The sequence below is a fragment of the Ranitomeya variabilis genome, chromosome 2 (genome assembly GCF_051348905.1).
Source record: "Ranitomeya variabilis isolate aRanVar5 chromosome 2, aRanVar5.hap1, whole genome shotgun sequence".
In the NCBI taxonomy this organism is placed as follows: Eukaryota; Metazoa; Chordata; class Amphibia; order Anura; family Dendrobatidae; genus Ranitomeya; species Ranitomeya variabilis.
The window spans coordinates 621,846,240-621,899,100 of NC_135233.1; the positions used below are offsets into that span (position 1 = coordinate 621,846,240).

The 52,861-nt window shown below is 54.0% G+C and overlaps 2 protein-coding genes across 2 annotated transcripts in view; both read right to left on the reverse strand.

The window, feature by feature from the left end:
• CRISPLD2 (cysteine rich secretory protein LCCL domain containing 2) overlaps nucleotides 1–3,934 on the reverse strand; it is a 49,004-nt gene extending 45,070 nt beyond the window's left edge. Inside the window, exon 1 of the mRNA XM_077288874.1 lies at nucleotides 3,801–3,934. The gene's annotated coding sequence lies outside the window, so the exon portion shown is untranslated. The remainder of the gene's footprint in view (nucleotides 1–3,800) is intronic.
• An 11,661-nt stretch (nucleotides 3,935–15,595) lies between these two features.
• Nucleotides 15,596–48,151, reverse strand: USP10 (ubiquitin specific peptidase 10). Its single transcript, XM_077288877.1, has 14 exons — nucleotides 47,987–48,151; nucleotides 35,996–36,064; nucleotides 30,526–30,586; nucleotides 27,822–28,799; nucleotides 25,502–25,593; nucleotides 25,096–25,205; nucleotides 24,891–24,946; nucleotides 22,644–22,750; nucleotides 22,433–22,532; nucleotides 21,831–22,014; nucleotides 21,207–21,372; nucleotides 19,308–19,452; nucleotides 17,580–17,642; nucleotides 15,596–17,010 (listed from the first exon to the last, which is right to left on the reverse strand). The coding sequence occupies exons 1-14, from the start codon at nucleotides 48,005–48,007 to the stop codon at nucleotides 16,823–16,825; spliced, it is 2,340 nt and encodes a 779-aa protein (XP_077144992.1). The 5' UTR covers nucleotides 48,008–48,151; the 3' UTR covers nucleotides 15,596–16,822.
• Between the last annotated feature and the right edge of the window lie 4,710 nt (nucleotides 48,152–52,861).

Genomic DNA, 52,861 nt, shown 5'->3' on the forward strand with positions numbered 1-52,861 from the left:
TATAGAGGCTGGGGTCCTACCTGTTATATAGAGGCTGGGGGTCCTACCTGTTAGAGGCTGGGGGTCCCACCTGTTATATAGAGGCTCGGGGTCCTACCTGTTATATAGAAGCTGGAAGTCTTTCCTGTTATATAGAGGATGGGAGTCCTACCCGTTAGAGGCTGGGGGGCTTTCCTGTTAGAGGCTGGGGTCCTACCCGTTTTATAGAGGCTGGGGGTCCTACCTGTTATATAGAGGCTGGGGGTCCCACCTGTTATGTAGAGGCTGGGGGTCCCACCTGCTATATAGAGGCTGGGGGTCCCACCTGTTATATAGAGGCTGGGGGTCCTACCTGTTATACAGAGGCTGGGGGTCCTACCCGTTCTATAGAGGCTGGGGGTCCTACCTGTTATATAGAGGCCTGGGGTCTTTCCTTTTAGAGGCTGGGGGGCTTTCCTGTTAGAGGCTGGGGTCCTACCCGTTTTAGAGGCTGGGGGTCCTACCTGTTATATAGAGGCCTGGGGTCTTTCCTTTTAGAGGCTGGGGGTCTTTCCTGTTATATAGAGGCTAGGGGTCCCACCTGTTATGTAGAGGCTGGGGGTCCCACCTGTTATATAGAGGCTGGGAGTCCTACCCGTTCTATATAGGCTGGGGGTCCTACCCGTTCTATAGAGGCTGGGGGTCCTACCTGTTATATAGAGGCCTGGGGTCTTTCCTTTTAGAGGCTGGGGGTCCTACCCGTTTTATAGAGGCTGGGGGTCCTACCTGTTATATAGAGGCTGGGGGTCCCACCTGTTATGTAGAGGCTGGGGGTCCCACCTGCTATATAGAGGCTGGGGGTCCCACCTGTTATATAGAGGCTGGGGGTCCTACCTGTTATACAGAGGCTGGGGGTCCTACCCGTTCTATAGAGGCTGGGGGTCCTACCTGTTATATAGAGGCCTGGGGTCTTTCCTTTTAGAGGCTGGGGGGCTTTCCTGTTAGAGGCTGGGGTCCTACCCGTTTTAGAGGCTGGGGGTCCTACCTGTTATATAGAGGCCTGGGGTCTTTCCTTTTAGAGGCTGGGGGTCTTTCCTGTTATATAGAGGCTGGGGGTCCCACCTGTTATGTAGAGGCTGGGGGTCCCACCTGTTATATAGAGGCTGGGGGTCCCACCTGTTATATAGAGGCTGGGGGTCCTACCCATTCTATAGAGGCTGGGGGTCCTACCTGTTATATAGAGGCCTGGGGTCTTTCCTTTTAGAGGCTGGGGGTCCTACCCGTTCTATATAGGCTGGGGGTCCTACCCGTTCTATAGAGGCTGGGGGTCCTACCTGTTATATAGAGGCTCGGGGTCCTACCTGTTATATAGAAGCTGGAAGTCTTTCCTGTTATATAGAGGATGGGAGTCCTACCCGTTAGAGGCTGGGGGGCTTTCCTGTTAGAGGCTGGGGTCCTACCCGTTTTATAGAGGCTGGGGGTCCTACCTGTTATATAGAGGCTGGGGGTCCCACCTGTTATGTAGAGGCTGGGGGTCCCACCTGCTATATAGAGGCTGGGGGTCCCACCTGTTATATAGAGGCTGGGGGTCCTACCTGTTATACAGAGGCTGGGGGTCCTACCCGTTCTATAGAGGCTGGGGGTCCTACCTGTTATATAGAGGCCTGGGGTCTTTCCTTTTAGAGGCTGGGGGGCTTTCCTGTTAGAGGCTGGGGTCCTACCCGTTTTAGAGGCTGGGGGTCCTACCTGTTATATAGAGGCCTGGGGTCTTTCCTTTTAGAGGCTGGGGGTCTTTCCTGTTATATAGAGGCTAGGGGTCCCACCTGTTATGTAGAGGCTGGGGGTCCCACCCGTTATATAGAGGCTGGGAGTCCTACCCGTTCTATATAGGCTGGGGGTCCTACCCGTTCTATAGAGGCTGGGGGTCCTACCTGTTATATAGAGGCCTGGGGTCTTTCCTTTTAGAGGCTGGGGGTCCTACCCGTTTTATAGAGGCTGGGGGTCCTACCTGTTATAGAGGCTGGGGGTCCCACCTGTTATGTAGAGGCTGGGGGTCCCACCTGCTATATAGAGGCTGGGGGTCCCACCTGTTATATAGAGGCTGGGGGTCCTACCTGTTATACAGAGGCTGGGGGTCCTACCCGTTCTATAGAGGCTGGGGGTCCTACCTGTTATATAGAGGCCTGGGGTCTTTCCTTTTAGAGGCTGGGGGGCTTTCCTGTTAGAGGCTGGGGTCCTACCCGTTTTAGAGGCTGGGGGTCCTACCTGTTATATAGAGGCCTGGGGTCTTTCCTTTTAGAGGCTGGGGGTCTTTCCTGTTATATAGAGGCTGGGGGTCCCACCTGTTATGTAGAGGCTGGGGGTCCCACCTGTTATATAGAGGCTGGGGGTCCCACCTGTTATATAGAGGCTGGGGGTCCTACCCATTCTATAGAGGCTGGGGGTCCTACCTGTTATATAGAGGCCTGGGGTCTTTCCTTTTAGAGGCTGGGGGTCCTACCCGTTCTATATAGGCTGGGGGTCCTACCCGTTCTATAGAGGCTGGGGGTCCTACCTGTTATATAGAGGCCTGGGGTCTTTCCTTTTAGAGGCTGGGGGTCCTACCCGTTCTATAGAGGCTGGGGGTCCTACCCGTTCTATATAGGCTGGGGGTCCTACCTGTTATATAGAAGCTGGAAGTCTTTCCTGTTATATAGATGGGGGTCCTACCCGTTAGAGGCTGGGGGACTTTCCTGTTAGAGGCTGGGGGTCCTACCTGTTATAGAGGCCTGGGGTCTTTCCTTTTAGAGGCTGGGGGTCTTTCCTGTTATATAGAGGCTGGGGGTCCTACCTGTTATGTAGAGGCTGGGGGTCCCACCTGTTATGTAGAGGCTGGGGGTCCCACCTGTTATATAGAAGCTGGGGGTCCCACCTGTTATATAGAGGCTGGGGGTCCCACCTGTTATATAGAGGCTGGGGGTCCCACCCGTTCTATAGAGGCTGGGGGTCCTAGCCGTTATATAGAGGCTGGGGGTCCTACCCTTTATATAGAGGCTGGAAGTCCTACCCGTTCTATAGAGGCTGGGGGTCCTACCTGTTATATAGAGGCCTGGGGTCTTTCCTTTTAGAGGCTGGGGGTCCTACCCGTTCTATATAGGCTGGGGGTCCTACCTGTTATATAGAGGCCTGGGGTCTTTCCTTTTAGAGGCTGGGGGTCCTACCCGTTCTATAGAGGCTGGGGGTCCTACCTGTTATATAGAGGCCTGGGGTCTTTCCTTTTAGAGGCTGGGGGTCTTTCCTGTTATATAGAGGCTGGGGGTCCTACCCGTTATATAGAGGCTGGAAGTCCTACCCGTTATATAGAGGCTGGGGGTCCTACCCGCTATATAGAGGCTGGGGGTCCTACCCTTTATATAGAGGCTGGAAGTCCTACCCTTTATATAGAGGCTGGAAGTCCTACCCGTTATATAGAGGCTGGGGGTCCTACCCGTTATATAGAGGCTGGAAGTCCTACCCGTTATATAGAGGCTGGGGGTCCTACCCGTTATATAGAGGCTGGGGGTCCTACCCGTTATATAGAGGCTGGGGGTCCTACCCGTTCTATAGAGGCTGGGGGTCCTACCCTTTATATAGAGGCTGGAAGTCCTACCCGTTATATAGAGGCTGGGGGTCCTACCTGTTATATAGAGGCTGGAAGTCCTACCCGTTATATAGAGGCTGGGGGTCCTACCCGTTATAGAGGCTGGGGGTCCTACCCGTTATATAGAGGCTGGGGTTCCTACCCGTTATATAGAGGCTGGGGGTCCTACCTGTTATATAGAGGCTGGAAGTCTTTCCTGTTATATAGAGGCTGGGGGTCTCACCTGTTATAGAGAGGCTGGGGGTCCTCGCTAGGCACAAGCTGGTGGGCTCGGCTGCCTCCTGTGATCTGACTCCAGGGCTCCAGGTTCCTCCTATTTATGCTGCGGGGACGGACAATCTTTTCCTGGAAGTCGATTTTCTTGGCAAATTTTCCTTTACTGACGAAATGAAGACATCGGTGTCATGAAGGATCCGCGGCTCCAGGAGACGATAGTAGCGAGGTCAGCGCAGCCCGGAGAGCAGGGACGACTGCAGCAGGAGCTCCGATAGGTCCGATCTGGGGGGCAACACAACCCTCCCACCAGCACAGCTGCAAGAAGACAGCAAGGAGACCGGACTGCTATATACTATCACCGGGGCCCTAACAAGAGACTGGGGCCCCACTGTCCTATCAACAAACGTGACTCAGTGATGTCACAGTACAGGGATAATACACAGTAATGTCACAGTACAGGGATAATACACACAGTAATGTCACAGCACAGGGATAATACACACACAGTGATGCCACAGTACAGGAATAATACACAGTAATGTCACAGCACAGGGATAATACACACAGTGATGTCACAGTACAGGGATAATACACACAGGGATAATACAGTGATGTAACAGTAGAGGGATAATGCACACAGTGATGTCCCAGTACATGGATAATGCACACAGTGATGTCACAGTACAGACATAATACACAGTGATGTCACAGTACAGGGATAATACACACAGTGATGTCACAGTACAGGGATAATGCACACAGTGATGTCCCAGTACAGGGATAATGCAGCAATACTCGGTTCTTTGGAAAGGTATTTAGTGTCTTGTCCACTGTGCGAATCTGCCACGCTTTCGATAAAACATTCCTCATCCTTTGACTTTCAGAATGGTAATTAGAAATGAACCGAACTTGTGATGTTGCAGTAGGTTTAGAGGATGAATACAGTAAATTGTTTCTTTGTAAATGTTTTGCCCTATTATAGGCTCTTTTTACACTACGATTGCTGTAACCGCGATTGATAAATCTCATCTTAAGTTCCCGGGCCCGTATCTTAAAATCTCTGTCTGTAGAACACAATCGTCTTAGGGTACCGTCACACAGTGCCATTTTCATCGCTACGACGGCACGATTCATGACGTTCTAGCGATATCGTTACGATATCGTTGTGTCTGACACGCTACTGCGATCCGGAACCCCGCTGAGAATCGTATGTCGTAGCAGATCGTTTGAAACTTTCTTTCGTCGTCTAGTGTCCCGCTGTGGCGGCATGATTGCATCGTGTGACACAGGTTGTATACGATGTGCGCACAGTAACCAACGGCTTCTACATCGCAAATACGTCATGAAATTATCGCTCCAGCGCCGTGTATTGCAACATGTGACCGCAGTCTACGACGCTGGAGCGATAATCATACGACGCTGCAACGTCACGAATCTAGCCGTCGTAGCGATGAAAATGGCACTGTGTGACGGTACCCTTAGTCTCAAGAATTGGCCCACTGGAATGGATCGTATTAATGATGTAGGATGGACAGATGACACATGTAGAAGTGTGTTTGTTGATGTTTTCTTCCTGTAAATATCAGTCTGAAGGATATAAGTACATCCAGGAATTCAGTCTTTGTCATGCTGGTAGGTCAGATGTATATTTAAATTATTTTCATTCAATTGTGATATAAACTGATCAAGGGACTCTACTGAGCCCTACCAAATGAAAAAAAATGTCATCAATGTACCGTGTCTAAAAAAGGACACGGCCCATTGACTCATGTTGATCTGACAAAAAGAGGTCCCTCTCCCACAGCCCCAGGAACAAATTAGCGTAAGCTGGTGCATATGATGCGCCCATTGCTGTCCCCTGGAGCTGTAGGTAGAAGGACCTCTTAAAAATGAAAAAATTGTGAGTCAGACTGAATTCAAGAATTTCAATAATAAATTAATTCATTGCAGGAGAGTTGTTAGACATAGAAAGAAAATATTTGCTTGCATGTATACCGTCACTGTGTTTGAATATAATGATTCGACATCACGTGACCAGTATTGTATTAGTCTCAACATGAAGATCATTATTTTTTTTCAAAAATTCACTGGTGTCACGAGTGAATGAGGGAAGACATTCAACTAAGGGTATGTGCACACGTTGCGGATTTGCTGCTGATCCGCAGCGTTTTTTGAGGTGCAGAAACGCTGCAGATCCGCAATTGATTTACAGTACAATGTAAATGAATGATAAAAAAAAAATGCTGTGCACACTTTGTGGAAAATCCGCTGCGGAAACGCTGCGGTTTAAAAGAAGTAGCATGTCACTTATTTTTTGTGAATCTGCAGCGTTTTTGTACCTACTCCATTATAGAAAACCGCAGGGGTAAAAACCGCAGCAAATCTGCAAGAAAACCGCAGCAAAAACGCACAAAAAAACGCTGCGGAACCGCACAAAAAAACGCAGGTGCGTTTTCTGCCAGGAGAGGCAGAATCCGCAGCAGAAATTCCTAAGCCTAATCTGCAACGTGTGCACATAGCCTAAAGGTTGAAGTTTCTGGTCAGTGAATTTGCCTACATTTTCCAGAAAGTTACCATTACCTGAGACAATGGGTCTACCGGGGGGATTCCAAGTTCTTGTGTACCTTTGGTAGAAGGTAAAATGTGGGTATGCATGGTTCCTTGATTGTTAGTGCCTGACGTAACTCCCTAGATATAATCCCTTAAATATAGGCCTTATTCAAGATGTCATTAAATTTAGAAGAGAAAGATGATAGTAGGTTAAAAGTAAGTTTTTTGTAGCATACTCTTATTTTGGCCAAATCACGATATTTCCCCCTTTATCCGCTGGTTTAATCACATCAGTCAGATTATTTAATTTAGTCTAAACTATGGCGCTCCTTAAAATTCAAATTACTATTGGATATATGGCGAGGTACCTTTTTAAATTCTCCACTAACAACTTTGACGAACAGCTCAATATTGGGGCAAGTGAAGAAAGGAGGGAATTTTTTAGAACGAGGTGCAATACATGTAGGAATCTTACCTCCTTTCGATTCAGCGTGTTCCTGAGCAAGTTCAGTTAAAATCTGTAGCGCCTCTTGTTCAGTGTCTGTTGGAAACAGATCATGCGTAGTCTCATCATGAAAAAACCTCTTCAGCATAAAGGACCTTGCAAAAATATGCAAGTCCTTGATGGCAGAGCAGGTATCAAAATATGAATCAGGACAGAAAGAGACCCTTGTGAAGGACCCCTACGTCTGTCTTAAGGTACCGTTACACTAAACGACTTACCAATGATCACGACCAGCGATACGACCTGGCCGTGATCGTTGGTAAGTCGTTGTGTGGTCGCTGGGGAGCTGTCACACAGATAGCTCTCTCTTCAGCGACCAACGATCAGGGGAACGACTTCGGCATCGTTGAAACTGTCTTCAACGATGCCGAAGTCCCCCTGCAGCACCCGGGTAACCAGGGTAAACATCGGGTTACTAAGTGCAGGGCCGCGCTTAGTAACCCGATATTTACCCTGGTTACCATTGTAAAAGTTAAAAAAGCAGAGCACAGCGGTGACGTCACCGCTGTTACTGCCGGCGCTGACACATTCAGTGCAGGGAAGCTCTCAGCAGCAGCGCGTGCATAAGCAGCGCTCCTACCGAAAGCAGTTTTAACCCTGTGGACGCAGGCGGGGGACGTGACAGACATCAGAATGTGAGTATGTAGTGGTTTTTTTTTTTTTTTTTTACAATGGTAACCAGGATAAATATCGGGTTACTAAGCGCGGCCCTGCACTTAGTAACCCGATGTTTACCCTGGTTACCCGGGTGCTGCAGGGGGACTTCGGCATCGTTGAAGACAGTTTCAACGATGCCGAAGTCGTTCCCCTGATCGTTGGTCGCTGGAGAGAGCTGTCTGTGTGACAGCTCCCCAGCGACCACACAACGACTTACCAACGATCACGGCCAGGTCGTATCGCTGGTCGTAATCGTTGGTAAGTCGTTTAGTGTAACGGTACCTTAAGTTCCGTTTGCATTTGGACGTCTCTTTATAAGACACAGAAGACGATGTTGAAGCGTCTGAATATTCGCTGATGGACGGAGCCGAAGAAATTGATGTAGTCCGAATGCAGGTGGGATCAGGTATGGGAGGTCTTTTCCATCGATAGATCCTATTCATCTGAAGGTCCCTCAGATCTCTTGATAGTTTACTGGCATGGTTATCCTGTATATCCTTCACCCAAACATCCACTTCCTTTTCCATGGATACATTAATGGATTGGAAGTTCTCCATTGTCAATTGGGTTTTGGCCTGGGTATATGTATTCTCAAGTTGCTGATCAAGACTGGCAATATTTTTGGTATTCAGATTAATCAGCAATTCCATGAATTTTTGGGAAGCATTATTACAGAAATCCTCCCAGTTTCTTATGAACTCATCATCTTCAATTGGAAATGAGGGTATTACTCTCACCCGTAACCCCCTAGGAATTAAATATTTTGTAATATAATTCTGAAGGAATGCTTTATTCCAACATAAACGTGTCCGTTTGTGTAAAAGATTTTTAATGGTTGAATTAAAATCAACCGTACCCTGACCACTAGAATCATTAGTATTAGACCCACCACTGCCGAATAGTTGATTAACACGGCCTAGCCTAGCCAAGATCCTGTTCCTTGGCTTTGAGGTCCGTGGCCTTAAGGAGAAACCTGTGCAAGACAGTATATAATATTAAATACACAAATTCCAAGGCAAGGTGCACATATGTAAAAAATGAATAAATAGAAAGATCCAAGATACAAGACAATGATGTACTAAGTGCAAAAATGGACAATACGAATGGACAACTCGGAAACTGAGATAACTAGCAACGAAAAAGAACCTGAACAAATATCCAATGTTCTACGTCGCTCTGCATTCTTCTGCACCGATCTGCGACGCTCTGCATCCTTCCACTTCGCTGTGTCCTTCAGCATCGCTCTGAGTCCTTCCGCTTTGCATCCTTCAGCATCGCTCTGCATCCTTCCGCTTTGCATCCTTCAGCATCGCTCTGCATCCTTCCGCTTTCCATGCTTCAGCATCGCTATGCATCTTTCCGCTTCGCCCTGCATCCTTCCACATCACTCTGCATCCATTCTTGTAATTTCATCTGATGGAATTTCATCCCCCCGATGCAGTGGACCCTCGGACATTGGAGTCGTTTTTACATGAATTAGAGAAGAATCCCATTTATCACAAGGAGAACTCTGAGCAAACTCAGCAAAGCACCCCCTGCCGAAGACACAATGTCAGCGGCTCTGCGGGGATATGTGCCCCTTATATACGTTATCCAGAAAGGCCGAGAACAGACGCAGAGCGGCAGCATCCACTCCTGCTAGACAACAAAGCCGCGCTGGATCACTCTGCATAGATCTACGTCGCTCTGCATCCTTCTGCATCGATCTGCATCCTTCAGCATCGCTCTGCATCCTTCAGCATCGCTCTGCATCCTTCAGCATCGCTCTGCATCCTTCCGCGTCCTTCCGCTTTGCATCCTTCAGCATCGCTCTGAGTCCTTCCGCTTTGCATCCTTCAGCATCGCTCTGCATCCTTCCGCTTTGCATCCTTCCGCTTTCCATGCTTCAGCATCGCTATGCATCTTTCCGCTTCGCCCTGCATCCTTCCACATCACTCTGCATCCATTCTTGTAATTTCATCTGATGGAATTTCATCCCCCCGATGCAGTGGACCCTCGGACATTGGAGTCGTTTTTACATGAATTAGAGAAGAATCCCATTTATCACAAGGAGAACTCTGAGCAAACTCAGCAAAGCACCCCCTGCCGAAGACACAATGTCAGCGGCTCTGCGGGGATATGTGCCCCTTATATACGTTATCCAGAAAGGCCGAGAACAGACGCAGAGCGGCAGTATCCACTCCTGCTAGACAACAAAGCCGCGCTGGATCACTCTGCATAGATCTACGTCGCTCTGCATCCTTCTGCATCGATCTGCATCCTTCAGCATCGCTCTGCATCCTTCAGCATCGCTCTGCATCCTTCAGCATCGCTCTGCATCCGTCCGCTTTGCATCCTTCAGCATCGCTCTGCGTCCTTCCGCTTTGCATCCTTCAGCATCGCTCTGCGTCATTCCACATCGCTCTCCATCCTTCCGCATCCTTCCGCTTCGCTCTGCATCCTTCCGAAACGCTCTCCATCCTTCCGCTTTGCTCTGCGTCCTTCCGCTTCGCTCTGCATCCATTCTTGTAATTTCATCTGATGGAATTTCATCCCCCCGATGCCGTGGACCCTCAGACATTGGCGTCGTTTTTACATAAATTAGAGAAGAATCCCATTTATCAGAACTCTGAGCAAACTCAGCAGAGCGCCCCCTGCCGAAGACACTGTCAGCGGCTCTGCGGGGATATCTGCCCCTTATATATGTTCTCTAGAAAGGACGAGAACAGACGCAGAGCGGCAGCATCCACTCCTGCTGGGCAACAAACTCGCGCTGGATCACTCTGCGTCCTTCCACATCGCTTTCCATCCTTCTGCTTCGCATCGCTCTGCGTCCTTCCGCTTTGCTCTGCATCCTTCAGCATCGCTCTGCGTCCTTCCACTTCGCATCCTTCCGCATCGCTTTGTGTCCTTCCACTTCGCTCTGCATCCTTCAGCATCGCTCTGCGTCCTTCCGCTTCGCATCCTTCCACATCGCTCTTCATCCTTCCTCTTCGCATCCTTCCGCATAGCTCTGCGTCCTTCCGCTTCGCTCTGCATCCTTCCACTTCGCTCTGCATCCATTCTTGTAATTTCAACTGATGGCATCGGGGGGATGAAATTCCGTGGACCCTCGGACATTGGCGTCACTTCATCAGACTGGAGCTGCTATATTACTCCAGAACCTGACGAGCAGTTGTGAACTGCGTCCTATGCCTTAGTGTGTACATCTCCCTTTAGGCCGTGCCCAAGGCTTAACCTAATGAATTAACCCCAGTATGGCAGACACAATGGGACCAGTCCTCCTCCAGTGCCCGCCTGATGACGCCACGGCGCCGCACGAAGTAGCTGCTTCTGCCACATATTGCAGCACTTAAAATAACCAGTTACACAGCAGACATTTGTGGTACGGGGCCACAGGTCTATCTGTCACATAGACGGGTGATGATGGCTCCTGGGGTCTCCTTGTCTGTAAGGGGACGTGTGCTGATCTCTCCCATCTGGAGCTGCGGTCCCTTCTTTCCCCAACAGCACATCATAGTTCTGCACATTGTAGGATGAAAGAGTCCAAGCGGATAATCCGAGACCACACATCAGTCTTACTCAGAGCGGTGTACCAGAAACGGCAGAACAATAGGTCAGAGATTCAAAAGGGTGACGATGCTCAGCTAATGTCCACGTCCCCTGTATCTGTGGTAATCATTCGTGGGAGTAGAACCCCACTGACTATAAGAGCTTGCACTCTACAGGAGAGAGGACCCCGCTGATCATAAGAGCTTATACTCTACAGGAGAGGACCCCACTGACCATAAGAGCTTACACTCTACAGGAGAGAGAGGACCCCACTGACCATAAGAGCTTACACTCTACAGGAGAGAGAGAGGACCCCACTGACCATAAGAGCTTACACTCTACAGGAGAGAGAGAGGACCCCACTGACCATAAGAGCTTACACTCTACAGGAGAGAGAAGGACCCCACTGATCATAAGAGCTTACACTCTACAGGAGAGGACTCCACTGACCGTAAGAGCTTACACTCTACAGGAGAGAGGACCCCACTGATCATAAGAGCTTACACTCTACAGGAGAGAGGACCCCACTGATCATAAGAGCTTACACTCTACAGGAGAGAGGACCCCACTGACAATAAGAGCTTACATTCTACAGAAGGACCCCACTGACCATAAGAGCTTACACTCTACAGGAGAGAGAGGACCCCACTGACCATAAGAGCTTACACTCTACAGGAGAGAGGACCCCACTGACCATAAGAGCTTACACTCTACAGGAGAGAGGACCCCACTGACCATAAGAGCTTACACTCTACAGGAGAGAGAGGACCCCACTGACCATGAGCTTACACTCTACAGGAGAGAGGACCCCACTGACCATAAGAGCTTACATTCTACAGGAGAGAGAAGGACCCCACTGATCATAAGAGCTTACACTCTACAGGAGAGGGAGGACTCCACTGACCGTAAGAGCTTACACTCTACAGGAGAGAGGACCCCACTGATCATAAGAGCTTACACTCTACAGGAGAGAGGACCCCACTGATCATAAGAGCTTACACTCTACAGGAGAGAGAGGACTCCACTGACCGTAAGAGCTCACACTCTACAGGAGAGGACCCCACTGATCATAAGCCACTGCCATGGATGTCTCCTCCAGATCCTCATCTCCCACCATGCACAGTCGGCGATATCATGAATATCGGTGGTTTTGGCCGTCATCAGTCTCATGTGTATGGGGCCCTTACTCCGGGCAGTATCATCTGTGGCAACTAGTGATGAGCGAGTGTACTCGTTGCTCGGGTTTTCCCGAGAACACTAGGGTGACCTCCGAGCATTTGTTAGTGTTCAGAGATTAAGTTTTCATCACTGCAGCTGAATGATTTACATCTCTTAGGCTACTTTCACACTAGGGTTTTTCAGCGGACGTCGCAGTGCGTCGTTTAGGAGAAAAAAACGCATCCTGCAAAGTTGTCTGCAGGATGTTTTTTCCCCATAGACTTACATTACCGACGCATTGCGACGTATCGCCACACATCGCAACCGTCGTGCAACGGTTGCATCGTATTTTGGCGCATCGCCGCAACAGAAAAACGTTACATGTAACGTTTTTTTTTGCGTCTAGGCCGCCCCCTCCTCCCCGGACTCTACAATGGGCCAGCGGAAGCGTCGGAAGACTGCTTCCGCTGCCCACGTCGGGCATTATTTGCACAGTATGCGTCGGTACGTCGGGCCGACGCAGCGCTACAAGTCGGGCCGACGCAGGGCGACTGCCCCGTACCGACGCTAGTGTGAAAGCAGCCTTAGACAGCTTGATTACATGTGGATTCCCTAGCAACCAGGCAAACCCCACATGTACTCAGCCTGGCTAATAGTTGTAAATCATTCAGCTGAGGCGATGAAAACTTAATCTCCGAACACTAGCAAATACTCGGGAGACCACCCGAGCGTGCTCGGGAAAACCCCGAGCAACGAGTACGCTCGCTCATCACTAGTGGCGACTTCTCGGTCACTTTAATCAGATGCAGATAACAGCGAGCTGCGGCCAAGAGATTGAAAACACTCAACTCATCCAAAAAACGGAGGTTGAGATCAGAGGGAGCGAAGTGATAAATGGCGAGCACCGTTCACCAGAAGCGCAACGTCACAGCGTTACACAACCCTGCGCCGAACCCGAGCCACAAAGAGTGTTATTAATTAGAGGAATGTCCTCGGGATCCAGACAGAAGGAAAATTACAGAATTACAACATTTCAGAAGAAACATCAGCAAATTTGAAGGAAAAAGGTGCCACTAATTAAAGGCAAAAATGGAGCTGAAAACATGAAGGGAAAAAAGAAAGCAAACAGCCCTAGTGCAATAAAAGACACCGGGCCCCCACATGTGCAACCCCTACAGACATGTGACCGGCCTAATACAGTGATCCAGCTAACGAGCAAGACCCAAGGAGAGCAGGGAATGGGCAGATGGTCACATGTCCTGACCACAGCGCATGTGTTCCAGCTCACACATGCGCAGAGAATAGAGGAATATCACAACTTTGTTTAATAAAAGGAAAAAGTTATTCAAGGGACCACGGATGCCCTCCACGACGAAACCAGGCAATACCCATTCTTATTGCTCAGGTGACAATGACTTACTATTCCGTGTTACCCACCTGTCTGGGGAGGGACAAGCTCCACTTTCAGTCGCCATGCTCCACTTATCTCAGGGTATCATCTTCTTTATGTCTGAGTGGTAAGACAGTACTGTGTTCTGGTGCCGTTTATTTGTACTCCAGCTGCTTCTCTTGCTACTATCTGCTCAGACTTCTGCGATTTTCCATCTAGCACCTACAGGATCTTCTAGTTACCCCATCGTTTGCTGTAAGCATTACGAACTGGCATTGAGAAACTAATCCACTATGCTGCACTTACCTTTTCCAAACAATAATCTGGAATATCTTATCAGCCTTGAATCTCTGCCAAACTTGATGGTCTCTTTTGTCCTCATGGCTTGACTTACCATCGAATGTTCCGAAGCAAAAAAATGAAGGATTGACTCACTCTCCGGTTGCTTTGGCCCATATGATGCCTCTGAAGATGCACTTGAACATACCCTTACTTAGAGGTCATAATTTTGACTAAAAAATAGTTTGCCGAAGATTCTCATCTTGGGACCGTTCTCTCCAGTCACCTGGGAAATAGACTGCTGAACATGATTATTTCTACTGGTGGCCAAAATTGAGATAAGACATTAAAGAATTTGTAGATTCTTGCTCCCAGTTCAATCCCTCAACAGAGTCCATGACAGCCTCTTTCTAGGACACCTGAACCTTGTTCCGAAACACTTTAATGGCCTTTACTGGATATTCCTGAGGTGCGAGGGTTCACTATTTGCTTAAAACATTTCATGCTAAGCATTCTTTCTTCTACTGCCTATTTTCTGGGACCATAGAAGAGGGGTACTATGTACCTGTCTCAGCTCTGCTCCCTTACCCTATGGCCACTGCCCTTTGTTGTTCTCCACGTCAGGATTTACAAGGGTCCCAGGGAAACCTCCCTAGACCTCTTAAGCCAAGATGAACACAAGCCTGTCAGTGGCAACAGTTTGTAAGGACTCAATATCCAGCTTCTTCTCACATCTGCCCAGACTTTGTGATTCCACATCTATCACCTACGGCTCCACAAGGCCAACTGGTTAATCCATCATTTGCTGTAAGCACTATGAGCTAAACTGACATATAGACTAATCACTACACTACATTTACCCTTGCAAAAACCTGTATTTTCTATGAATCCTCAGATCTGCTTGATACAGGAAAGATATATATCTTGGTACCGTGTTAGCCAGTAGATAGAAAAATATTTAGAATTGAGAGTCCTCAGTGGTTCAAACCTTTTAAAAAGGTATCAACCACTGAGGACACTCAATTCTAAATATTTTTCAGACCTGCTTGTTAACTCGTCACTTGCTGTAAATATCAAACACTTAGAGAATGATCACATTAAGCTCTGTCTCTCTTCTGTGGCTAAAAGTACGTCCTGCAGTGATCAATAGGAGGCACTCTCAGTGATGTAACCGCTGATCTCTAGTGATGGATAGGAGGCATTCTCAGTGATGTCACCGCTGATCTCTGGTGATGGATAGGAGGCACTCAGTGATGTCACCGCTGATCTCTGGTGATGGATAGGAGGCATTCTCAGTGATGTCACCGCTGATCTCTAGTGATGGATAGGATGCATTCTCAGTGATGTCACCGCTGATATCTGGCGTGTAGATGAGCGGTGGTGCTTAGTGATGGCACGACTGATCTCTAGTTTGCTCATTTCCTAGCACAGGATCTGGTCTGGACACTAGTGATGGTTTGGTGATTACCGCGGCGTTGGTGCCAGGGTGCAGCCTCTGCCCGTCGCCTCTGCCCGTCTTACAGTAAGTGGTATTAGCTTTATATTTGGCAGCACCGTTCTGTGGTCAGAATCGGAAAAAAAGCAAGTTCAGCAGTAAAGTGTCAGAAAATTAGTATTTTTCCGTGAAATCTCCAGATCTGGCGTCTCGTGACCACGCTGGAGACACAACCGTGGACGTGTCCGGCCATGCAGCTCCAGTGGATACAATGAAACCAGTCCAGGACGCAAGAGGTTAAACCAACATGGTGATTTTATTGATGGCGAAGACTTTGTACTCCAAGATATCACTAAAGTGTGTACAATGAGTAACCGCACGGCAGAGGAGAGAACGTGCCGCAGACTGCTCCGTGCCGCGCATCGCCAGCGTCTCTCCCCTCCACCATGCACAGATCAGCATCATTATTCCGGCCACTTGTTCAGGCACTCCGCACACTCGGGGGGTCACTTATTCACGTCTATACCCCCCGACCAGTTTTAAAACCTTCCATCCGCCAGAGAGGAGGGCGCTCGCTGCACTTCTCCAGCAGGGAAGGGGTTAAAACGCCCTAATACTTCAGGTTACTGAAGAAACTCTGAATAAAAGCCTTCTGCATTTCTTTTTTAATATTTTTGCTATTTTTAACTTTTTTTTAATTATTTTAATTATTTTTATTATTATTATTCCCCCCTCTGATTTATGCAAGAAATATTCTAGAGAAATGTGCGGTCTGGTTGTGATCTCTAGATTCGATGATCAGGGGAGAGCGGCGACGGGTTTCTTTGCGAGGAGTGGAGGGTGACGCCTTGCCGGCCGGGCCGTTTTCACGTGTGGGTTAATGCTGGTGCGTTGAGTCTTTGGCGAAGCGCGTGGGTGCCAAGAGGCGACTCAGCCGCTTCTATCCGAGACACTAAAAAAATAATAAAAATCTATCTCTGTGTAGCAAGAACCATCCCCCTTCCCCCATCAGCTTCTGCCTCGGTCCCAACATCAACCCCAACGCCGCGGCTTCGGGCGTTTTCAGGGTAAGGGGTGAACTGCGGCTCGGAGGGGCTTTAATCTCGTGATTCCTGTCGCCTCCAGACGGGGGCGCCCAGAGCCGCACAAGGCCATCGGTAATCGACATCTCACTAGGCGGATTACAGCATCGGCTCAGGCGCTGCGACTTTCACCTTTGCAGGTCATGTGGTCGCTGCATCCCGAAAAAGGGGAGCAGCACATCCCGGCTACTCCGGATCCCCCAGCCATAGCGGTCTGGGGGGTCCCCAAAGCAAAGTGAAATAGTTTTTAAACATTTCCTCTTAATCTAATCTATAAAATGTACTGGGAAGAAAAGAAAAAGTGGAGGAACAATGGGGGGAGCAAAACAAAGGGGGGCACTCAAGAAAAGAAAAAAAAAAAATAGAGTAAAAGGAGGTGAAAACTGTTGATTTGTGTCCTATGACGCAGGAATCTTGCGCCGGTCGCACGCAGGCGGCGCGGTCACAGCAGGTCAACACGGCGGTAGTACAGGAGGTAGGCCGTGCGCTCCACCGTCTGCTTCACCACCTGATACTGACTGATCACTTTCACAGTCTGGTCGTCGATACGTAACCAGCCATTGAGACCGATCTGGAAGACGTCTGTAGTGTAGTGCCCACCCGTGGCGCTGTTACCATGGTGATAGACCACTGCCGGAGAGAAGATGAGAACACAATGGTCAGTTGGCACGGACAAGGGATCAGAGGTAGTCGATGTCTGCATGGTGGCCGGATCTCTGCTTGCTGGGAATCAGTAACCGCAGGGTAATAAGCTGTTTTCTTACACTGGCAGCAAGCAGAGATCTTACAAAGGAGCAGAACTGAGACACAGAGATGATCACAAAGATTCACAGGACCCAGGAGTAGCGGGGCGGTGATGTAGTCCGTGGCCTCTGGACCAGAGTCCTATGAACCGGGCATGCCGCAGGACTTCACCGATCCTAGAGGGGACCGCTGGGGAGGCTCGCAGCGCCTGCGTCCCGGAGGCATGGACTACATAATTGACCGCTCCGCTGGACCAGGGTCCTGCAAATGTTTGTGATCATCTCTAGACATGAAATATTAGACAGCCGCAGAAAGTCTTCATACAAAGCAGTCTCTGGATTCTCTGCGTCCTGGCCCTGCGTGTCAGAGAGCAGGCAGCCCCATGCCAAGAGAGCAGGCAGCCCCATGCCAAGAGAGCCAAGGGCAGGTCCGGCAGCTGGATGAGAAGCACTCACCTGCAAAGAGCCTATAGGTTTTTTGGCCCTTAATCTTACTTCTCACACCAGGAGAAAACAAATCTGCAGAGGGAAAAAAAAAGACAGGAGGGTTAGGGGCGCATTCACCCACATCCGATGAGAACAGAACAGATCCACTGTCTCCTATCCAACCGTTTCTAGCATCCGCAGGAGTTTGACATCTGGCTCGCTCGCTCCACATCCGGCCGGCCTGCCTCGCTCGCTCCCTCCCTCCACATCCGGCCGGCCTGCCTCGCTCGCTCCCTCCCTCCACATCCGGCCGGCCTGCCTCGCTCGCTCCCTCCCTCCACATCCGGCCGGCCTGCCTCGCTCGCTCCCTCCCTCCACATCCGGCCGGCCTGCCTCGCTCGCTCCCTCCACATCCGGCCGGCCTGCCTCGCTCGCTCCCTCCCTCCACATCCGGCCGGCCTCGCTCGCTCCCTCCACATCCGGCCGGCCTGCCTCGCTCGCTCCCTCCACATCCGGCCGGCCTGCCTCGCTCGCTCCCTCCACATCCGGCCGGCCTGCCTCGCTCGCTCCCTCCACATCCGGCCGGCCTGCCTCGCTCGCTCCCTCCACATCCGGCCGGCCTGCCTCGCTCCCTCCCTCCACATCCGGCCGGCCTGCCTCGCTCGCTCCCTCCACATCCGGCCGGCCTGCCTCGCTCGCTCCCTCCCTCCACATCCGGCCGGCCTGCCTCGCTCGCTCGCTCCCTCCCTCCACATCCGGCCGGCCTGCCTCGCTCGCTCCCTCCACATCCGGCCGGCCTGCCTCGCTCGCTCCCTCCCTCCACATCCGGCCGGCCTGCCTCGCTCGCTCCCTCCCTCCACATCCATCCGGCCGGCCTGCCTCGCTCGCTCCCTCCACATCCGGCCGGCCTGCCTCGCTCGCTCCCTCCACATCCGGCCGGCCTGCCTCGCTCGCTCCCTCCACATCCGGCCGGCCTCGCTCGCTCCACATCCGGCCGGCCTGCCTCGCTCCCTCCACATCCGGCCGGCCTCGCTCGCTCCCTCCACATCCGGCCGGCCTCGCTCGCTCCCTCCACATCCGGCTGGCCTCGCTCGCTCCCTCCACATCCGGCCGGCCTCGCTCGCTCCCTCCACATCCGGCCGGCCTCGCTCACTCCCTCCACATCCAGCCGGCCTCGCACCACATCTGGCCAGCCTCGCACACTCCCTCCACATCCAGCCTGCCTCGCTCCCTCCACATCCGGCCGGCCTCACTCGCTCGCTCCCTCCACATCCGGCCGGCCTTGCTTTCTCCCTCCACATCTGGCCAGCCTCACTCCCTCCTCCAGTCCGCCCTTTGAAGTGCACAGCAGCCATAACGTTAAGGACTCCACACACCTGTCAAGATGCATTACAATACCCAATAGCGCATTCTTAGCGGAGGTGCATGGGGTTATAATGTCAATGGTGGCACGCACAATTTCTGCAGCCAATCAGTGTCCTCAGGTCTCATGCCGTACACACAGGCGTCACATTAGGAACTCGCCGCAGCAGCTACCTTCACTGGGCCGGATTTCATTGCCTTCATTATTCTTAATTCTATATACCAGCAGTCCCCCAAGGACAAGTCCGGGAGGGACATGGGGTGCAGGACCCCAGGATGCAGAAACCCAGGACCCCAGGATGCAGGACCCCAGGACACGTCTGTGGTGTAGCCAGACCCCAAGGTGCCTGATAGCACCCCTAGATGTTGGGGTCCTGTGCCGCCACCACGTCTCACCTTTGCTGATTTCCAGGTCCACCGGGTACTCTATGTTCTTCACCAGCTTCTGGCAGCCGCCGGTCTTTTCAAACACAAATCTTTTAAGATGCAGCACGAGGACGGGCGGCAGCTCCTCCAACGTCACTCTGCGGCTGACCTCCACCTGGAAGAAGAGGAGCAGCGGTCAGCCAGGACCAGGAGATCGGGGCACAATGGTGGCAGAGTCCTGCCCTGATCTCCGCGAGTGCGGGCCCCGCCGGGATAAGGGCGTCACCTGGCTTCTATCAGCATGTGACCAGACATCCTCAGGCCGGTGATGAAGTGGTTAAACATTCAGTGTCTCCTGCGGGTGTGCAGCGACCTGCGCTCTGCTGATCCGAGGCTCTGCTGATCCAGGAGAGCGCCGCCGCAGACACCAGGAATGTGCAGGGACGGGCGCCAAATCTCACTAATCAGCGGAGCCGGCGGCTGCAGATTGCAACACCGGGACTCCTGCGCACAGGAACATCGCCATGATCTCTCCCACAGGGGGTAGTAGTGGCTGTGGTGTGGCCTGTGCTACATTGTACCAGACCCTGCGCTGTGACAAGCACCATGTCAGATGGGCCCCAGTCTGTGACTGCTACAATATTCACTGACAGCAAGCAGAGAACAGGAAAAGGAGCTGAGGAGCTGCAGTGCATCCGATAATCTGCGATGTCTGATAATCCGGCATGTGGTGGGTCGCTGCTGTATATTCAGAAGCATTGGATGTTTGCACAGGGTCACTACTATGGGTGTAGAGTCCTCGGCCACCCCGTGGAGTGTGTATATCTATTCCAGCCAATACTGAATTATGCGCTGGTGAACATCGGACCCCTGTGGTAATAATCCCCCCAGGACAGTTTATTGTACACCCGTCTGCATCTGTGAGCAGCCCCCCCGTAGTCAGTGACGTCTCTGCGCGGCTGCGCTCTGCCTCGGGCTAATTATTGTGCAGGAATTTTATTTCCGGCCCAGACATCAAAATAAAAACTCAGACGAAGCCACCGGGACATAAACTGATCCGCCGGCCCTCCCAAACCCTTAATTGAGCAGTGGTCGCCCTGTGAAAACCAGAAATGATGGGTTACCCACCAAACCCTCCAGCTACAATCACACGGGCGCTGCACCCACTCCAGCACTGACCTGAATACCCGGGACGCCGATTAACCCCATCACTGCCCAGGTCACACGGAGCAGCACACAACCGCCGCTCATCCCGTCACCTGCTGAGATTAAATCACCATTCTCCTAGCTGAAAAATTATCTACAAAGCTATGGAAGAGGCTGCAGCTCTGGATGTGACTGGAGAATCAGGAGACGTTACAAAATCTGTATGGAGAGGATACTGGAACATCTGTCTTAACCACGGTTATATCACCAGTCCCACTACCCCATGGCGTATACTATCCAGCCTCTCACCCCCGGGGTATGCTGACTGGCCTCTCGCCCCCGGGGTATGCTGTCCGGCCTCGATCCCCGGTCTATAACGTCCGGCCACGATCCCCGGTCTATAACGTCTGGCCTCGATCCCCGGTCTATAACGTCCGGCCCCCAATCCTCTGTATATAACCTCCGGCCCTCGGTATATAACCTCCGGCCCCCGATCCTCTGTATATAACCTTCAGCCCTCGGTATATAACCTCTGGCCCCTGGTCATGCCGTCTGCCTTCACTAACACGTGGCTGGTGGTGCAAATCTCGCTGAATCCATCTTTATGCTTCAGCACCAGACTGCACTGAGCGGTGACTGTGGCAGTGCCGACACGTCTGTGTGACTGACAGCAGACAGCTCTCTCCGGGAGCAGTGCACCTTCCACCTGCAGATTTGCCCCATAGCCTGATCCGTGGTGACCATGCAATAACTGTGGTCGTGCCGACGCCAGCCGGGACGCACCTCTTGCTTGGTTTTGGTGGTGTAACCCTGGACGGACTCTCTGGCCACGAGACTCTCCAGGGCGTCTTGGACGGTGCGGATCTTCTCAGACTGAATGTCCAGCTGGAGGGTGAAGAACGGCTGCAGGGTCGCTGACTCTTTGGAGCTGTGCTGATATACGACAGATCTGCAAAAGAAAGCAGCGATCTGAGCAGATGACACTGCGCGCCACACACTACACGGGGCAATGGAGGCAGACACCATCCTGTACGCGGGGTCTTGGCTCAATCAGCCATGAGAACTTCTTCCCAGAGTCACAATCTGTCTCCCCAAAACCCATCACAGTGCGGCGCGTTCCTACGATGGGGAACAGGGTGTCCACACCAACCACATGGCACAGACAGCAAACACTTGTGGTGAGGAAGTGTGTTACAATACATCCTCGCACCGCGCCCATCCTCCGCAGACGACAGATGTGCGAGGACCGCAGACTTTGCAGAAACTACAGCGAGATCCGCGGCTCGTCCAGAAGAGCGACCGGAGGGGCAGAGACATCCGCCGCCTACATCAGTGACCTGGGGAGAAGGGCGGCGCTGCGCTAGATCTGCTGCTGTCTGTTGCCTGGCACTGATAATGGACTCGCACCTCATGTGTCCTCCGAAGATCTCGGTAATGGGTGTCTGGATGAAGTCCGCCTGCCGGGTGACCGAGGACTTGTTTCTGGGTCCCACCTGCTCCCACTCCTCGTCGCTGCCTTCCCCGGGGTCTCCTGGCTGGTTTGTTTCGTCTTCGTCAGTCACAGGCTGAAGTTCTGGTCCATTTAAGATTTCTATAAAACAAAATATTGTTAGCGCGGCCTGACAATCGGCAGCTGTCCGGGCATGCTGGGAGTTGTGATGTCTGCACACAATCTCCTCCAATAAATACAATCGGTGCCCGAATCTGGGAGCACAGAGCTGGGTCAGACCTGGCCCGGGGGCACAGAATCGGGTCAGACCAGGCCCGGGGGCACAGAATTGTCTAGTTCTGGTCAGGAGACCTGTGGCCTGACCTAGTACAGACAGCGAACCCGACCTAGAAGTACGAACTACACTGACACACTGTGACGAAGCTGCTGCGCCTACAGCCCGCGGCACCGATAACGAGCAGCGCACGGCGATTCTCTAATCAGGAATTACAAGGAGACGGATGATGAACAATGCCAAGGCTGCGGGCAGATAGCGCGGGGCAAACAGCGGGGGACGTACTGTCGTTGTGCGGGGACAGCAGCTTCTTCAGAGATAACATTTCTTCATGGAGTCCGTTCAGCACGAAGCCCAGGTACTCCTCCGCGTCCTCCTGCCGCCCCTGCGGGGACACAATACACGGGTTACACGGCTGATTCACAGTCCCTATATTGGGCCCGGACTCCAGACAGCCCCACATATCAGGTCCCGGCCCCCCAAAGCCTCTTTATACCTTCTCAGACAAACTGGACTTGGAGAGGGTCAGCAGCCGGTAGATGTAGGTGGGCTCGAACGCTGCTCCGGGCCGAATGTCACGAACAACCTTCTCACCGGCCGCCACTGCCGAAAGTTAAGAACATCAGAATCAAACGCCCAAATACTGCCCCCGACTAATGGTCATATCCCGAGAGGTCCGAGTACCCCCAGTCACTCCACAGACGGGGTCACACTGGTGATCAGTCTGTCACTCCACAGACAGGGGCTCACACTGGTGATCAGTCTGTCACTCCACAGACGGGGTCACACTGGTGATCAGTCTGTCACTCCACAGACGGGGTCACACTGGTGATCAGTCTGTCACTCCACAGACAGGGGGTCACACTGGTGATCAGTCTGTCACTCCACAGACAGGGGCTCACACTGGTGGTCAGTCCGTCACTCCACAGACAGGGGGTCACACTGGTGGTCAGTCCATCATTCCACAGACTGGGGGTCACACTGGTGGTTAGTCCGTCAGTCACTCCACAGACTGGGGGTCACACTGGTGGTCAGTCCGTCACTCCACAGACTGGGGGTCACACTGGTGGTCAGTCCGTCACTCCACAGACTGGGGGTCACACTGGTGGTCAGTCCATCACTACACAGACAGGGGGTCACACTGGTGGTCAGTCCGTCACTCCACAGACTAAGGGTCACACTGGTGGTCAGTCAATCACTCCACAGACTGGGGGTCACACTGGTGGTCAGTCCGTCACTCCACAGACTAAGGGTCACACTGGTGGTCAGTCAATCACTCCACAGACTGGGGGTCACACTGGTGGTCAGTCCGTCACTCCACAGACTGGGGGTCACACTGGTGGTCAGTCCATCACTACACAGACAGGGGGTCACACTGGTGGTCAGTCCGTCACTCCACAGACTGGGGGTCACACTGGTGGTCAGTCCATCACTACACAGACAGGGGGTCACACTGGTGGTCAGTCCGTCACTCCACAGACTAAGGGTCACACTGGTGGTCAGTCAATCACTCCACAGACTGGGGGTCACACTGGTGGTCAGTCCGTCACTCCACAGACTGGGGGTCACACTGGTGGTCAGTCCGTCACTCCACAGACAGGGGGTCACACTGGTGGTCAGTCCGTCACTCCACAGACAGGGGGTCACACTGGTGGTCAGTCCGTCACTCCACAGACAGGGGGTCACACTGGTGGTCAGTCCGTCACTCCACAGACTAAGGGTCACACTGGTGGTCAGTCAATCACTCCACAGACTGGGGGTCACACTGGTGGTCAGTCCGTCACTCCACAGACTGGGGGTCACACTGGTGGTCAGTCCGTCACTCCACAGACAGGGGGTCACACTGGTGGTCAGTCCGTCACTCCACAGACAGAGGGTCACACTGGTGGTCAGTCCGTCACTCCACAGACTGGGGGTCACACTGGTGGTCAGTCCGTCACTCCACAGACTGGGGGTCACACTGGTGGTCAGTCTGTCACTCCACAGACAGGGGGGTCACACTAGTGGTCAGTCCGTCACTCCACAGACAGGGGGTCACACTGGTGGTCAGTCCGTCACTCCACAGACTGGGGGTCACACTGGTGGTCAGTCCGTCACTCCACAGACAGGGGGTCACACTGGTGGTCAGTCCGTCACTCCACAGACAGGGGGTCACACTGGTGGTCAGTCCGTCACTCCACAGACAGGGGGTCACACTGGTGGTCAGTCCGTCACTCCACAGACTAAGGGTCACACTGGTGGTCAGTCAATCACTCCACAGACTGGGGGTCACACTGGTGGTCAGTCCGTCACTCCACAGACTGGGGGTCACACTGGTGGTCAGTCCGTCACTCCACAGACAGGGGGTCACACTGGTGGTCAGTCCGTCACTCCACAGACAGAGGGTCACACTGGTGGTCAGTCCGTCACTCCACAGACTGGGGGTCACACTGGTGGTCAGTCCGTCACTCCACAGACTGGGGGTCACACTGGTGGTCAGTCTGTCACTCCACAGACAGGGGGGGTCACACTAGTGGTCAGTCCGTCACTCCACAGACAGGGGGTCACAATGGTGGTCAGTCTGTCACTCCACAGATGGGGTCACACTGGTGGTCAGTCCGTCACTCCACAGATTGGGGGTCACACTGGTGGTCAGTCTATTACTTCACAGATGGGGTGACACTGGTGGTCAGTGGGGTCTGGACATGTGGATGGCATCCTGTGGAGACCCCTCCGGACCCCCACGGCTGATTTACGCCCTTACCTTGCTTTGCCTTAGCAATGACTGGCATGTTTGTGAATTCATTCATCAGGTGAACGCTGAAAGAAGAAAAAGCAAAACCTGAGAAACCAGAACCGGCGACAGTCGGAGCTGCACCGAAGCCCAGAGAGGCCATGAGCAGCCCCCCGCAGGGGCCGACATCAGCCCCCACACATTCTGGAACGTTCCACCATACACGGCTACTTACAAGCTGTCGATCATGGGTGTTGATGTGCACGCTCGCTGCAGTTTGCTGTACATGGGAATGCACTTCATCAGATGGTACATGGGCGGACAGGCCACCAGAGCTTGGAGGGTCTGCGGGGCGGGTCAAGGAATAAATAATACACAAATAGCTCATGGGCCGAGAAGACCTTAATGATTGTCTACGCTGGATGCCACAGTAACAAACCCTCGGCGGTGACTGCTACCATGAGCAGAGGTCTGACACGCTGCTTCAAATTCACAAACTATGAGAAAGCTGCAGTTGGCTGGAGCCCCCCGCTGCGCAGACCCCCAACATTCAGTGCAGGGAACCTGGAGGCGTTGTAATAACAGGGTCAGGATTGTGGGGACCTATAATGGCGGCGGGCACAGCGTGCGGTGAAGGATACAGCGTTGATGTAGCACCAGTTTCCTTTGTTGAGGAGTCCTCGCGGCTGTAACGACACGGGTTTATGGATGAGCTTGACCCCGTCCAGGATCTCTGCAGAGAGGAGGAAATCAGCATCAGTACAGAGGGCACATCTCACAGATGGCAGACCACCGTGGTACATGGGGGGATCGGAGGCTGCCCCAGCATGCAGTGCTTCCATCTGAACCCCCATCATCCACCCCATCAGCCGCGTTCCCCATTGCCCCCTGAACATTAGAGAAAGGGAACAAGATGTCACATTTTAAAAAAAAAATTAAAGATATTAAAATACACGGGCCCTTCAGTGACGATGACCCCGGGGGTCTGCACCGGTCTTCACTTTCCAGCGCTGCTCTTAGAAGTGATGCATGCAGACATAGAACGTCATAGCTACGGCAAAACAGCAAGCGATGCGGACCCCCTTGCTGGATGGGGGCTCGGGGAGAGTCCTCAGCAGGGAGCGCATCCTACACGCCCGACATCCCCTTTAAGGGCTGCTCTGCCTTCGTACCACAAGCTCGGAGCGCCACCTGGTGGAGAAATAAGTCGTCCCAGGTAATGGCGGATCATCTGCCCGCACTGCCTCTGTGCGGAACCTGCATGACGGCGGCGTCTGACCTCCGCACAGGAGCAGCGCCTCAGCCCAGAGCCGGCGACCCCCATCCGTTACACCAAGGTGGTCTCAATTAGGAGTCACACGGGGTGAGCGGACGCTCCATAATACTAGGAGGGATAAATAGCACGAGGGTCCGCACGAGTCATGTTTCACTGCGGCGCCCCTTATTGGTGATCACGCTTTGCTCTCGTGTGCCTACAGTTTACTTTCTGGTTCCTGTAGAATTTTGGACTGGCCACCACTTGGCGACCGACGAGAACCCACTGTCCCCGAAATCCACAGCATTCACTATGGCTTGGACAGAGCCACGATGTACGGTATACACACACACAGCCTGCACTGCAGACACCGTCTGTGGCGCCCCCTTGTGGTAACCACGGCCTACGCTGTAGCAGGACTATAATGTGGCCTCATACACAGCCTGCACTGCGGACACCGTCTGTGGCGCCCCCTTGTTGTAGCCACGGCCTACGCTGTAGCAGGACTATAATGCGGCCTCATACACACACACACAGCCTGCACTGCGGACACCATCTGTGGCGCCCCCTTGTGGTAACCACAGCCTACGCTATAGCAGGACTATAATGTGGCCTCATACACACAGCCTGCACTGCGGACACCGTCTGTGGCGCCCCCTTGTGGTAGCCACGGCCTATGCTGTAGCAGGACTATAATGCGGCCTCATACACACACACAGCGCGCACTGCGGACACCGTCTGTGGCGCCCCCTTGTGGTAACCACAGCCTACGCTGTAGCAGGACTATAATGCGGCCTCATACACACAGCCTGCACTGCGGACACCGTCTGTGGCGCCCCCTTGTGGTAACCACGGCCTACGCTGTAGCAGTACTATAATTATATTCACACAAATTTGCTCAATATAAACAATTACAATTCCCTCCCCATGGAGGGTGTAATGTACCACCACACTAGAACTCTCACATAAAGTGTAATCTATGAGTAAAATGATCTACACTCTGGTACTGATTTAAAACAGCCAATTTTATTGAAACACAATATTAAAAAAGAGTAAAATAGTAATACTACATGTCAACAACGGTGTAAATTCATAGGAGGGACCATCAGCCTAAGGATAATGCTTTCAGTTGATATAGGCGATATATAGAATAAATAGATAAATAATCCATATAATGTCTAATATTTGGGGTATGTTACCTTACCTAGGGCCCTGACACGCCTCCAGAAGAAGCGATAAGCGAAACACGTGTCGGGGCAGAGGGACGCCGAGGATTTCTGCATTAGGCTTACTAGGTAAGGTAACATACCCCAAATATTAGACATTATATGGATTGCATGCTGTTTAGGAAGTCTGGGTTCAGGACCGTGATGTTGCACGCAAGCTTCCCCTATTAAGGGTGGCAATATTACTGGAACTTCCTATAGCATTTTGGCACCATTATTTATCTATTTATTCTATATATCGCCTATATCAACTGAAAGCATTATCCTTAGGCTGATGGTCCCTCCTATGAATTTACACCCGTTGTTGACATGTAGTATTACTATTTTACTCTTTTTTAATATTGTGTTTCAATAAAATTGGCTGTTTTAAATCAGTACCAGAGTGTAGATCATTTTACTCATAGATTACACTTTATGTGAGAGCAGTACTATAATGCGGCCTCATACCGGCGGCAGACTCTGCGGATGAACACAACATACCTGCAATCTTTATGGCTACTGGGTCCTCTGAAACAGGAACGGGGCCCTCCTTAAAGTCAGCCTGTTTTTCGAGGGCCGGAGGGGCAGCACAGGGGGCGGCAGGCTTAGTTTCAACATAAGCCACCAGTGGGGTCGGGGAGGGCTTGGAATTGTGAAAGAGACTGGCCCAGGACTTCGCTGGGGGATTCCCGGGGGCCAAGGAAGACGCCTGGGTCACGGCCGGAGACAAGGACGTGTCCTCTGGCTTCACTTGCTCGGCCTCGGGAGGTAAATCCAGCCCATTGGGGGCCGCAGCGTCCTCGGTGGCTTCGAGTGTCTGTCCATTGGCTACCCCCAGCATTGTTTCAGTAGTATCAGAGTCAGCCGGCGGCTGCTCCTCAGCTGTCCTTAACGGGCTCTCGCGCCCGGTGTCTGAGGCCGTGCCGTCCTCAGGCTGCCCAGCAGTCCTGTCATCATCTAGTGCATTGGGTGCAGAGGAGCTGTCGTCACTGACGGCCTCTATGCTGAAGTCCACGGTGGGCTCCGGGCTGTAACAAGTCCTCGGGGAGGCCGACGATGCCCGAGTGTCATCTCCAAGCTCGGGCTCGTCTGTGCCGATACTGCAGAGTCCTGCGGAGGTGGCGTGCCCGTTCACAAGGGTCTCCACAGGGACATCACCAACACCTTCCAAGTAACTGTAATATCCCGGGGGCCTTTTTTTCTTCTTTTTCCGCTCTCTCTGCGCGGATGTACCGTCGCTGTCTGCATTGCCACTGCTGTCAGGGAGAGCAGCGTCAGCGTATTGACCGTCAACGGCGTCGCAGTTGTTTGCGAGGAGGAGGTCTTCGGGGTTCTTCAGGGTTGGGCTGCAGGACAGGATGAACTCCGGAGCCTGCGGGTTTAAGGTGCTGGAAATACTGTAATCCGAGTTCCCGAGCAGAGCGGCATCCACGTCGATCACTTCACTCACCCCAAACTCGATTCTCTGGAAGTCATCATCTTACAGGAGGAAAAAAAAAGCATCAGGAGCTGCGAGAATCTGCGATGGAGCCGTCAACGTCACAGGCCCGCACCCATCCCCTTACCGGCAGACACGGTGTACAACGTGACCCCCGCACCCATCCCTTACCGGCAGACACGGCGTACAACGTGACCCCTGCACTCATCCCCTTACCTGCAGACATGGCGTACAACGCGACCCCTGCACCCATCCCCTCACCTGCAGACACTGACCGCATACGACGCGACCCCTGCACCCATCCCCTCACCTGCAGACACTGACTGCGTACGTGACCCTCGCACCCATCCCCTTACCTGCAGACACTGACTGCGTACAACGTGACCCCCGCACCCATCCCCTTCCCTGCAGACACTGCGTACGTGACCCCCACACCCATCCACTTACCTGCAGACACTGACTGCGTACAACGTGACCCTCGCACCCATCCCCTTACCTGCAGACACTGACTGCGTACAGCGAGACCCCCGCACCCATCCCCTTACCTGTAGACACTGCGTACAACGTGACCCTCGCACCCATCCCCTTACCTGCAGACACGGCGTACAACATGACCCTCGCACCCATCCCCTTACCTGTAGACACTGACTGCGTACGTGACCCCCACACCCATCCCCTTACCTGCAGACACTGCGTACAACGTGACCCCCACACCCATCCCATTACCTGCAGACACTGACTGCGTACAGCGCGACCCCCGCACCCATCCCATTACCTGCAGACACTTACAGCGTACAACGTGACCCCAGCACCCATCCCCTTACCTGCAGACACTGACTGCGTACAGCGCGACCCCCGCACCCATCTCCTTACCTGTAGACACTGACTGCGTACAACGTGACCCCGGCACCCATCCCCTTACCTGCAGACACTGACTGCGTACAACGCGACCCTCGCAGCCATCCCCTTACCTGCAGACACTGACAGCGTACCTCACGACCCCTGCACCCATCCCCTTACCTGCAGACACTGACTGCGTACGTGACCCCCACACCCATCCCCTTACCTGCAGACACTGACCGCGTACAACGTGACCCCTGCACCCATCCCCTTACCTGCAGACACTGACCGCGTACAACGCAACCCCCGCACCCATCCCCTTACCTGCAGACACTGACAGCGTACCTCACGACCCCTGCACCACCCATCTCCTTACCTGCAGACACTGACTGCGTACAACGTGACCCCCGCACCCATCCCCTTCCCTGCAGACACTGCGTACGTGACCCCCACACCCATCCACTTACCTGTAGACACTGACTGCGTACGTGACCCCGGCACCCATCCCCTTACCTGCAGACACTGACTGCGTACAACTCGACCCTCGCAACCATCCCCTTACCTGCAGACACTGACAGCGTACCTCACGACCCCCGCACCCATCCCCTTACCTGCAGACACTGACTGCGTACGTGACCCCCATCCCCTTACCTGCAGACACTGACCGCGTACAACGTGACCCCTGCACCCATCCCCTTACCTGCAGACACTGACCGCGTACAACGCAACCCCCGCACCCATCCCCTTACCTGCAGACACTGGCTGCGTACAACGTGACCCCCGCACCACCCATCTCCTTACCTGCAGACACTGACTGCGTACAACGTGACCCCCGCACCCATCCCCTTACCTGCAGACACTGAGCGGCGCAAGGTTACGGGGTCAGACCCAGTCCACGCACCTACACACGATATCACAGGTACTTACCATCCTGGAGATCACATGAAGACCGCGGGCCACAGAACACCGGCTCATTGAAAGGGGGCAACTGCGGAGAGAAAACGAAAACGTGGGAAAAAAAAAAAAAAAAACTCACAAGAAAAACCTCTCAGAATCAGCGGGCGAGCTGCGCTGTGTCTGGACACGGCTCAGGATAACCCAGAAATCTGCACAAGATCAGTCACTGCCAGCACACAAGCCACCGAGCAAAAGGCTACACCCCGGTGTGGAGAATCCACGAGTATCCACGAGTATCCACAGTGGGAAGCAGAGACTCGACCTCAGAAAACGTCCCACACCCACACACGGACGGATGTCGTATACGCCGCTGCTTCTGTGGGGCAAGATCTCAGCATCACCATGTCCCACAGGTCTATACAGGAACTGCCCCTGGTGCTGTAGATTTCTTCTGTGGTCACTGAGGCCCGAGGTCGAAGCTTCTTCACCCCATAGTTTGTGATGACACCAACACAACACCCACCACCACGATGACATCGGCAAACACCACGACAACACCAGGACACTCATACCGGCCACCACAATACCGCCAGGACACTCATACCGGCCACCACAACACCGCCAGGACACTCATACCGGCCACCACAACACCGCCAGGACACTCATACCGGCCACCACAACAACACCAGGACACTCATACCGGCCACCACAACAACACCAGGACACTCATACCGGCCACCACAACACCACCAGGACACTCATACCGGCCACCACAACAACACCAGGACACTCATACCGGCCACCACAACAACACCAGGACACTCACACTGGCCACCACCACCACACGAGGACACTCATACCGGCCACCACAACAACACCAGGACACTCACACTGGCCGCCACCACCACCACAACACTCATACCGGCCACCACAACAACACGAGGACCCTCATACCGGCCACCACAACACCAGGACACTGACACTGGCCACCACCACCACAACCCTCATACCGGCCACCACAACAACACGAGGACACTCATACAGGCCACCACAACACCAGGACACACATACCGGCCACAGCAACACCAGGACACACACACTGGCCAACACTAAAGGTACCTTCACACTGAACAACTTAACAACGATAACGATAGCGATCCGTGACGTTGCAGCGTCCTGGATAGCGATATCATTGTGTTTGACACGCAGCAGGATCAGGATCCTGCTGTGACATCGTTGGTCGGAGCTAGAAGGCCAGCACCTTATTTCGTCGCTGGATCACCCGCTGACATCGCTGGATTGGTGTGTGTGACACCGATCCAGCGATGTCTTCACTGGTAACCAGGGTAAACATCGGGTTACTAAGCGCAGGGCCGCGCTTAGTAACCAGATAAGATATTTACCCTGGTTACCATTGTAAATGTAAAAAACCCAAACACTACATACCGTATATACTCGAGTATAAGCCGACCCGAGTATAAGCCGACCCCCCTAATTTTGCCACAAAAAACTGGGAAAACTTATTGACTCGAGTATAAGCCTAGGGTGGAAAATGCAGCAGGTACCGGTGAATTTCAAAATTAGAAATAGATACTCCATACCATTCATTATGGCCACATAGATGCTCCACATAAAGCTGTGCCACATATAATGCTCTGCACCGTTCATTATGGCCCCATAGATGCTCCACATAAAGCTGTGCCATATATACAATGCTCTGCACCGTTGCCCCATAGCTGTGCCATATATATATATAATGCTCTGCACCGTTGCCCCATAGCTGTGCCATATATATATATAATGCTCTGCACCGTTGCCCCATAGCTGTGCCATATAGTGCTCTGCACCGTTGCCCCATAGCTCTGCCATATAGTGCTCTGCACCGTTGCCCCATAGCTCTGCCATATAGTGCTCTGCACCGTTGCCCCATAGCTCTGCCATATAGTGCTCTGCACCGTTGCCCCATAGCTCTGCCATATAGTGCTCTGCACCGTTGCCCCATAGCTCTGCCATATAGTGCTCTGCACCGTTGCCCCATAGCTCTGCCATATAGTGCTCTGCACCGTTGCCCCATAGCTCTGCCATATAGTGCTCTGCACCGTTGCCCCATAGCTCTGCCATATAGTGCTCTGCACCGTTGCCCCATAGCTGTGCCATATAGTACTCTGCACCGTTGCCCCATAGCTCTGCCATATAGTGCTCTGCACCGTTGCCCCATAGCTGTGCCATATAGTGCTCTGCACCGTTGCCCCATAGCTGTGCCATATAGTGCTCTGCACCGTTGCCCCATAGCTCTGCACCGTTACCCCATAGCTGTGCCATATAGTGCTCTGCACCGTTGCCCCATAGCTGTGCCATATAGTGCTCTGCACCATTGCCCCATAGATGCTCCACATAAATCTGTGCTGCTGCTGCTGCAATAAACAAAAAAAAACCACATACTCACCTGTCTTGCTTGCAGCTCCTCGGCGCCATCTTCCCGGCGTCTCTCCGCACTGACTGATCAGGCAGAGGGCGGCGCGCACACTATATGCGTCATCACGCCCTCTGACCTGCACAGTCAGTACAGAGAGACGCCGGGAAGATGGCGCGACGCCCGGCGTGTGGAACGCGGACAGGTAAATATGCGATACTTACCTGCTCCCGGCGTCCCGCTCCTTCCCCCAGACAGCTGGTCTTCGGTGCCGCAGCCTCTTTCTCTATCAGCGGTCACCGGCACCGCTTCATTAGAGAAATGAATAGGCGGCTCCGCCCCTATGGGAGGTGGAGCAGCCTATTCATTTCTCTAATGAGCGGTCCCACGTGACCGCTCAGGGGAAGAGGCTGCAGCACCCGGAGACCGTGGGACGGGGAGCGTCAGGAGCCCCGGAAGCAGGTAAGTATATGACAGTGCTCACCCGCCGACCCCACCACCGATCATGACTCGAGTATAAGCCGAGAGGGGCACTTTCAGCCCAAAAATTTGGGCTGAAAATCTCGGCTTAGGCTACTTTCACACTAGCGTCGGGAACAACCCGTCGCTGTGCGTCGGGCCGACGTTCCCGACGCTAGCGTGGTCTCCGCCGCACAACGGGGGCAGCGGATGCATTTTTCCCACGCATCCGCTGCCCCATTGTGAGGTGCGGGGAAGTGGGGGCGGAGTTCCGGCCGCGCATGCGCGGTCGGAAAAAGCGGACCGTCGGGAGCAAAAAACGTTACATGTAACGTTTTTTTCTCCCGACGGTCCGCTACCACACGCCCAAGCGTCGCAAAATGGACACAACGTTTTGCAATGCGTCGCAAATGCGTCGCTAATGTTAGTCTATGACGAAAAAACGTATCCAGCAAGAACTTTTGCTGGATGCGTATTTTCGGCAAAACGACGCATTTGCGACGTATTGCAGTTAACGCTAGTGTGAAAGTAGCCTTATACTCGAGTATATACGGTACTTACATTCCGGTGTCTGTCGCGTCCCCCGGCGTCCGCTTCCCTGCACTGTGTCAGCGCCGGCCATAAAGCACAGCACAGCGGTGACGTCACCGCTCTGCTTTAGGGCCGGCGCTTACACAGTGCAGGGAAGCAGACGCCGGGAGATGCGACAGACACCGGAATGTAAGTATGTAGTGTTTGGGTTTTTTTACATTTACAATGGTAACCAGGGTAAACATCGGGTTACTAAGCGCGGCCCTGCGCTTAGTAACCCGATGTTTACCCTGGTTACCCGGGGACTTCGGCATCGTTGGTTGCTGGAGAGCTGTCTGTGTGACAGCTCTCCAGCGACCGCACAACGACGAAACAGCGATGCTGCAGCGATCGGCATCGTTGTCTATATCGCTGCAGCGTCGCCTAATGTGACGGTACCTTAAGACGCTGACATCAGCCACCACCACGACAACACCAGGACGCACACACCGGCCACAACAACACCAGGACACACACACTGGCCAACACTAAGACGCTCACATCAGCCACCACCACGACAACAACAGGACACTCATACCGGCCACCACCACGACAACACCAGGATACTCACACTGGCCAACACTAAAACGCTCACATCAGCCACCACCACCACGACAACACCAGGACGCTCACACCAGCCACCACCACGACAACACGAGGAGGCGCAAACCGGCCACTACCAGGATGCTCACATCGGCCACCACCAGGACACTCACACCAACCATCACCAGGACGCTCACACCGGCCACCACCACGACAACACCAGGATGCTCAAACCGGTCACTACCAGGATGCTCACACCAGCCACCTCCACAACACGAGGAGGCTCACATCGGCCATCACAACAACACCAGTACGCTCACACCAGCCATCACCATGAGAACACCAGGACACTCACATCGGCCTCCACCACGAAGCTCACACCAGCCACCTCAACACCACCAGGACACTCAAACCAGCCACTACCAGGACGCTCACACCAGCCACCACAACAACACCAGGACGCTCACACCAGCCACCATCAGGAGGCTCACACCGGCCACCACAACACCACCAGGATGCTCAAACTGGCCACTACCAGGACGCTCACACCAGCTGCCACAAGGACCGCTCACACCAGCCACCACCAGGACCGCTCACACCAGTCACCACCAGGACGCTCACATCGGCCACCATCATCACAACATCATCAGGACGCTCACACCAGCCACTACCATGAGGCTCACTCCGGCCACCACCAGGACACTCACACCGGCCACCACCACAACAACATTGGGATGCTCACACCGGCCTCCACTAAGACACTCACACTGGCCATCACAACACCATCAGGATGTTTACAGCAGCCACCACCAGAGCACCTTCCGGCAAATACATCGGCCATCACCACAACACCGGAAGGTCAACAATCCGACCACCACCATAACAAACCGCCAAGAAGCCAACATGCCGGCTATCACCACAGCATAACAGAGACCAATCTGGCCACCACGACAAACCGCCAGGAAGCCAATACGTATGTCACCACAACACCACCAAGATGCCATTTACCACAACCGGCTACAATGCCAGGACGTCAACACACCAGTCATCACTATGACAACGCCAGCCACTAAGACTCCAGCCACCACCACAACACCAGGATCACAACTACCACCATGACAACTCTGGCCATAAAGCCAGGACACCAACACACCAGCCACAACGACAACACTAGAACACCAACACGCCGGCCACCACCATGACAATGCGAGCCACAACACAATGTCAAAACACTGGTCATCACAACACAGGATCATTATGCCGGCAATCACAACAGCCCCACGACACAATGCCCAGTCGCCATTAACAAGTCTGGTACGTCTGCCGGCAACACACCACCATGACGGCAGACAAGATGTGAGGATCTGATATCCACGTATCACAACACCTCATCTGCCCGGATTTCAGTGCGTGACATCAAGCAAGAATTACTTCGGGGTGTGAAGTTCTGATCCAAAATCCGTGAGCAGCGAACCCCCCCAAATGTTTAGTATGGGGCGAGGGACAGATCCTTACCTCTACTGTACAACGAGTGCTGGTGAAGAACTGGCGGAATTCGTCGTCACTGAATTCCCCAAAAATGTACTGAAAAAAAAGGAGAAACACAAATCAGACCACACAGCAGGCGACCCGAGTACCCCTCACCCCCGACAATACATTCACTCTCACGGACACTGCAGGTCGTCACCTCAACATAGGATATTAAGGGCCACTCCCTGTCTCCACTGGGAACAACAAATCTATCAGGATCATTACCCCCTTCAGCATTCACAATCCCCGGGATCGCTGCCCCCCCCAGCAACTACTACATCCCTTCTCCTGCCCTCCGGGATCACTGACCCCTCCCCAGGATCAATCCCCCCCTCGCCTCGAGATCACCGTTCTCCTCACCCCCAGATCACTCTCCCCTACCCCCAATCCTGGATCACATCCCCAATCCCACCCCAACCCGATCACCGCTTTCTTCCCCATGATCACTCTGCCATCCCCTTCCTCCCAGGAACACTCGCCTATCACCCCGGGATCACTGCCCTCTTCCCCATGATCACTCCTCCTTCCCCTCTCCTCCCAGGATCACTCCTCCATCTCCTCTATCCCCAGGATCAGTCCTCCATCTCATCTATCCCCAGGATCAGTCCTCCATCTCATCTATCCCCAGGATCAGTCCTCCATCTCCTCTATCCCCAGGATCAGTCCTCCATCTCCACTATCCCCAGGATCAGTCCTCCATCTCCTCTATCCCCAGGATCAGTCCTCCATCTCCTCTATCCCCCCCCCCTCCCAAAACCATTGCCATCCTTCCTCAGGATCATTCCCCCATGATCACTCCTCCATCCCCACTATCCCCCCAGGACCATTGCCCCTTTTCCTCAGGATCAATCCCTCAGGATCACTGTCCCCTTCCCTAGAATCACTCCTCCATCTCCACTCGACCATTGCCCCTTTCTCTCAGGATCAATGCCCCCTTCCCTAGGATAACTCCTCCATCCCCTCTTCCCTCCAAGACCATTACCATCTTTCCTCAGGATCACTCCATGATCACTGCCCTCTTTCCTAGGATCACTCCTCCATCCCCATTACACCCCCCCAGGACCATTGCACCTTTCCCTCAGGGTCACAGTCCCCTTTCCTCAGGATCACTCCCCATCCCCTCTCCCCCAGGACCATTGCCCATTTCCCTCAGGATCACTGTCCCCTTCCCCAGGATCACTCCTCCATCCCCTCTCCCCCCAGGATCACTCCCTGTCCCCTCTCCCCCAGGATCACTGTCCCCTTCCCTAGGATAACTCCTCCATCCCCTCTCCCCCCACGATCACTGTCCTCTTCCCTAGGATCACTCCTCCATCCCCTCTCCCCCAGGATCACTGTCCCCTTCCCTAGGATAACTCCTCCATCCCCTCTCCCCCCACGATCACTGTCCTCTTCCCTAGGATCACTCCTCCATCCCCTCTCCCCCAGGATCACTCCTCCATCCCCTCTCCCCAAGGATCACTCCTCCATCCCCTCTCCCCCCAGGATCACTGTCCCCTTCCCTAGGATCACTACTCCATCCCCTCTCCCCCCAGGATCACTGTCCCCTTCCCTAAGATCACTCCTCCATCCCCTCTCCTCCCAGAATCACTGTCCCCTTCCCTAGGATCACTCCTCCATCCCCTCTCCCCCAGGATCACTCCTCCATCCCCTGTCCCCAAGGATCACTCCTCCATCCCCTCTCCCCCCAGGATCACTGTCCCCTTCCCTAGGATCACTCCTCCATCCCCTCTCCCCCCAGGATCACTGTCCCCTTCCGTAGGATCACTCCTCCATCCCCTCTCCCCCCAGGATCACTGTCCCCTTCCGTAGGATCACTCCTCCATCCCCTCTCCCCCAGGATCACTGTCCCCTTCCCTAGGATCACTCCTCCATCCCCTCTCCCCCCCAGGATCACTGTCCCCTTCCCTAGGATCACTCCACCATCCTTTCTCCCCCCAGGATCACTGTCCCCTTCCCTAGGATCACTTCTCCATCCCCTCTCCCCCAGGATCACTGTCCCCTTCCCTAGGATCACTCCTCCATCCCCTCTCCCTACAGGATCACTGTTCCCTTTCCTAGGATCACTCCTCCATCCCCTCTCCTCCCAGGATCACTGTCCCCTTCCCTAGGATCACTCCTCCATCTCCTCTCCCCCAGGATCTCTGTCCCCTTCCCTTGGATCACTCCTCCATCCCCTCTCCTCCCAGGATCACTGTCCCCTTCCCTAGGATCACTCCTCCATCCCCTCTCCTCCCAGGATCACTGTCCCCTTCCATAGGATCACTCCTCCATCCCCTCTCCCCCCAGGATCACTGTCCCCTTCCCTAAGATCACTCCTCCATCCCCTCTCCTCCCAGAATCACTGTCCCCTTCCCTAGGATCACTCCTCCATCCCCTCTCCTCCCAGGATCACTGTCCCCTTCCCTAGGATCACTCCTCCATCCCCTCTCCCCCCAGGATCACTGTCCCCTTCCATAGGATCACTCCTCCATCCACTCTCTCCCCAGGATCACTGCCCCCTTCCATAGGATCACTCCTCCATCCCCTCTCCCCCCAGAATCAGTATTCCCTTTCCTAGGATCACTCCTCCATCCCCTCTCCCCCCAGGATCAGTGTTCCCTTTCCTAGGATCACTCCTCCATCCCCTCTCCCCCAGGATCACTCCTCCATCCCCTCCCCCCAGGATCACTGTCCCCTTCCCTAGGATCACTCCTCCATCCCCTCTCCTCCCAGGATCACTGTCCCCTTCCCTAGGATCACTCCATCTCCTCTCCTCCCAGGATCACTGTCCCCTTCCCTAGGATCACTCCTCCATCCCCTCTCCCCCCAGGATCACTGTCCCCTTCCCTAGGATCACTCCATCTCCTCTCCTCCCAGGATCTCTGTCCCCTTCCCTTGGATCACTCCTCCATCCCCTTTCCTCCCAGGATCACTGTCCCCTTCCCTAGGATCACTCCTCCATCCCCTCTCCCCCCAGGATCACTGTTCCCTTCCCTAGGATAACTCCTCCATCCCCTCTCCCCCCAGGATCACTGTCCCTTTCCCTAGGATCACTCCTCCATCTCCTCTTCTCCCAGGATCACTGTCCCCTTCCCTAGGATAACTCCTCCATCCCCTCTCCCCCCAGGATCACTGTCCCTTTCCCTAGGATCACTCCTCCATCCCCTCTCCCCTCAGGATCACTGTCCCTTTCCCTAGGATCACTCCTCCATCCCCTCTCCCCCCAGGATCACTGTCCCCTTCCCTAGGATAACTCCTCCATCCCCTCTCCCCCCATGATCACTGTCCCCTTCCCTAGGATCACCCCTCCATCCCCTCTCCCCCCAGGATCACTGTCCCCTTCCCTAGGATCACTCCTCCATCTCCTCTCCCCCCACGATCACTGTCCTCTTCCCCAGAATCACTCCCCCATCCCCCTGGGATCACTGCTAGGATACAGCGCAGCTTTGTCCTGTACAATATGACCTAATCCCGAGATGGTAATGAGCCACGAACATCCAGAGAAAAGTGCAAGCGCAGCACGAGTGCCTCATTGTCACCGTCCTGCAGCTTCAGCATTAGACACGTTCACACAGCACCCAGCGTAATCCGCGGGCAGCGCGCCAGCAACTCCCAGGATAGCAGCGGGTACAGTGGGTGCTCCGAGCAAAGGTCCAAACCACGGCACATCCCCCCGGCCCTGGGGCAAAACCTCAGCACAGGACGGCCAGCGAGCGCCCGATGTATCACAGAGAGAAGGCCGCTTGCTGTTTGTGAATGGAAACATCCAAGAGTTGCTACAATGTATCAGTCTGGAGTTCAGGCAGAGGATGCAACTGTGGTAAACCCTAAAATAAATCTTTTGTTCCCTGTTATCAGCCATTCCATGCTGCACGGTACCTTCCTGTCACATTTCTGCAGTGCCGAGAACCTATAGAAATCATATCCGCCACCACTAATGGCAGATCTGCAACATCAGCTCCGGGAAATAATATTACCGGCCCTTTAAGAAGCGCGAGTCCTAGAACAGATTATCGTCTGACTCCTGATCACCACCTGATCACAATCCACTATCTGCTGATCTCTGTACGCAGGCGCAAACACCATCATGGGTCGGAAGGGTTAAGTGTGTGGCTGGGCCAATGCCAACAGGAGGAAGCGCCAGGCCTAGATAGGTGTGGAAGGCAAGAAGAGTGAGGGCAGGGCGCTGCAGTGAGGTCATAACCTGGCGGACCACCCGAGGGACCAGCACAGTCCCCATCACAACCAGTAAGGGCCAGCACAGTCCCCATCACAACCAGTAAGGGCCAGCACGGTCCCCATCACAACCAGTAAGCCCCAGCACAGTCCCCATCACAACCAGTAAGCCCCAGCACAGTCCCCATCACAACCAGTAAGGGCCAGAACAGTCCCCAATCACAACCAGTAATGCCCAGTACAGTCCCCACCACAACCAGTAAGGACCAGAACAGTCCTTATTATCACCCCCAGTAAGGACCAGCACAGTCCCCATCACCACCTCCCCCCAGTAAGGACCAGCACAGTCCCCATCACCACCTCCCCCCAGTAAGGACCAGCACAGTCCCCATCACCACCTCCCCCCAGTAAGGACCAGCACAGTCCCCATCACCACCTCCCCCCAGTAAGGACCAGCACAATCTCTATCATCACCCCCAGTAAGGACCAGCAAAGTCCCTTTCACCACCTCCCCCCGTAAGGACCAGCACAGTCCTTATTATCACCCCAGTAAGGACCAGCACAGTCCCCATCACCACCTCCCCCCAGTAAGGACCAGCACAGTCCCCATCACCACCTCCCCCCAGTAAGGACCAGCACAGTCCCCATCACCACCTCCCCCCAGTAAGGACCAGCACAATCTCTATCACCACCCCCTGTAAGGACCAGCACAGTCCCTATTATCACCCCCAGTAAGGACCAGCCCAGTCCAGTCCCTATCACCACCTCCCCCCAGTAAGGACCAGCACAGTTCCTATTATCACCTCCAGTAAGGACCAGCACAGTCCCTATCACCACCTCCCCCCAGTAAGGACCAGCACAGTCCCTACCACCACCTCCCCCCAGTAAGGACCAGCACAGTCCCTACCACCACCTCCCCCCAGTAAGGATCATCAGTCCCTATTATCACCCCCAGTAAGGACCAGCACAGCCCCTATCACCACCTCCCCCCAGTAAGGACCAGCAGAGTCCCTATCACCACCTCCCCCCAGTAAGGACCAGCAGAGTCCCTATCACCACCTCCCCCCAGTAAGGACCAGCAGAGTCCCTATCACCACCTCCCCCCAGTAAGGACCAGCAGAGTCCCTATCACCACCTCCCCCCAGTAAGGACCAGCAGAGTCCCTATCACCACCCCCAGTAAGGACTAGCAGAGTCCCTATCACCAGCCCCAGTAAGGACCAGCACAGTCCCTATCACCACCTCCCCCCTTAAGGACCAGCACAGTCCCTATCACCACCTCCCCCCTTAAGGACCAGCACAGTCCCCATCACCACCTCCCCCCAGTAAGGACCAGCAGAGTCCCTATCACCACCCCCAAGTAAGGACCAGCACAGTCCCTATCACCACCTCCCCCCTTAAGGACCAGCACAGTCCCTATCACCACCTCCCCCCTTGTAAGGACCAGCACAGTCCCTATCACCACCTCCCCCCTTGTAAGGACCAGCACAGTCCCTATCACAACCTCCCCCCTTGTAAGGACCAGCACAGTCCCTATCACAACCTCCCCCCTTGTAAGGACCAGCACAGTCCCTATCACCACCCCAGTGAAGACCAGCACAGTCCCCATCACACCTCCCCCCTTAAGGACCAGCACAGTCCCTATCACCACCTCCCCCCTTAAGGACCAGCACAGTCCCCATCACCACCTCCCCCCAGTAAAGACCAGCACAGTCCCCATCACCACCTCCCCCCCCAGTAAAGACCAGCACAGTCCCCATCACCACCTCCCCCCAGTAAAGACCAGCACAGTCCCCATCACCACCTCCCCCCCAGTAAAGACAAGCATAGTCCCCATCACCACCTCCCCCCCAGTAAAGACCAGCATAGTCCCCATCACCACCTCCCCCCCAGTAAAGACCAGCACAGTCCCCATCACCACCCCCCCAGTAAGGACCAGCACAGTTCCTATTCCCACCTCCCCACAGTAAAGACCAGACAAGTCCCCATCACCACCTCCCCCCAGTAAGGACCAGCACAGTCCCCATCACCACCTCCCCCCAGTAAGGACCAGCAGAAATTTGGACAGGAGAATGATCCAAGCTCTGCGCCACTAGGAGGATCCAATCGGGACGACCATGAAACAGAACACCATAAACAGCTGCAACCATAAACTGGGAACCTCGGGCAGCAGGAGGATCTAGTAACACAGGGGTTAACCTGATCCCAATGCCAACAGCTGGTTAATAATCCCCATCATTCTGTAGGATTCCAGGTATTTTGCAGAACTTGTGAATGGTAATGATGACGGAGTACAGCCAGCGTGCAGACAAAACGAAGCGTAACTGGGAGAGAATACAGAATACGGTCATCATGAGTACAGGGGGCGGATCTACTGCACCATACACCAAATAAGACCGCCCCCTGGACTCCTAAACCCTTAGGGTATGTTTCCACGTGCAGGAAACGCTGCGTGTTTGACGCTGCGCAGAGCCGCAGCGTCAAACACGCAGCGTCCAGATGTTACAGCATAGTGGAGGGGATTTTATCAAATCCCGTCTCCACTATGCGTGGTAACACGCACCCAGCGGCCCTGCGATTCCAGACATGCTGTGCGTCTTTTTAGATCGCAGCATGTCCGTATACCTTGCGGCGCCGCAAGGTATATCACAGGGCCCTATGTGTGGGGTGCGATGATGCCGGATGTGTGCAATGAACACATCCGGCATCACCGCGCCACAGAAGGGGGCCGGGCTTAGGGCGGAGCGGGTTTGCCGCTCCATCCATACCGCCGGCCATCCTGATGGTGGACACATACCCTTAGTGATTCCTATCCTTACAGGGGTAATCCAGCCGATCAACGTCAGACATGAAATTCTGCATGAGGAATAGATAGCAGCAATACTCGCCCCCATCAGTCCCCAGGTCGATAAGCCCAGGACCCCCTTTATCCTCGCACTGAGTAAAGGTGACCAGTCCCTGCAATGATTGGCTGAGATCTCAGAGACGCGGAGCAGTGGGAATCGGAGGAGAGGACAGCCTCTTATGAGCACGTGCATCACCATCAGTCTGCAATGATTTGCTGATGTGGATATTGGGGTTCTTGGACTATTAAAGGTCCACGTCCTCCATGGAGCAACCCTGCACACGCACCTCTGCCGGAATTGCTGCAGCCGCAACTATCCGGTCCTGAACAATGAATGAGGCGCGGCAATGCGGGACCAGTCAGGCACAAGATCCCTGCGAGCTTCACCCCCAGTCAGCCATCACAAAGCGAGCCAGCGCTCCCCAGCCAAGACCCAAAACAACTACAAGGGTAAAACAGCAATATCTGACCCCACTGTTGTGCATGCCGTCCCATAGTGTCACTCCTGAGCCGGTGATGTGTGCCGTCCTATAGTGTCACTCCTGAGCCGGTGATGTGTGCCGTCCTATAGTGTCACTCCTGAGCTGGTGATGTGTGCCGTCCTATAGTGTCACTCCTGAGCCGGTGATGTGTGCCGTCCTATAGTGTCACTCCTGAGCCGGTGATGTGTGCCATCCTATAGTGTCATTCCTGAGCCGGTGATGTGTGCCGTCCTATAGTGTCACTCCTGAGCCGGTGATGTGTGCCGTCCTATAGTGTCACTCCTGAGCCGGTGATGTGTGCCATCCTATAGTGTCACTCCTGAGCCGGTGATGTGTGCCGTCCTATAGTGTCACTCCTGAGCCGGTGATGTGTGCCGTCCTATAGTGTCACTCCTGAGCCGGTGATGTGTGCCGTCCTATAGTGTCACTCCTGAGCCGGTGATGTGTGCCGTCCTACTGTGTCACTCCTGAGCCGGTGATGTGTGCCGTCCTATAGTGTCACTCCTGAGCCAGTGATGTGCCGTCCTATAGTGTCACTCCTGAGCCAGTGATGTGCCGTCTTATAGTGTCACTCCTGAGCCGGTGATGTGTGCCGTCCTATAGTGTCACTCCTGAGCCGGTGATGTGTGCTGTCCTATAGTGTCACTCCTGAGCTGGTGATGTGTGCCGTCCTATAGTGTCACTCCTGAGCCGGTGACGTGTGCCATCCTATAGTGTCACTCCTGAGCCAGTGATGTGCCGTCCTATAGTGTCACTCCTGAGCCGGTGATGTGTGCCGTCCTATATTGTCACTCCTGAGCCAATGATGTGCCGTTCTATAGTGTCACTCCTGAGCCGGTGATGTGCCATCCTATAATGTCACTCAAAGAAAGTCAGCTCTCAGCGGTGACTACACACTCTGGACCCCTCAATCTTTAGGGAGAAGAACACAAGTCCCATACACTCGACACAGGGACAGGAAATGAAGCCCCAGCATCAGCTGCCCAATCAGCAGGAGACCCCCAAAATAGCAGGGTCCTGTGCAGAGACCCCAGAACAACTATCACCATCTGCACTCTCAAAACATGCAGGACCCACGTCTTAAAGTGCCGAAAACTATTGCACCCCGGTAATGTCCATCTTGTTCTCTTCTCATCCCCCCGGTAATGTTCCCCTCGCTCTCCTCCTGTCTCCTACACCCCCTCCCCATAATCTCCCCTTGCCCTCCTCATTCCCCCAGAAATGTCTCCCTCCTCACGTTTTCCCCCGATGCTGCCCTCACCCCCACAGGTAACGCCTCTCCTCTTGTCCCCAAGGTGACATCTCCCTCACACACACCCCCCCCCGTTCTGTCCTCCTACAGTCCCCTCGGTAGTCTCTCTCGCCCTCCTCTCGTCCCCCCACCCAGTGTCTTCCACCAGGTAATATCACCCTCACCCACCCCTAGTCCCCCCCCCAACCGTCCTCTCGTTCCCTGGTAACATCCCCCCAGTATTTTCCTCCCCCCAGTAATGCCCCCATCCCTCTCTCCCAGCTATCCCCCCCCCCCCCCCCCCGGTGTTTTTCTTCCTCACCCTACCTGGTAATGTCCCCCCCCCCCATCTTCCCTGGTAAAGTTCCCCTCACCCTCCCCTTGTCCCCCCTGGTTATTCCCCCCCCCCCCCCCCCAAATTTCCCCCTCACCCCACCTCGGTTATTTTTCCCGTCACTCTCCCCTCGTCCCTCCCGGTTATTTTCCCCCTGACCCTATGGCTATTTTCCCCCTCCCTGGTAATGTCCCCCACCCTCTCCTCGTACCCCCCCCCCCCCGGTTATTTTCCCCCTCCCCGGTAACGTCCCCCTCCCCTCGGTAATTTTCCCCGTCACTTTCCCCCTCCCCACTAATGTCCCCCACCCTCTCCTTGTCCCCCCGGTTATTTCCCCCTCCCCGGTAATGTCCCTCTCCCACCCGGTTATTTTTCCCCTCCCCTTGTCCCTCCGGTAATGTCCCCCTCCGGTTATTTTCCCCCTCCCCTCACCCTCCGGTTAATGTCCCCCTCCGGCTAGTTTCCCCCTCCCCAGTAATGTCCCCCTCCCCTCATCCCCCTGGTAATGTCCCCCTCCTTTCCCCTTGGTTATTTTCCCCCTCACCGGTACTTTCCCCCTCCCCGGTAATGTACTCCTCCCCGGTAATGTCCCCCTCCCCTCCGGTTACTTTCCCCCTCCCCTCACCCTCCGTTACTTTCCCCCTCCCCGGTAATGTCCCCTTCACCTCACCCTCCGGTTACTTTCCCCCTCCCCGGTAACATCTCCTTTCCCTCACCCTCCGGTTACTTTCCCCCTCCCGTTACTTTCCCCCTCCCCGGTAATGTCCCCTTCACCTCACCCTCCGGTTACTTTCCCCCTCCCCGGTAACATCTCCTTTCCCTCACCCTCCGGTTACTTTCCCCCTCCCCTTACTTTCCCCCTCCCCTCACCATCCGGTTACTTTCCCCCTCCCCTCACCCTCCAGTTACTTTCCCCCTCCCTGGTAATGTCCCCCCACCCTCCGGTTACTTTCCCCCTCCCTGGTGATGTCCCCCTCCCCTCCGGTTACTTTCCTTCTCCCCAATAACGCCCCCCTCCCCTCCAGTTACTTTTCCCCTCCCCGATAACGTCCTCCTCCCCTCCGGTTACTTTCCCCCTCCCCTCACCTTCCAGTTACTTTCCCCCTCCCCTCAGGTTACTTTCCCCCTCCCCGGTAATGTCCCCCTCCGGTTACTTTACCCCCTCCCTGGTAATGTCCCCCTCCCCTCACCCTCCAGTTACTTTCCCCCTCACCTCACCCTCCGGTTACTTTCCCCCTCCCGGTTATGTCCCCCTCCCCTCATGTTACTTTCCCCCTCCCTGGTAATGTCCTCCTCCCCTCACCCTCCGGTTACTTTCCCCCCTCCCTGTAATGTTCCCCTCCCTCACCCTCCGGTTACTTTCCCCCTCCCGGTAATGTCCCCCCTCCCCTCACCCTCCGGTTACTTTCCCCCTCCCTAGTAATGTCCTCCTCCCCTCACCCTTCGGTTACTTTCCCCCTCCCTGGTAATGTCCTCCTCCCCTCACCCTTCGGTTACTTTCCCCCTCCCCGGTAATGTCCCCCCACCCTCCGGTTACTTTCCCCCTCCCCGGTGATGTCCCCCTCCCCTCCGGTTACTTTCCCCCTCCCCAATAACGTCCCCCTCCCCGATAACGTCCTCCTCCCCTCCGGTTACTTTCCCCCTCCCCTCACCTTCCAGTTACTTTCCCCCTCCCCGGTAATGTCCCCCTCCGGTTACTTTACCCCCTCCCTGGTAATGTCCCCCTCCCCTCACGTTACTTTCCCCCTCACCTCACCCTCCGGTTACTTTCCCCCTCACCTCACCCTCCGGTTACTTTCCCCCTCCCGGTTATGTCCCCCTCCCCCTCATGTTACTTTCCCCCTCCCTGGTAATGTCCTCCTCCCCTCCCCCTCCGGTTACTTTCCCCCCTCCCTGTAATGTTCCCCTCCCTCACCCTCCGGTTACTTTCCCCCTCCCGGTTAGGTCCCCCTCATGTTACTTTCTCCCTCCCTAGTAATGTCCTCCTCCCCTCACCCTTCGGTTACTTTCCCCCTCCGGTTACTTTCCCCCCTTCCTGGTAATGTCCCCCTCCCTGATGACTCCCCCTCCCCTCACCCTCCGGTTACTTTCCCCCTCCCCTCACCCTCCGGTTACTTTCCCCCTCCCCTCACCCTCCGGTTACTTTCCCCCTCCCCTCACCCTCCGGTTACTTTCCCCCTCCCCTCACCCTCCAGATACTTTCCCCCTCCCCGATAACGTCCCCCTCCCCTCACCCTCCGGTTACTGTCCCCCTCCGGTTACTTTCCCCCTCCCCGATAACGTCCCCCTCCCCTCACCCTCCGGTTACTTTCCCCCTCCCCTCACCCTCCGGTTACTTTCCCTCTCCCCTCACCCTCCGGTTACTCTCCCCCTCCCCGATAACGTCCCCCTCCCCTCACCCTCCGGTCACTGTCCCCCTCTCCTCACCCTCCGGTTACTTTCCCTCTCCCCTCACCCTCCGGTTACTCTCCCCCTCCCCTCACCCTCCGGTCACTGTCCCCCTCTCCTCACCCTCCGGTCACTGTCCCCCTCTCCTCACCCTCCGGTTACTTTCCCCCTCCCTTCACCCTCCGGTTACTTTCCCCCTCCCCTCACCCTCCGGTTACTTTCCCCCTCCCCTCACCCTCCGGCTACTTTCCCCCTCCCCGGTGACGTCCCCCTCCCCTCCGGTTACTTTCCCCCTCCCCCGGTCATCCCTCGCTCCCTCTCCTCCAGGTGTTTGGGTGACTGTGGAGAGGTGTGAGCAGCTCCTCTACGCCCGACCTCCAGTTCCAGGCCCACGTGTGACCCAGAGTCCCAGGCCCTGATGAGGCTGCAGAAATGAGGCCGGGCCTAGCGCCACCGCCCCCTGATCCACAGACCGGGCAGTGTGAGAAGCTCAGGGGGCTCCCAGGCTGCTTCCTGGCCGCGGACAGCCGCTCTCGTACCTGCGCGCCCGGGGACGCCATGCTGGATACTTTCAATGAGTGAGGCCGCTCATGCCGCTTCCCCCGCCGCCGCCATCTTCTCTCAGCGCGCCTACCCAGCTCCGCCAGTGTGCGCAGGCGCAACCACGCCCCTCCTCCCCGCCACCTCAGGCGGGACGGAGCGTAAGCATGCGACCGTGTAAGGGCGGAGTCTGACACGTGACTTCTGATCGGGGGAGGGGTTCAGTTTACAAACGTGCGAGTCGAGACACGGGGAGGAAACGGAACTGAAGGGGGAAGAGATAGAAAGCGGGGGAAAACGAGATGGAGGGCTAGAGGGAAAGAGACAGAACGAAGGAGACGGTGCGCTGAGGGGAAAGCGACAGAACGAAGGAGGGCTGAGGGGAAAGAGAACGAAGGAGACGGAGGGCTGAGGAGACAGAACGAGACGGAGGGCTGAGGGGAAAGAGAACGAGACGGAGGGCTGAGGGGAAAGAGACAGAACAAAGGAGACGGAGGGCTGAGGAGACAGAGAACGAGACGGAGGGCTGAGGGGAAAGAGAACGAGACGGAGGGCTGAGGGGAAAGAGAACGAGACGGAGGGCTGAGGGGAAAGAGACAGAACAAAGGAGACGGAGGGCTGAGGAGACAGAGAACGAGACGGAGGGCTGAGGGGAAAGAGAACGAGACGGAGGGCTGAGGGGAAAGAGAACGAGACGGAGGGCTGAGGGGAAAGAACGAGACGGAGGGCTGAGGGGAAAGAGAACGAGACGGAGGGCTGAGGGGAAAGAGACAGAACGAACGAGATGTAGGGCTGAGGGGAAAGAGACAGAACGAGACGGAGGGCTGAGGGGAAAGAGACAGAACGAGACGGAGGGCTGAGGGGAAAGAGACAGAACGAGACGGAGGGCTGAGGGGAAAGAGACGGAGGGCTGAGGGGAAAGAGACAGAAGGAGACGGAGGGCTGAGGGGAAAGAGACAGAAGGAGACGGAGGGCTGAGGGGAAAGAGACAGAAGGAGACGGAGGGCTGAGGGGAAAGAGACAGAAGGAGACGGAGGGCTGAGGGGAAAGAGACAGAACGAGACGGGGGGCTGAGGGGAAAGAGACAGAACGAGACGGAGGGCTGAGGGGAAAGAGACAGAACAAACGAGACGGAGGGCTGAGGGGAAAGAGACAACGAACGAGACGGAGGGCTGAGGGGAAAGAGACAAGAACGAACGAGACGGAGGGCTGAGGGGAAAGAGACAAGAACGAACGAGACGGAGGGCTGAGGGGAAAGAGAGAACGAAGGAGACGAAGGGCTGAGGGGAAAGAGACAAAATGAAGGAGACGGAGGACTGAGGGGAAAGAGCCGGAGGGCTTAGGGGAAAGAGGCAGAGGAACGGGGGAAAAAGGCTGAACCAAAGGGAAAGAGACTTAGAACAGATCATATGTGAAAGAGACAAAGCAGAGGAAAGAGATAATAAACTGAATGAAGAGACACCTCGAGAGTAAGAAAAAATACCTGAGAGGAAAGGGGCAGTAAATCGTCCCACACACGTATTAACTTTTGCCTCTCGGATATCCCAGCACGGGCCGACACTGAGTATTCGGGCCCCCAATGCTGGATTCAAGCCTAAAACGGTACCTACAATTTAACATGTTTTTCAGTATTTGTTATGCACTTAAACACTCGGCTCCTGAGACTCTACTGATCCTCCACCATGTTTTACAGTAGGCCCCATGCAGTCCTATAGGCATCATTCTCTGGGTACCAACCAAACCTAGATTCCCCAGACTGGCAGACAGGGGCAATCCATCACTCCAAGAACAATATTGCGTGCGGCATACCACTGTGGCTAATGCTGCATACTGTACCTAGGCCAGTGTGCAGCTACTGGACCATAGAAATCCACCTGCGAAGCTTCAAGCTCGCCCTTCTACTGATGTCAGGTCTAGTTTGACACTATAGTGAGCGATGTAAAAAAAAAGGCTAATTATTACACTCCATGCACGTGATGGACACATTTTGTGAGTGTAATCTTTATTTTGTTGGGTCACTGTGTAGACGTGTGTAGTGACCTCTACTACCACCACAAGACTACTGACAAGTTCCTGTCAGGCATCACTAACCATCTTGGTCCTGCAGGTGTGGCGGCCATGGATGGCCCTTTGGGGGTGCACAAGTTACTCTCGGATGCTTAGGACCAGTAGGTCCCAGGGCCGTGATGGTCTTCTAGTGGAGCTCGATGTAGCGCTGGGAGACCTCATCTGTCCAGACCTGTTGGAACTGTCCGAGGAGATGGTGGTGGTGGACGGCAGAATGCTTCCATCTTTCAGGAAAAGATGGTCACGATCGTGATCGAGGGAGAGAGGTGCGACCTGAAGAAATGGCGTCCTGAACGTGGGCTACAAGAGACTGGCCAAAACTATGGTGAAAGGACTGAAGACAGTGATGGCACGGATCATCCAACCGGACCAGACCTGCGCCTTTCCCGACAATCACAGACAGCCGCACTCATGTGGGAAGTGGACGAGTACATGAAGGCACACCATGCACACGTGGCCCCAGTCAGTTCGGATCATGAAAAGGCCATATTTCCCATGAGTTCATGGGCAAGGCGCTGCAGAGGTTAGGTTTTGGTGACATGTTTTGATCTTATGTCTTGACATTTTCGTTATTGTGTTTAACGGCTGGAAGATTGTCCCTTTTCCGGTCCCCTCTGGGGTCAGACATGTCTGCCCTCTGTCACCTCTTCTTTAACTATCCTCAGAGGCTATCTGGCAGAATGGAGATATCAGAGGGACCAGCAGGACCCGAATGATGCGAGGTCGAGTGCTCACTTTTTATGGACTGTTTTCTGTGCTGACCAGAGATTAGTGGACACCATCGTCCAGACACGTGGAGACCTTTGGACAAGCTTCAGGGGCTAAAGGTCAAGTGCCAGAAGTTGAAAGCCATTAGCTTTGGAGATTGCCATCAGGCCGCCTCTGGCCCTTCAACATCCAGCCAGATTTTATCAAGGTTCTTGGAGACTCGTACATGAAAGAAGGAGCGGCCCTCAGGTCTTGGGAAGAATGCTTGGGACAGGTCTAAAAGCGGGCACAAGGATTGGTGGATGACTATACAGTGGCTGGATTAAAACCCTTCTCCTCCCCCTCTCAACTCCATTTGTGTTGTCTTTCTATAAAGCTTCAGGCCTGTGCATTTCTCCCCTCCCTAGCACCTCTAGTTTAGTTACCCTACGTTCATACTTGCGTACCAGGGCGTTCCGAGAGGGCTGCGCTGCGTACTTCCTCCACTAAGCTCCGCATACTTCTGCATGCGTCCTGAGTACCTATCTTTAACATTGGGTACGCAGGACATGCAACTTGTTGCGTTCCCGTTCGATTGGCGGGTGAATCAGAACGACGCATCCGCATACATCTGCATGTCCTGCGTACCCAATGTTATAGATATGTAGAAAAAAAATCTAGCACTCCCATTCAGCAAAAATTGGTGTTTTTTCAAAGTATAATATTCCAAAAGGTTATATTCACAAATTTTTGAACAATTGTTTTTTACCAATGTTAAAGATTGGTACGCAGGACGTATGTGGAAGTAGGCAGAGCTTAACGGAGGAAGTACGCAGAGCTTAACGGAGGAAGTACGCAGTTCTCCGCAAAGCCCCCAAACGCTAATGTGAACTTAGCCTGATCCTGAGTTACATCCTGTATTATACCCCAGAGCTGCACTCACTATTCTGCTGGTGCAGTCACTGTGTATATACATTACATTACTGATCCTGAGTTACCTCCTGTATTATACCCCAGAGCTGCACTCACTATTCTGCTGGGGCAGTCACTGTGTGCATACATTACTGATCCTGAGTTACATCCTGTATTATACTCCAGAGCTGCACTCACTATTCTGCTGGTGCAGTCACTGTGTACATACATTACTGATCCTGAGTTATATCCTGTATTATACTCCAGAGCTGCACTCACTATTCTGCTGGCGCAGTCACTGTGTACATACATTACATTACTGATCCTGAGTTACATCCTGTATTATACCCCAGAGCTGCACTCACTATTCTGCTGGTGCAGGCACTGTGTACATACATTACTGATCCTGAGTTACATCCTGTATTATACTCCAGAGCTGCACTCACTATTCTGGTGCACTCACTGTGTACATACATTACATTACTGATCCTGAGTTACATCCTGTATTATACCCCAGAACTGCACTCACTATTCTGCTGGTGCACTCACTGTGTACATACATTACTGATCCGGATTTACATCCTGTATTATACTCCAGAGCTGCACTCACTATTCTGCTGGTGCAGTCACTGTGTACATATATTACATTACTGATCCTGAGTTATATCCTATATTATACTCCAGAGCTGCACTCACTATTCTGCAGGTGCACTCACTGTGTACATACATTACTGATCCAGAGTTACATCCTGTATTATACTCCAGAGCTGCACTCACTATTCTGCTGGTGCAGTCACTGTGTACATATATTACATTACTGATCCTGAGTTATATCCTGTATTATACTCCAGAGCTGCACTCACTATTCTGCTGGTGCAGGCACTGTGTACATACATTACTGATCCTGAGTTACATCCTGTATTATACTCCAGAGCTGCACTCACTATTCTGCTGGTGCACTCACTGTGTACATACATTACATTACTGATCCTGAGTTACATCCTGTATTATACCCCAGAGCTGCACTCACTATTCTGCTGGTGCTGTCACTGTGTATATACATTACATTTCTGATCCTGAGTTACATCCTGTATTATACCCCAGAGCTGCACTCACTATTCTGCTGGTGCAGTCACTGTGTATATACATTACATTTCTGATCCTGAGTTACATCCTGTATTATACTCCAGAGCTGCACTCACTATTCT

Excerpts from the sequence above, each read along its gene's own strand:
- USP10 (XM_077288877.1), bottom strand. The coding sequence starts at position 48,007 with ATGGCGTCCCCGGGCGCGCAG. Across the intron at positions 24,947-25,095 it reads ACACCCATGATCGACAGCTT|CGTTCACCTGATGAATGAAT; the intron begins GTAAGTAGCCGT and ends TTCTTCTTTCAG. Across the intron at positions 19,453-21,206 it reads CCACCAAAACCAAGCAAGAG|GTGGAGGTCAGCCGCAGAGT; the intron begins GTGCGTCCCGGC and ends CTCTTCTTCCAG.